At 53.5% G+C, this 70,650-nt stretch overlaps 1 protein-coding gene across 1 annotated transcript; it reads right to left on the bottom strand.

Annotated features, from left to right (window-relative positions):
- Nucleotides 1-22,700: 22,700 nt before the first annotated feature.
- Nucleotides 22,701-68,944, bottom strand: TOM1 (target of myb1 membrane trafficking protein). The gene is made up of 15 exons (XM_036866575.1): nt 68,792-68,944; nt 45,938-46,022; nt 42,793-42,871; nt 41,557-41,706; nt 41,044-41,178; nt 40,782-40,931; nt 38,354-38,470; nt 35,599-35,732; nt 33,913-33,946; nt 33,412-33,505; nt 32,553-32,673; nt 28,588-28,663; nt 24,688-24,747; nt 23,694-23,733; nt 22,701-23,614 (listed from the first exon to the last, which is right to left on the bottom strand). The coding sequence occupies exons 1-15, from the start codon at nt 68,841-68,843 to the stop codon at nt 23,460-23,462; spliced, it is 1,482 nt and encodes a 493-aa protein (XP_036722470.1). The 5' UTR covers nt 68,844-68,944; the 3' UTR covers nt 22,701-23,459.
- Between the last annotated feature and the right edge of the window lie 1,706 nt (nt 68,945-70,650).

Below are 70,650 nucleotides of genomic sequence, written 5' to 3'. Positions count from 1 at the left end.
ATATTTATTAAAAAAATTTTTTTCCTGTATCATTTAGTATGTATTATATCTGGAAGACTGTCTCTTGTAACCTGCAGTACAATTATAAACATCAGGAAATTTGACTTTTATACAAATCATTATATAAAGCCTATATGCAAATTTCACCAATTGCCCTCAAAGGTCCTTTCTAGCCCTTTCCCTCAGTCCAGGTTCTAACCCAGATGCTGCATTGCATTTAGTCGTCCTGCTTCTTTGCCCTCTGCAGCCTCTGTGTTTCCTGACTTTGTCGTTTGGGGATGCTCCGGACTGGCTGTTTCCCAGACGACCCTGCCTTTCACTAGATCCCCATCTGCTAAAGGGGATCCTCACGCCCACCCCACTGGGCTCTGCAATCTGAAGCGTGAAGCCTCCAGCACCGCGCCTGGCCGCTAAGAAATGTTAGTTCCCTAAAACAGGGATGAGGCGAGGACAGCAGGCTGAGGAGGAGCGGAAGGGAGGAGGAGAGCAGGGCTCGCCTTGCTGGACTCCGCTGTCAGTGGGGACGTGCGGGATCCAGGGAGTTCCCGCCTCCGCCCGCCCGGCAGCGGGGACTTTGCCCAGAGGGATTAAACCGGGAGCAGCTGGAACCATGACTCAGCGAAAACAGATCTCGGGACCGTGACTCAGCGAAAAGCCGAAGGAGACCGTGATTCAGCTGTACGTGCTGGGAAAGGATTGCTCAGCAGGGCAGGCGGAGCCCGGCCACGTGCGCTGGCGCCCAGGCAGTCCTCAGGAAGGGCACGGCGTGCCGGCCTTGACCGCCGACTCCTCCCCAACTCCTCACTTTTCTGAGCTCTAACTGCCGTTTAACACCAGGGCCAAGCGTGCAGGGCTGCTGGGGGGCTTACATGAGCTCTGGAATGGCAGACATTCACAGGGTACCTTAACAGATGACCTGGAGCGAGTGACTCCGCCACTCACTGCCTCAGCAGCGTGGAAACTCCTGCAGCGCCTCGAAGGTGGTTGGCCCAGCCGAGTGATCAGCGATTTCCTTCTGCCTGATTCAATAAACACTTGGTTGTCTCTCTGAGACTTCAGTTTCCCTATCTTAAAACCGAGGGACAGGGACTTCCCTGGTGGCCAGTGGTTAAGAATTCACCTGCCAATGCAGGGGACACGGGTTTGATCCCTGGTGGGGGAAGATCCCACATGCCGCGGAGCAACTAAGCTCGTGCACCACAACTACTGAGCCTGTGGTCTAGAACCTGCGAGCCACAACTATTGAAGCCCGTGTGCCACAACTACTGAAGCCCACGTGCCTAGAGCCCATGCTCCGCAACAAGAGAAGCCTCTGCAATGAAAAGCATGTGCACCTCAACGAAGAGTAGCCCCCGCTCGCCGCAGCTAGAGAAAGCCCACGCGCGGCAACGAAGACCCAACGCAGACAAAAATTAATTAATTAATTAATTAATTATTTTAAAAAAGAAATTAGCAGGAACAAAAAAAACTGAGGGACAAGATAAGCTCCCTTCACTTAATGACATTCCATGGGTCTATTATCATCTTTGAAGCTTAGATAAATTTTTAAAATAATCTGATTTATCTACCAGTTATGAAAGTATTGCATGGCTATTTGCAACAGTGAAATCTGTAATCTCACACTTGCAGACAATCAGTGTTAATATGCTAGCATTTTTTTAATTGAAAAAATGAAAAAGTGTCATACAAAGAGTAGGTATACAACATGATGATATGTAAGAAACAGTGAGCACAGCCTAAGAAATAGGTGTCTTTCTTTACAGCCTTTTTCTTTGCAAATTCTATATGTTGTGATCATGTCTATTTTGTGCCTTTTTTCCCCTTTTACTTAACTGTTTTCCCCAGATATCACAAGCCCCTTGTAAGCATCATTTCAAAGGCTGCACAAAAATCCACTGAGTGGACATATTCATTCATTCAATATATAATATGCCTAAGTGGCCAGCCCCTATGTTTAACCTTTGGGTTGCTTTCTTTTTCTTTTCTTTTCCTTTTTTTCTATCAAAAGGGGAAGATGAGTATTTAAAACAAACAAAAATAACCTCAGTGGATTTCATATAGCAGGGGAGGGGCATAATTCATATCAGAGATTTGCCTTTTTGGTTTTGGAACACACTTTACTGCCTCACACCCACCCCACAAGGTCTGAAAGGAGAAGGTGAAACAGAAGGAGAAAGGATGGAGAAAGGGTGAAGAGGGAGGGGCTTCTGAGACAGGGTCCTTCAGCTGAAGCTGGAAAGTCGGCCCACGGAAGTCAGAATACAGCCCTGCTGCTAAACTAAGGCTTAGGGTGAGAAAGTGGTGAATGGCCACTGGGCTTGTGGACATAGGTAGCAAATATTCAACTTTAAGGTGCTGCCTTTCCTGCGTGCCCTGTAATTCTCCTCCACCACCCCAGACCCTCAGTCAAAATCTGCAGTTCACAAGTCTCAGGCAGCGGTCTTTGCAGGAACGAAGAAATGGGTTCCCTGAGAAGGGATGGAGGTTTCAGAAGCAAGAAATGCGGGCAAGGGGGCGTGGCCTGGGGGACTGTGTGCTCCCCCAACAAGAGGTGCCTTGGGGGGGGGGCTGGGGACTTTGTATTTGAAAATTAAAAAACAGGGTGTTTCTACATAATTCAAGAATTTGGGGCACCAGGGAGGCACACACTGGGTTACACATCATTGTGAATAACAACAAAAGGAACATCTTCAGGCAAAAAGCGTTTCCTTATATAAAGTAGATAAACAACAAGGACCTACTGTCTAGCACAGGGAACTATATTCAACATCTTGTAATAACCTATAATGGAAAAGAAGCTGAGAAAGAATATATATGTATATACGTATAACTGAATCACTTTGCTGTATACCTGAAACTAACACAACATTGTACATCAACTGTACTTCAATAAAAGAAAGTTTATTGAAAAAGTGTTTCCTGCATTTTTGACTATGGGTTTCCGTAGAAACCTGAGAGCAGAATTACTGGGTCAAAGCATAAACATATTTTTAAGGCCTCTAGAGTCTTTTACCTAATTATAGGTAAAAGTAAGTTACTGCTTTTAAAACTTTGAATATTTCCCACATTTTCTATAGTAAATATGACTTTTATTATTATTATTATTTAATTTTTATTTATTTATTTATGGCTGTGTTGGGTCTTCGTTTCTGTGCAAGGGCTTTCTCTAGTTGTGGCAAGCGGGGGCCACTCTTCATCACGGTGCGCGGGCCTCTCACCATCGCGGCCTCTCTTGTTGCGGAGCACAGGCTCCAGACGCGCAAGCTCAGTAATTGTGGCTCACGGGCCCAGCTGCTCCACGGCATGTGGGATCTTCCCAGACTAGGGCTCGAACCCGTGTCCCCTGCATTGGCAGGCAGATTCTCAACCACTGCGCCACCAAGGAAGCCCCGACTTTTATTATTGAAGCAGAGGGAGGGGGGGATTGTTTTCATTTGTTTGAGTCACAGCCTGGGGGAAGGACCACCTCGGGGTCCTGTGAGCGAAGGCAGCGAGGGGTCCGGAACCCACCCCCTCAGGAAAGGAGAAAGGATTCTGGGGCTCCAGGAAGAGGCCTGTGATGCTGCACCCAGGGTAGGGAGGAGCCTTCTCACGGGTCACTTGGCAGCCCTAACCCCCAGTACATCAGTATGTGACTTTGCCCTGAGCAGTTGGCTGGGCAGCTGGGTGTAGGTATGTGTAAGTGTGTGCATGTGTTGTGTGTGCATGTGTTGTGTGTGCATGTGTTGTGCAGCGATGCAGTGGGGTGGTGGAGGAGGTGGTGAGGAATGGAGGAGAAGCTTGGTGGTGTGTTGAAGGGGAGGAAGAGCTCTCCTCCCTCCCTCCTCCTGCCCGGAGCTCAGCCTCGGCCTCTGCGAGAAGGGGAAGCAGAATTGGCTGAAAAGGCTGATATGTGCCCCTGTGGAGTTTGGGGTGAAGTTCAAGGTAGCCTTATGTAATAGGGAAGAAGGAACCTAACTCCACATTGGTTCTGTTTCTTTTACTTGAACCTTTGCATTCTATTGCTTTTGCTACAAGTTAAGAATGTTGCCTATAGCCTGAAATACACAGGATAGCCCATTCTGAGGGCTCTGATCTTTAAAGGGCTAACACTTTTCCATGCATATAGAGATAAAAAGTTGCAGAGCAGGGAATAACATTTGTCTTGTTGGAGGGTTCCAGGAACATCATGACCTGACCTACCTGGACAGCTGCAAGAACAAAGGATTCTGACACCACGAGGTCTGCAACAACCAAACACCCTCCCCCACCGCTTTAGGACAAAAGAAGCCTGAATTCTATGTTGGGTAAGATGGTTCTTTGGGACACTAGTCCACCGTCTTCTCAGTCAGCTGGCTTTCCGAATAAAGTCACTATTCCTTGCCCCAACACCTTGCCTCTTGATTTATTGGCCTGTCGTGCAGTGAGCAGTACAAGCTTGGACTCAGTAGCACTTAGGGAATGTTCTAGGCAGAATTGTGTCCCCCCAGAATTCATATGTTGAAGGCCTAACTTCAACATATGAATGTGACTGTGTTTGGAGATGAAGTTAACACGAGGCCCTTAGGGTGGCCCTGATCCAATGTGACTGGTGTCCTTCTAGGAGGAGGAGAGATATACAGAGCCCCGGGGCTCATGCCCAGAGGAAGGGTCATCTGCGAGTCATGGAGAGAGGCCTCAGAAGAAACCAGCCCTGCTGACTGTTGCACCTCCAGCCTTCGGAACTGGGAGAATGAATGTGTGTTGCCACCCAGTTTGTGGCACTTGGTCCTGGCATCCCTAGCAAACTAACATGGGGTCCCCAACTCCAAAACCTGGAGGGACCCTGAAAGATAAGACTTATCCAGCTCTGCCTTCCTCTCCTCTTCTCCTTTTCTCCCTTTTTATTGTGAAAGAATTCCAGACCTTCCAAAAAGCTGAATGGAACAGCAAGGTGAGCACCAGCACAGCCATCCCTGAGGTCACACACTGATGACACTTTGCTGCTTTTGTTTCTCTCCCTCCTTTTCTCTTTTATAGGCAGACCTTGGAGATATTTGCAGGTTCGGATCCAGATCACCGCCATAAAGCCAAGATTGCAATAAAGAGAGTCACACAAATTTTTTGATTTTCCCAGTGCATATCAAAGTTGTACTATACTGTAATCTAAGTGAGCAATAGCATTATATCTAAAAAAAACAATGTATATACCTTAATTTAAAAATACTTTCCTTATCATACTAAGTGAAGTAAGTTAGATAGAGAAAGACAAATACCATATGATATCACTTATATGTGGAATCTAAAATATGACACAAATGAACTTATCTATGAAACAGAAACAGACTCACAGATATAGAGAACAGACAGGTGGTTGCCAAGGGGGAGGGGGTTGGAGGAGGAATGGAGTGGGAAGTTGGGGTTAGCAGATGTAAGCTTTTATATAGGATGGATAAACAACAAAGTCCTACTGTATTCAATGTCCTATGACAAACCATAATGGACAAGAGTATTTTAAAAAAGAATATATATCTATATATATCTGAATCCCTTTGCTGTAAGCAGAAATTAACACAACATTGTAAATCAACTATACTTCAATTAAAAAAGTTAAAAAATAAAAATAAAAATATTTTCTTGCTACAAAATGCTATCATCTGACAACACAGGGTTGCCACAAACCTTCAATTTGTAAAAAAAATGCAGTATCTGCAATCACAGTAAAAAGAGGTATGCCTGCATTCTTTTTTTCAGCACTGTTTGAAAGTAAATTGCAGACATCATAACCCTTCACCTGTGAGAGAAAGGGCTCATGCCATCATCATCACACTAAAGAAGGTGACTGCTGACTCCATGATGTCCTTCACCATCTGTCCACATTCCATTTCCCCAGGGATCCCCAAAACAGCTCTTTAAAAGACACCTTCCTCCCCCATAACCCAGTCAAGTTTCACACCTTCCTTTTGCTTGTCATGTCTTTTTAGTATCTTTTAACAGTATCTTTTGACATTAACTTGTGAAGAATTGTTTTGAAAAGTTAGGTCAGTTGCCTTGAAAATATCCCATGTTTGGGACTTCCCTGGTGGTCCAGTGGCTAAGACTCCATGCTCCCATTGCAGGGGGCCCAGGTTTGAACCCTGGTCAGGGAACTAGATCCCACATGCTGCAACGAAGATCCTGTGAGCCACAACTAAGACCTGGCATAGTCAAATAAATAAATAAATATTAAAAAAGGAAAACAACACTGCCATTTACCATTGCAACAAAAAGAATAAAATACCTAGGAATAAACCTGCCTAAGGAGGCGAAAGACTTGTACTCAGAAAACTATAAAACACTGATGAAAGAAATCAAAGACGACATAAACAGATGGAGAAATATACCATGTTCTTGGATTGGAAGAATCAATATTGTGAAAATGACTATACTACCAAAAGCAAGCTACAGATTCAATGCAATCCCTATCAAACTACCAATGGCATTCTTCACAGAATTAGAACAAAAAGTCTTACAATTCGTATGGAAACACAAAAGACCCTGAATAGCCAAAGCATCTTGAGAAAGAAAAACGGAGCTGGAGGAATCAGGCTCCCTGACTTCAAACTATACCACAAAGCTACAGTAATCAAGATAGTATGGTACTGGCACAAAAACAGAAATGTACATCAATGGTACAGGATAGAATGCCCAGAGATAACCCCATGCACATATGGGTACCTAATTTATGACAAAGGAGGCAAGAACATACAATGGAGAAAAGACAGCCTCTTCAATAAGTGGTGCTGGGAAAACTGGACAGCAACATGTAAAAGAATGAAATTAGAACACTCCCTAACACCATACACAAAAATAAACTCCAAATGGATTAAAGACTTAAATGTAAGACCAGACACTATAAAACTTTTAGAGGAAAACATAGGAAAAACACTCTTTGACATAAACCACAGAAAGATCTTTTTTGACCCACCTCCTAGAGTAACAGAAATAAAAACAAAAATAAACAAATGGGACTTAACTAAACTTAAAAGCTTTTGCACAGGAAAGGAAACCATAAACAAGACAAAAAGACAACCCTCAGAATGGGAGAAAATATATGTGTGTGAAACAACAGACAAAGGATTAATCTCCAAAACATACAAACAGCTCATGGAGCTCAATATCAAAAAAACAAACAATCCAGTTAAAAAATGGGTGGAAGACCTAAATAGACATTTCACCAAGGAAGACATACAGATGGCCAAGAAGCACATGCAAAGATGCTCAACATCACTAATTATTAGAGAAATGCAAATCAAAACTACAATGAAGTAACACCTCACGCCGGTCAGAATGGCCATTATCAAAAAAGCTAGAAACAATAAATGCTGGAAAGGGTGTGGTGAAAAGGGAACCCTCCTACACTGTTGGTGGGAATGTAAATTGATACAGCCACTATGGAAAACAGTATGGAGGTTCCTTAGAAAACTAAAAATAGAACTACCATATGACCCAGCAATCCCACTACTGGGCATATACCCTGAGAAAACCATAATTCAAAAAGAGGCATGCACCACAATGTTCACTGCAGCACTATTTACAATAGCCAGGACATGGAACCAACCTAAATGTCCATTGACAGATGAATGGATAAAGAAGATGTGGCACATGTATACAATGGAATATTACTCAGCCATAAAAAGAAACGAAATTGAGTTATTTGTAGTGAGGTGGATGGACCTAGAGTCAGTCTGTCATATTGAGTGAAGTAAGTCAGAAAGAGAAAAACAAATACCGTATGCTAACGCATATATATGGGATCTAAAAAAAAAAAAATGGTACTGATGAACCGAGTTGCAGGGCAGGAATAAAGAGGTAGACATAGAGAATGGACTTGAAGACATGGGGTGGGAGGGTGAAGCTGGGGCGAAGGGAGAGTAGCATCGACGTACATACACTACCGAATGTAAAACAGTTGGCTGGTGGGAAGCAGCAGCATAGCACAGGGAGATCAGCTCGGTGCTTTGTGATGACCTAGAGGGGTGGGCGAGGGAGGCTCAACAGGGAGGGGATATGGGGACATGTGTATGCATATGGCTGATTTGCTTTGTTGTGCAACAGAAACTAACACGGTATTGTGAAGCAATTATACTCCAATAAAGATCTATTTAAAAAAAAAAGAAAAGAAAAAAAAGGAGAAAAAGAAAATGTCCCATGTTCTAGCTTTGTCTTTTTTCTCCTGATTAGATTCTGGTGAAACATTTTTGGCAAGAATACTATGTGGTTATGTTAAACCTCCTCATAAGGTAAATAAGGAAACTGAGACCCGGTTAGCTGGTGGCAGAGTTTAGATGTATTTTATTACCAGATTTTTAATTTGCCTTTATTAGGCCTATGACTGATTATGTAGGACTTCTCGGAAAAGTGCCTTTGTGTCAAGTGGGAGATGCTCACTAAACAAAGGGAAACAGACTTATTAATATAAACGATGCTATTCCTTCTTTATAAAGCCTGGTGGTTCAACACATCTAGACCTGGCTTTGAATCCCATTAGTAATAAGCCGTGTGACCTGGCCAAGGCTTTTACTGTCTCTGTGCCTGGGTTTTCTTATCCGTAAACTGGGGATAATTATAGTATCTACCACCTAGCTTGTGTGAAATGAAATTATCCATGTCAAATATTTAGCATTGTGCCTGGCTTGTTATAATTGAGCAATAAAAAGTAATTATTTCCGTGGATATGTTTTTTTAAAAGTTGCAACTGATATGTTCTTTTTAATAAAAAGTGACATATAAAAAACAGAGATTTTAAAAGAAGCTTTTCCACCTGATTTGTCAATTTTTTTTCTCAATCACTTCATTCCTCTAAGCTATTCTTTTTTTTTCAGTTTTAATATTAAAAAAATTGAAGTATAGTTGATTTACGATGTGTTAATTTCTGCTGTACAGCAAAGTGATTCAGTTATACATACATATAGACATTTTTTTTTAAATATTCTTTTCCATTATGGTTTATCATATGATTTTTAAAAAATATTTATTTTTGGCTGTGTCGGGTCTTAGTTGTGGCGTGCGGGCTCTTTGTCGCATTGCGCGGGCTTCTCTCTAGTTGTGGCTCATGGGCTCCAGAGCGTGTGGGCTCTGTAGTTGTGGTGTGCGGGCTCAGTAGGTGCAGCACGCAGGCTCATTTGCCCTGTGGCATGTGGTATCTTAGTTCCCTGAGGAGAGATCGAACCCGTGTCCCCCACATTGGAAGGCGGATTCTTAACCACTGGACCACCAGGGAAGTCCCTATCATAGGATATTGAATATAGTTCCCTGTGCTATACAGTAGGACCTTGTTGTGTATGCATCCTGTATATAAAAGCTTACATCTGCTAACCCCAGCCTCCCACTCCATCCCTCCCCCAACCCCCTCCCCCTTGGCAACCACCGGTCTGTTCTCTATGTCGGTGATTCTGTTTCTGTTTCATAGGTAGGTTCATTTGTGTCATATTTTAGATTCCACATATAAGCGGTATCATATGGTATTTGTCTTTCTCTTTCTGACTTACTTCGCTTAGTATGACAATCTCTAGTTGCATGTGGATATGTTTTTATAATTATGATGATTGAGAAATAAGAGTGCCCTGGTCCTGCCCCCTTCCGCCTTCTCCTCTCCCTGAAGTGAGTGAGCAGGAGGGAGGTAGAGGTGGGGAAGAGCTGGAACTTGAGCGAGCCCCGCACAGGAGGAAAGGCATGGCCTGAATCTGGAATGTCACAGGATTCTCTGCAGGGCACAGGACTCAGGACTTGGGGACGCTGGGGCGCAGTCCACGCTGTGGACCATGTGAATGACATCTGAGGACGTTGCTGCTCTATGCCTGGAGCGATGATCTTCCCCCCCCGAGCCCCTGGGGGGGGGGGTGGGCATTCATTGTACACCTGAAACTAATACCAACTTCTATGTCAATTATATCTCAATAAAATTGGGGGAAAAATGAGTGAAAGAGTGGAGTGGCTGAGAGGAGGGATTGTTTCTTACCTCAGCGTCAGCCGGCGCATCCTGACTGGCGCCCCCGCAACCATCGCTGCTCTTACCAGGTCCCTCTTCTCGTGGCGGCTGCCTCGTCTCTCCTTCCTCCCTGTCCTCCTCAGCCCACTTCCTTCCCACGCTCCTCCCCAAGTGCCTTTCAACGTGCACACCTGCTGTTTCCTACACACGCGGGGGAGGGGACCTCAGTTCTGCCTGCCGCGATGAGGACCCCCACTTCACAGATGAAGAACCAGGGCTCCCAGAGCTGGAGAGGAGACAGGGAGTCAAGGTTAGAGCAGGGGAGACAGGGACTGTGGCGAGGGGTGAGGACCGCGCCCCATTCGTCGGTGTCCCCTTGGAGTGGGGCACGTCTGCTGCTGGACGGGGTGCCTGACTGGCCATCGCCTCAGGTTTCCCAGTGAGCCACCTGCTCGCCTCACCACACAGGCAAGCCCACTTGGCTGCCCATCAGCAGAGCCACTGCGGAGGCTCTTTGGAGGATTGCGGTGGACGCTGGGTGGGCCCCCTGAGATTCTAGATCTTTCTGGTCCCAGAGGAGTTACTTACTGGGAAAGTCACTCCCCCTCTGGGCTTCATCAGACTCCTCTGTGACATAGAGATGTTGGATTAGATCAGAAATCCTGACCTCAGAGGCCTCCAGGGGGCCCGGCAGGCAATGTGAGTAAGGGAAGTTAAGGCGTAGGGACTGTTGGGGCCCATGGGTCCCGTCCAAAGGGAGCAGTTGGACCTCAGCTCCAGCCAGCTCTTGCCATGAAAGACACCCTCTTTTATTTATTTATTTTAAAAAGAGAAATGAGAAATTTCACAGGGTTTTTTTTTTTTTTTTTTTTTTGGACATTGACAATAAACTCAATCGAAAAAAAAAATCCCCTTACAAGACTTGACATGGCACCCGACATTCCCAGGAGGCCACACATTGCACCAAACAAACATTCCCTGGGCTGAGTGCTCAGGGACCAGTGTCATCCTGTGCCACTGTCATCACTCTACCCAGGTGTGGTCTTCAAGGCTGAATCATTGTGGACCAGTCCTGCAGGTTTCACGGAGACTGGAGCCCTGTAGGTTTTTACTAAAAAAAAAGAAAAAAAAAATTCTGATTGTTCCGTGTGTGTCTGGGAGGACAAGGGCTCTGACTTATTCCTTGACGCATCCTCAGAGCCTCATAGCAGGGGAGGGTCACGGTGACTATAATCCCTGAGGGGGCAGAGGCAGGACTTGAAGGTGGAAATACTGAGCCCAGATTTCTGAGGCCTGAATGAAAGCAAATCAGGATCAAAGAGCATGGGGCACACTAAGAGTCTGCCTTAACTATTTTTTTGTTTGTTTTTTAAAAAAATATTTATTTATTTATTTGGCTGCATTGGGTCTTAGTCACGGTACGTGGGATCTTCGTCTTGGCGCACGGGCTTCTCTCTTGTTGTGGCACATGGGCTTAGTTGCCCCGCGGCATGTGGGATCTTAGTTCCCTGACCAGGGATGGAACCTGAGTCCCCTGCTCTGGAAGGCGGATTCTTAACCACTGGATCACCAGGGAAGTCCCTTAACTCTTAATTAGATTTTTTTTAGAGTAACCTTTAAATGGTTACTTTTAAAGTACTCAAAAAATGGTATAGATGATCTTATTTGGAAAGCAGAAATAGAGACACAGATGTAGAGAACAAACGTAGAGATACCAAGGGGGAAGGGGTGGGTGGGTGGGATGACTTGGGAGATTGGGATTGACGTATATACACTATCAATACTAAGTATAAAACAGATAGCTAATGAGAACCTACTGTATAGCACAGGGAACTTTACTCAGTGCTCTGTGGTGACCTAAATGGGAAGGAAATCCAAAAAAGAGGGGATATATGTATACGTATAGCTGATTCACCTTGCTGTACAGTAGAAACTAACACAACATTGTAAAGCACTTGTACTCCCAATAAAATTAATAAAATAAATAAATAAATAAATAGAAGTACTCAAAGCCACACAAGCTTGTAAGTTTTGAAGCCCAGAGCACTTTTTTTTTAAAAATTATGGTAGAAATACATAACATAAAATTTACCATTTTAACCATTTTTAAGTGTACCTTTCAGTGGCACTAAGTACATTCACATTCTTGGGCAACCGTCACCACCATCCATCTCCAGAACTTTTTCATCATCTCAAACTGAAACTCTGTTCCCATTAAACAATATGCCAATTAGATTTTATGGCTTAATGATGGGTCGGTGGTGGGGGTCTGGTCAGGTGAAATGAGCTTCTATGGGAGTTGGTGGGTATCCCATCGCTGGAGGTGAGCGAGCAAAGACTGCTGTCAGATACAGGGATTAGCTGAATGGCACTAGTCTATGACTCTGTACTGGTCTTTACCAGGATTCTGTCGGAGGATGAGACAAAAAGCCTCACTTGTTGCTGAGGTGGGAGGTTTTGCTGTGTGGGTTTTTTGTGTGTCCCAGGGGACATGATTTGACATGCAGTTTACCTGTATTAAAAAGAAGCTGTCCAATAATGAGGCTCCATCATACCTCACGCAGCCCTCAATCTCATCAAGCCAGTCTGAGTCCAGACCTGAGACATGGCGAGTTCATTCATGCTTCTGCCCATTCCATCACCTTCCAGAATACATGATAGCCCCCCTCCACCCCTGCAAGAGGGTGCAGACACTGTTGGTTGTCTACTTAACAGCCATCCCCCTACCCCCTCGATGACAGACCTTCACTTTGTTTGGGATTCAGATGTACTCAGGGAAGGTGTGCCCAGTGCCAGGGCATGAATCATGATAGTTCTAAGGTGTGGACTCTGAGCCATGTTATGGTTACTCCATTCCTCTTTGCCACTGTAATAGTGGCGGTAAATCCCAAGATGGACGGATGACTTAGTCAGGAGCTCAGGAGTGGCTTGTCTGAGCTGAGCCCTGAAGGGTGAGTGAGTTAACTGGGGGTTGGGGTTGGGGTGGGGCAGTTCTAGAGAGAACAGCATGTACAAAGGCCCTGTGGTCAGTAGGGTATGAAACTTCTTTTTTTTTTTTTTTGGTATGAAACTTCTGAGGTGAGACAGCCAGCCTGTATGTCTAGAGTGCAGAGAATCTGTAGAGTGCGGCAGGGCCCAGATCCCAGAGGCCTTGCAGGCCAGGCCAGGAAGTGGGCCTTTAACTCAAGAACAAGTGAAGGGTTTTAGGTGTGTGTGTTGGGGCTCGGGGGTGCAGGTGTTATAAAACATGGTCAGATTCGCCTTTTGAAATTTATTCTGGCTGTGTGTGAGGAAATCACTGGGGGGAAGGCAGAGTTGATGCTTTAATGCTCTAACTTTGTGTCCAGTAAAAGTCCAAAATCCTCCACAGTTTCAGAGATCCCTGGACACTTATGTTTTCACCACTTCCCCTGCCATTCTCGCTTCTTCCTCAGCGATTTCTGCTTGGTACTGTGCTGACTCAGACGTGAAACTTCACCCCTTCTCCATTTCCATAAAACCCTCCTCTTGACAAATACTGGTGAGTGGAACATAGATCTTGGGGTCATAGAGAGGGGTGATATCAGGTCCCACACAGAGGACACTTTACAGGGCATCTTAGATAAGTCTATTCTTCCAGACCTTTTGGGGATACTCTGTTCCCTCCCCTCCCCCAGTCCAGTAGTTCATCTCCAGATCTTCCCCCAACCCTTTGCCTGGTCACCCCGGCTCCTCTCTCCTCCTCCCCTTCACTTGTCTCTGGGCTCCCCTCCCCTCTCCCAGGGGGCATTGGAACTGTAGGATTCATCTCCCGCTGACACACAGAGCAATTCCGCTCTCCCCAGCTCCCTCTCCAAGCTTGCAGATCCCAAGTCACAGCTCACAAACCTGACCATGACTTCTGTTCATTTTCTCCTACGCCTGCCTTTGATGGAGCCCAGCCTCCCATTTGCAGCCTTTTTGCAGCCTTTTTGACACCTCCGGCAGTTTTGTTAACTTTCTTGTTGCTTTCAAGCATGAAAAAGTCCAAAGTTAAATCTCACATCTGATTGAACACCCACCTCCTCAGCTCCCAGGGCCTTACTGGAGGGACTTGGAGGGGGTGGGGCGGCCTGCTCCTTCACCCCCCTTCCCCCTGTCCTTTGGGTCCCTTTCTTCTCTGGTGGGCTATGCTGGGCACAAGAAACACAGAAAGGGCCTCATCTCTTATCAGGTGGTGCTGCCGTGGTCCTTTCTGTGTGATGTCCCTGCTTCTGTGGCCCTCATTGGTGGCTCTTGATGTCCCCTGTGTGGCAGGTGTCTATGCAGTCTGGATAGATGGGTGATAGAAGGAAGGAGGCTGTACTGGCATTTGTGTTGGATGAATGAATGGCGGGATGGTGGGTGGATCGGTGGTGCACAGATCGGGGGAAAGGGACACCGAGAGATGGAGGAGGGAATGGAAGGCGCTGGGTGTTCTCACCTGGAGGTCTCTGACTGCCCCTGTCTGGTCCTCAAGCTCCATGGCAACATCTGAGAAGGCTCAGCAGTATCCGCTCTTGATCCTCAGTGGGTGGGCAATGGGTAGAGAACCTGGTGGGAGAGTAACTGGGGAGGGGTGAGGGAGAGAGGGGATGGGTCTTCTCAGCGCAAGTCGGGGTCTAAAAGCCAAGATTCCAAGTGCCAGGGAGGGTGGGGCAAATGGGACTCAATTTGAGAGTCTGGGTTTGCAGGTGTCAAAGGGAAGAACAAATCTGACTCCATATTGGATCTGTTTCCTTTAACCTGTGTATTCTATTGCTTTTGCTACAAGTTAATCACTAAAAGAATGTTGCCTATAACCTGAAATATACGGGATAACCCATTCTCAAGGCTCTGACCTTTACAGGTATAACACTTTTCCATACACATAGAGATAAAAAGTTGCAGAACGGAGAATAACATTTGTCTTGTTGGAGGTTTATAGGAACATCGACCAGATCTACAAGCTGCAAGAATAAAGGATTCCGGCACCAAGAAGTTTACAACAACCAGCCACGCCCCCTCCCCTTTCAGTATAAAAGAAGCCTGAATTCGAACCCGGGTAAGATGGTTCTTTGGGACACTAGTCAGCATCTTCTCGGGCTGCTGGCTTTCAGAATAAAGTCACTATTCTTTGCCCCAACAACTCACCTCCCGATTTACTGGCCTGTTGTGTGGTGAGCAGTATGAGCTTGGACTCAGTAACACAGAGTTGAGGTGGGAAGTGGGGAGCAGACTGTGTCCACACGGGAGAGACCAGTGCAGAAGCCAGGGGTCAAGAATGGCCACATGCGCAGTGGTTGAGAATCTGCCTGCCAATGCAGGGGACGCGGGTTCGAGCCCTGGTCCAGGAAGATCCCACATGCCGCGGAGCAACTAAGCCCGTACGCCACAACTACTGAGCCTGCGCTCTAGAGCCCGCGAGCCACAACGACTGAGCCCGAGTGCCACAACGACTGAGCCCAAGTGCCACAACTACTGAGCCCGAGTGCCACAACTACTGAAGCCCGCGTGCCTAGAGCCCGTGCTCTGCAACAAGAGAAGTCACCGCAAGGAGAAGCCTGCGCACTGCAACGAAGAGTAGCCCCCGCTCGCCACAACTAGAGAAAGCCCACACGCAGCAACGAAGACCCAACATAGGCAAAAATAAATTAATTAATTAAAGAAAAAAAAAGAATGGCCACGTGTGGTGCAGGCGAAGGCCGAGGCCTGTGGGAGCCTGGCGGGTGCCCTGGCCGATGGTGAGCGCAGCTGCCCTCATCCCCTGCCCCTTTGGGTGGTGCGACTGCCCCAAACAGTGGGCAGGCCCAGTGGGGCTGGACAAACAGGCTGTACAGCTAGTTCCCAAGAACGAGCTGCTGGGACACTTCTGTCTGGAATGAGAAACTGCCTCGGTAGGCGGTGCAGTCTGATTGTGATGCACAAAAGGTAAAGTATTAACTCCTCATTGCATTGCAAAGTGTTTTGTAGACAAAAAAACCAAGACCAACAAAAAACGTGCAAATTCAGGTCCTGGGGAAACTGTGATAAAGGAGGTCCTCGGTGAGAGAAGGTTTATAACCTGCGAACCAGTGGGTCTCTGAGGTTTAACATTCTGGGGGAGCCAGGGGTGCGTACAGGGGGCCAGGAGGTGTTTCCACAGAGGGACTCCCAGCTACCATCCTCTCCCCCCTCCCTGCTGGGCAGGTTCCGTGGGGGACCTGGATTCTAGTCCTGATTCTGCCACAGATTTGCTGTGTGGCTTTGGCCAAGTCTCTGCATCACTCTAGGCCTGAGAAGGGACCCTGCCCTGCTTCACCTTGGCAGCCCCCTTCCTGCAGGTGACCGGAAGCTCCTGCAGACTAAAGGGCACGTCCAGCCCACCAGGATTAGGGCCACACACACATCTAGCTGTGCGGGCGTGCACACGCAATGCACAGACACGCACACATGGTGGATTTTCTAGCCCCAAGCGGCCCTAGGCACAGCCCCAGTATCAGAATAAAATGCACCTCATCCAACCCCCACTAGGACTCTCTTTCCCAGAAAAAGCAGACTCAGTGAGGCCAGTCCACTTCCCAGCTGTGTGACCTTGAGCAACTGACCTTTCTGAGCCTCACTTCTCTCCTCCATAAAATGGGGATTCCGGGTCGCCACCCCAGTGCAGCCCAAGGGCAGGAACACAGGCTTCCTCCTTGCCCTCTTCCTGGACCATCTGCTTCTCCTTTTCAGGTGCTATCCCAGGGCTGGGCTGGCGACGGGGGTGGGGGGGAGGTGGGGTGCGGGGGGGGTGTGGGGGGGTTGCGCGGGGAGTGCAAGGACATTCCCAGCTTGGGTTTCACTTCCCTTTTGCCCTTGAGGTTGCCAGCTCCCCAGGGGGCAACCCGTGTGCTAGCAAGGAGGTGGCCCGGGGTCTTCCATGTCTGCTGACCTGGCCAGCAGGCATTTTCCCACTCCTGTGGCTCCTGCAGCAGGAGAAGAACCCTGGGACCCCATGTTGCCACCTCTGTTACTAGGATTTGTAGCCTCACATTTTTTTCCCAGAGGGAGGATTGTGGAATTTGGGGGTTGAGGGAGTGGAAGAGCAGAGTGGGAGGAAGCCTCAGGATCACTTAATCAATCTCCTTGGTTACTTGTTGGGGAAACTGAGGCCCAGGCAGGAAAGGGCTTGTCTCAAGTCAAACTGTAAATCAGTGGTGGTATGGGCCAGAAGCTGTGTCTGCTGACTCCCCGCCAGGGCTTGGGGCCACACAGCCTCTGCAGGACAAATAAGGCCTCCGCCCTGGCCTCGCTGAGCTCTCAGGGTGGGCTGAGGGCTGCCTCTTCCTGGGCAGGGAGGCCCCTCCCCTCCCTGGGCCACTGTTTCCCTGTCTGTGATACCAGCCTGGACTGTGGCGGGAAGAGGGGTGCAGGCTGCCCTAGGGCAGGGGCAGGGAGAGGCCACAAGAGTCCTGAGCCAGAGGCAAAGGGAGAAGATGGGGCCATGTGAGGCTGCTCCCCTAGCCTGGTCCTGCTGCCCAGGGCGGGCAGAAGAGAACCCTGCCAGCTCGCTGCCTTGGATCTGCTCTAAAACACAGTAGGTGGCAGTGGGGACCAGGACAGCCCCTAGCCCAGGCTCTGGGTGCCTGTGGTCTCCTCGCCTCCACCTCCTTCCTGTTCTGCTCTGCTCCTGGCCCCAGTGGCTGGCCCTTCCTGGGATCCCAAGGCCAGGTTGGCCCAAGGATGGATCAAACCACCCTCAAATCCCTAACAGGGGTGTGGAGGTGGGTGTTACATGTGGTCAGTCCTCTGCAGAGCCAGCGTGGGTCAGAGGTGATGCTGTTCTAGGATGGGGTCCAGAGCAGAGTGGTTATGCCCTGGGAGCATGGCCAGAGGGGCCAGGCCTTTGTATATCTGACCAACTGTGGACTGAACTGTGTCTCCCTCAACTTCAGCTGTTGAAGTCCTAACCCCTAAGACCTCAGCATGGGACTGTATTTGGAGATAGGGTCTTTAAAGAGGTAATTAAGGTAAAGTGAGGTCACTACTATGGGCCCTAATCCAATATGACTGTGTAAGAAGAGGAGATTAGGACACAGATACACACAGAGGGAAGACCATGTGAAGACACAGGGAGAAAATGGCCATCTGCAAACCAAGGAGAGAGGCCTCAGGACAAACAGCCTGCTGGCACCATAACCTCCATGCCCCAGAATTACGAGATAATACACTTCTGTTGTTTAAGCCCTCAGTCTGTGGAACTCTGCTATGGCAGCCCTAGCACACTAATACACTGGCCAAGGACTTTTGTGGTGTTTTCTGATGCAAGAGGTAGGCAGGGGTAGTTTGGAGGTGTCAATACTAGGTTCGCACAAACATTTGGATGGTTTGAGGAGACAGCGGGGCTCAGACATCACTTTGGAGTCTCATCATTCTTCTTAAAGTGAAATCTCTTCCTCTTCCACTCCTGTCCTGAATAATTGGTTTAAAGCCATTAGATGGGACCAGGCAAGGCAGGCAGCTGCCTGGAGGCGGGGCTCGGCTGCAGTGGCCCCGAGTGGGGTGTTGGAACCTGCACTGGGTGAGGAAAAGTCTGAGCAGGGGCTCTGGTGGTCCATCCAGGGATGTCGGGACCCAAACAAGGTGAGGACGCCTACAGGGCCGGGGCAGCGGGGGCAGTGGGAGACTGGCTACCGATGGGACTGAGCAAGTAAGTCTGTATACAAAGGGCAGCAGGAACCAGGCTTCTTACTGTTATCGAAGGGGGTCATAGGGAACGGGGAAAACTAGAAGGAATCTGTGATTTTGGGTTGTGATTGGAGTTGTTGGTGTAAACTTGTGCTTTTCTGCCTATACAGGTAGAACTAGACATACACAGGGGTCTGAACTCGGCGTCCGCTGAGCAGGCCCACAGGAACAAGTGCACCCCGGGCTTTGCAGGAGGCACTCAGAGCTCCCTTTTGCCGGCCCTCCCGGCTTGTCAACTCCGTGGTGCTGGCCCGCTGGCCCTGCTACATGCAGCGCTGCTGCCATCTCGTGGTCGCTCTGGGACACTGTCCTGAGCCAGGGTCACCCCTGGAGAAGGGGTTGGGGGGGCTTTCCAAAGCTCCCCACTGTGCGCCAGCAGAGCCCGATCCAGTACCAGCGGGCAGATCCCGCCTCTCTCTCATTGCCAGGATCAAGACACTACGGCCCCACTCAGGGGCAGCAGCTCAGACCCAAGAGAGGGGCACAAGGGCCCTGTTGTTGGAACTGCTGTCTGGGAGGCAGCGAGCACCCGTGAGAGCTGGGAGAGCAATACCGGAGGCTGAGCTGGGGTCTCTGAAATTACCCAGGAGTTGGCGGGGCAGTGCCCCTGGCTGGGTGTCAGATGCAGAGGCCGTTCTGGATGGAGGGGGTACCATCCATGACAACATGTTTGGACCATTTCCTTGACAGATGTTGTGGTACTTGTCCTCTCAGTTAACCCTCATAACAACCCTATGAAGGAGCAACTGCTATTAGCCTATTTACAAGTGAGAAAGTTGAGGCACAGAGAGGTTAAGTAATTTGCCTAAGGTCACACAGCACAGAAGGGTAGCATCATGATTTGCTGTTGTATGACAACTGGAGAGGCTGGATGTTGACAATGGGATTGGGGGGTGGGGTCAGCATCCAGGCCCAGAGTTGGGTCTGGGGGGCATCAGGGAAGCCGGGAGGGTGCAAAGGGGGTGGAGGCCCTGCTAAGGGGCTTCTAGGCAGCTCTGGTCAGTGCTTCCTCCAGGCTCCAGGGACTGCCTCCCAGGCGGCCCCTCCCTACCCACCTGCCTGCCTCCACTCAACCTCCCTACATCCCTGGCCAGGTGCCATTTCCGAGGCAGAGGGCCCTGCAGGAGCCACTGGCGCCTGGTTAATCCTGATGCGGGGGCCGCAGCCCAAGGCTCCTGCCTGCAGCTGGTCCTCTTTTACGTGGGGCCACATGACTTTCCGCTGCTGTGATTGGCCCAGGACCTGTGGCCTCAGACACTGCCTGGTGCCAGGAAACCCAGCCTGGCCAGCACCGGTGGCTTCTGCCGGGGCTCCCTCACCCAGCCCAGCCCAGCCCAGCCCAGCCCAGCCCAGCCCCGGCCCGGGAAGCCTTCTCTCTGGAGGGGCCCTCAAGGTGGGGCCGCCCAGAGCTGCACCCTCCGGGGACACCTTCACAGCCGGACTCTTCGGGCAGGCCCCGCCTCACTAGCTTTGGGTCCTGGTCAAAGGCCCTCCCTGGCCTCCTAGCCCCCGTCACTTGGCATTAGTCTCCCTTTCCTTCATTTCAGAGCAGGTGGCACGTTTGCCACTTACACCTGTCTATGTTGCCCCTTTCCCTCCATGTGACCCACCGGGCCCATTCACCTCTGTATTCTCAGCACCTAGAACCATGCCTGGTGTGCAGCCGGCGCTCCTACCCACACGCAGGAAAGAACAGGTCACTTGGCAACTTTAGCCATTCACAGGCCACGAGCCCCGGGAGCCACCCACTGAGGGTTCCCTGGCTCGCCGACGCTCACCTGGAGGAGGGGCAAGCAGAGGGGAGAGGCAACGGTGCCGAGAGGAACAGGTCCCGCTCTTCCCTTACTTAGTGTGTGACTGTGGCGTCCCCCGGCCTCAGTTTCCCACTTGTAAGCAGTGGTCAAAACCATCAACCCCGCGGGACCGTTGTGAGGCATGGAAAGGCCCAGGCCAGGTAGGGCCCACAGCAGGGATGTGGTGGGGATGGAGGGGAGGACCTGGGAGAGCTGGGGGGCTGCAGGGAAAGGGGAGAGGCCCCCAGTCTCCCACGGGTTCAGGTCAGGCCCCAGGACAGGTGGCTGGAATGGCCGTGCGAGCAGGTGGGACACCTGTCTGAGCTCAGCGGCACAGCGCCCCACCGCGCGTGTGTGAGCACGAGCGGCAGCCGTCCAGCCCAGCCAGCAGCGGGGGTGGGTAACCCACCGAGTATCCCCACAGTCCTCTCGTCTGACCGCCACGTGCTGCCAGCCTCACGATACAGGTGCACACTGTGAAAAAGACGGTCACCAAACCCAGGTGCTTTAGGGACCTTCACAGGCTATGTGGCGTCAAGCACAGGCTTCGGCTACCGGCTCCAGACGCTGGTGGTCCGGCGTGTGGTAGCTGGCCGTCGGCCGGAAGGGGTCGGGGAAGGGGCCTCTGGAAGCGACCTGCTGTCACGAGTGCTGACGGGAGGAGGCGGCCGGGCCAGCAAGATAAAGCAGTCTGGAGAGTCGCGCCGCGGTCCCCAGCACCCGGCCACCTCTGCGTGACCTAAAGCAGAAGACGGCGGGGGTGCTGGCGGCCGTGTGACAGCAGGGTACACCAAGTTGGGCTTCTTCCCAATTTTGAGTCCCAGCAGCCTGGGCAGGGCTGGCAAAGCGCCACCACCTTGGCACAGGTGTCACTGCCGAGTAACTAGGCAAAGCTGGACCATGTCCAGGAGATGCGTAATACCTCATTAAAACCACAGCCTTCCCGTTACCTGGGCGAACACAGCTAATTTACACAGGACGTAGGCGGTAACCTTGAGTTTGGACCAGCTGAGCTTGGTATGACTGACGGGTGAGGGCCCAGGGCGCCTCCATCTCCTGAAAAGCTGCCCGACCAGGCCGATGGCGGGCTACCCAGGGGACAGGGATATGGCCGCTCCCCTTGGGCAGGGGTGGCGGGGAGAGGGACAAAAGGTGGTTTAGGTTGGGGAAATGGGTCAGATGTCACGTTCTGCCGCCTTCCTCCAGGCTGGCTCCTCTGCAAAGCTCTGAATCTCGGCCTAGACGATAAGGCCCCTCCTCCCTGCTTAGGGGATGGACAAGCCTGCCGTCCCGTTGTACCCGCCTCCCAGCTGCTTCCCTTGCCCCAGCTCCACCTGGAGGGCTGGCTGAGCCTGGTCTCCTGTGTGCCCGGCTCCAGGCCACGCCTCAGAATGCACGTACAGCCCGCCCGCTGCTGATGGGAGCTGGGGGCTGCTCAGAGACCCGGGTGAGCCCCACTCCAGCTGCCTAGGCCCCCTGGACCCAGGCATTCAGACTTCTGCTCTCCTTCATGGGCTGACCTTTCAGGCAGACCAACTGTTTCAGCCCCCTTCCCTCCCACCACCGAGTGCTGGGCCAGGGGGCACCAATGTGACTCAAGCAGTGACTCCCGGGGAGCCTGGTGTGAAGATCTCAGACCAGAAAAGGTGGTACCCCGAGACCTGGGGCGCCTGAACTGCCACGGAGATAAGAACTGACACCCGCGCCTGAGCTGTGTGCCCAGGCATCCACACTGAGCCTCAGTGTTGTCATCTGAAAAATGGGGACGCACTGATGCGTGAGGAAGTGCCCGGCACCTAATAAACAGCTGCACCTGGGGCGGCTCACATGACCCACTGAGTCTGTAAAACAAGATGCAACTCTGCTCCGCCCAGGGTTGTCAAGACGATTCCACAAGCCCACGTATAGCCTGGTACAGCACCTGGCACCTAGGCCTCAGACGGGGTGGCCGTGTCCTCCCTGCAGGCTCACTGCCCCACCATGCCCCCACCTGCTCCGTCTCTGTGATCACACTGCTACTGCTGCTGGGCAGGAGCTGGCCTGAGCGGGGACGGCAGTGTGAGGTGCTGAGGATGCAGGCGCGTCACCTGGGAGAGCAATGGGGCCGCTCGGCAGGCAACTCGTGGCTGCAGCCAGAGCTGGTGTGACCCGTGGCTGCGTGCCCAGTCCTGCTGCCGCATCTGCCTCGTCTGCAGATGCCCATCTCATGGGCAGCCCCCAGCCCAGCCCACAGGAGTCCCTGCCTCTGGTGAGGCCAAGAAGTCACCTCCTCCTGGAGACAGAACACCGCTAGCAGGATGCTTTTCTACCTTTAATTGGGGGTACAAAAGGCACCTCTCCCGGTACAAGAGGATCAACCAACAGGTGCGGGGGCCCAGTGCCTGGTGGAGCCCTGCTTGGGAGGAACAGAGGAAGGATGGAGGGCAAGGAAGTGGAGGTCGTGGGGGCCACAGGTGCCCCAGGCATCCCTGGAAGCCTCCCCTGGCGGCCTGGGCCTGGTGAGGTCTCCCCCAACCATGTGCAGCTTCATATCTGGACAGTGTGCGCTCAGCAGAGGGCCACACGCCCTGCCCTCAACAGCTGGCCAAAGCCTTAGGGCTCCAAGGCAGGGCCTGGGGAATGGACCTGAGGCTGCGACAGAAACTTCTGTTGTCTCCAGCCCACGGCCAGGCCTCGACTGTCAGTGTGGGCTTGGAAGAGGGCTCCTCTGGGCATGGGTCCAGGGAGGGGCAAGGGGACTCACGCTGGGGCAACCAAGCAGCCGGCCTTGTCTGTTCCGGGGCCTCCGGGTTCTCAGCAAAGTCGTAGTGGTCAGTTGGGGCGGGAGGGGAGGCAGGGGTGTCCAGGGTCCCGAAGTGCAACTGACCTGTTCCCCCAATTCATCCGGCTGCCCCCCACACCCCCAGGCAGCACGGCCCCAACCTCAAGGGGGAGAGAAGGGCATACGTAACAAGCCACCCCCAAAGCAGCCTTAACACTGAAGGAGAGACAGGTCCCCGCCGCAGGGTGTGGGAGCAGCGGGGGCTCGGGCTGCAGGGTGCCAGACCCCACACTCATAAGGCAAACAGCACGTCGTCATCTTTCTCCTGGGTCTTCTTTCGAGGGGCACTGCCAGGCGGGGGACCCGGGGGCCCCTCGGCTGAGGGGCTGGAGAGGCTGGGCAAACGGTCGGCCACTTTGGCTCGTTCTTCCAGGAACTTGTCAAATTCTGGAGGAACGAGAGGGAGGCTGCGGGTGGGCTCGGAGGCTGGAGCCGGGGAGGGGTGGGCAGGGCCAAGGTCTACTACCTTCACTGGTGACGCCCTTGGGCTCCTCCGCATGGTTCCCCTGAGAAAGCAGAAGGTGAGGTTAGCTGCGGGCACTGCGGAGTGGGCTGGGGCTCAGGCTGCTGACCCAGAGGGGTCCAGACCTCGGCTCCACCCCTTCCTGAGCCACAGGCCTTGGCCCGAGCCACTGGACTTCTCTGAGCCTCGGTTTTCTGCTTGGTGACACTCACAGGGTTGTCGGGAAGCTGTAACAGACGACTACTCGCAGAGGGCCAGGCGCAGGGTAGGGTGCCCGGTGGGCCCCTGACAATCAATCACTAGTTCCTTCCTTCCAGTGTCTAGAGGGATGGGCAGACGCGCCCCATGGTGGAAAGGCTGACACCCAAGCCTGAGGCCACGCGTGCTCACGCTGGGGGCTGGGGAGCGGATAAGCCTTCACCCACCAGATGAAACGGATGGACCTTCTCCTGACCTTGGGCAGAAACATGGTCTTGGCCACTTGCAGAAGGCGGCCTCTGGGCCTGGAAGTGCCCAGGCACTTGGTCCTTGGCGCCAAGAATGGGGGGTGGGGTGGCAGATGCTGGGGGAGGAGCCCGGAGGGGGGCCCGGGCTGACTGCCCCTGCCGCTCACAGGGGGCAGTGGGGCTCTGGAGACTGCCGCCCCCACCGCGGGCGTGGCACCCCTCGCAGCTGTCTGTCAGCCTCCCGACCCGCACGAGGGGCTGCCGAGCTCAGTGCTGCCATGGTCCCGGCTGCCCTCGGCCCACCTGTCCTGCCCACAGTGGGACCTCGATCGGCAGCAGGCTCGGGGAAGGGGAGGCCCCAGAGGCTGCGAGGGGTGCGGGGCCGGGCCCTCCTCTAAAGGGAAGAACCGGGGGCAGCGGCAGGGGAGGGGACACTAACCCCGCCAACGCTCTCTCCTCCCCAGCTGCTCATCCTGACCCCGCCCCCCGCCCCCTCCTCCTGAGACAACGGGAGCCCCGGGTCAGGTGGGCAAGGAGGGGGCCGGACTTACCACGTCCGTGGACAGCCACTGCTCGATGTCCTCCATGAGGCAGGCCTGGGTGACGGGGATCTGGAGGGAAGGGCAGGGGGTGAGGCAGGAGGGCAGTGCACCTCGCCGGTCTGGGTCCACCGGCTGCGGCCTGGGGCAGTTGCCCACCCCTGAGCCTCCTCACTCATGCGATGGGGCCAGTCGGACCTGCCCTGCACCCCCGTCCCCGGCAGTCCCTCCAGGATGGCTCCTGCCCAGCTGCCTGGGACCCCGAGTTCTGCCCGCTGTGCCAGGCTGTGGGCAAGGGGGAGGCGGGGCCAGCAGGCTGAGCAGGGGATGGGGAAGGGCTCCTGACAGCTGGAGCAGGGCCACGAGGAGAGGATGGACCCCCGGCTCCCACAGGCCACGGGTGCGGGCTTGGTGCGCAGGCCCAGGGCCGGGACCAAGCACGGGTGTTCGGGGGCATCTGACACGAGAATATGCACAGCCCAGGGAGCGGCCAGCCAGTAAGGCTGGGGCAGGGGGCACGACTGCAGGCTGTCCCCCGACACCTCCGCAGACTCCGCGTTCGTGGTGGAAGGGGGCAGAGGTGGGCCGGGACAGAGGGAGGGGCCGACACGACCAGACGAGGCCAGGCCGGTGGATCCTGAGGGGCTGCGGCTATGCACGGGGACATGGCACTGTGGCTCCACCACACAGGCTCCTGCACAGGGGCCGGGGGCTGAGGGCCGGACTGGGGCAGGGCTGGGGCCTGGGGGCTTCCCACGCGAGATGCGTCTACAGCGGGAGAATCCAGCTGGAGGTTAGGGGCGCAGACTCTGGGATCAGAGAGACCAGAGGCTGGCTGGACCCCTGCGACTCGGCGCAGGTTACTCAGCCCCTCTGACCCTCACTTCGCTCATCGTGAGAGAGGATGACAGCACCTACCGTCCAGGTCCAGATCGCTGTGAGGATCAAGCGAGATGAGGGAGCGAAAGAGCTCAGCACAGCGCCCGGCACAGCGGAGGTGCTCGGGAAATGCCGTTACCACTTAGCTACTTCGGGAAACAGAGGGAGAGCGAGTCTCTCTCCAACCAAAGCCAGGTCAGTCCCCAAGCCCCGTCCTCAGCACCGAGGGCCCCAGGGGGCAGCAGGGCCCCCAGAGAAGAGGCGGGAGCTGACTTCCCAGCAGCAGCGGCAGCGAATTCTCTGGGCTGCCCACCTCAGCCCCCTCTGCAGGCACTCGGCCCAAACCCAGGAGAGCCCCGGTCGCCTCCCGGCTGCCACAGGGGCTGCCCAGGCCTTGCTTCCAAGGCAGCACCGAGGGGCCGTGGAAGCGAGAGCAGAGGGGGCGGGACCGTGCTGGGTGGGCCCCGGCAGGCCCTCGGCTGCCCACCCTGCTCTCCTCTGGTTCTGACGGCCAGTACCGCCTGGGTGGGCCCCCTGCGAGTGTGCCCGGCCCCTCCTCTCCGTGCCTGGTCTCACCATCCAGTCACTGAGGCTCTTCTCACCGCCGCCTCCCATCTGGGTGAGAGAGGGTCACGCTGAGGGCGGCGGGAAGGCCAGGGCCAGGGCCACTGGCGCGCTGGGGGCCTCCTCCAGCAGGGGCCTGCCACCGCCTCAGGAGCCTCTGTGCGCGCGTGTGTGCCCGTGCTGGGCTGGGCTGGTGGGCGGTAAAAGGGCACAGGAAGCAGCAGAGGGCGTCTCCCTGTGGGGACCCCGGAGTCCTGGACGGGCAGGGCAAAGCTTCTCCCCTACTTTTCACCCCAAGGGTCCCTGGGGGTGGGGAGCTGAGCAATCCTGGGGTCCCTGGGGGTGGGGAGCTGAGCAATCCTGGGATGGTGGAGCAGGCAGCCATTGGCCCCCCACTGGTTCTCAGGGGATTCTGATGGGCACCCGGGGTTAGGAGCATTGCTCTACCCGGTCCCCTCGTGTTTACTGACGGGCAAAGAGGGGATCCCTAGGGCCCCAGAGCAGAGCGACGATGGAGGAAGCCTAGGGTCCTGGCTCCCAGCCCATCACCCCGTGACTGCCTTTCCCGCCTGGACAGACCCAGCCCGGGGCCTGTCACATGCCGTCCAGCATCCCCACCTCCCAGGACTCATTAACCCCGGGGGGCAGCCACTGGCTGCCCACAGAGTTGGCACTTGATTCCATTCTGTACATTGCTGCCTGGGATCACGTGCTGACAACCGAGAGGGAGAAAGCCTTACCCCTCAGCCAGACGTAAGCACCTCGGAGCAGATGTTTATGACCTGGTTTTAAGGAAGTCATACCCTGATTTGGTGGAAGTCACTTAAATCTCTCAAGTCATCAGGGATGAACGAGCAGAACTTAACCAGCGTCTGCTTTTCTGCAGGCAGTGGAGTGTGTGTGTCTCTGCCCCGTGGCCACCTGCCGGGTGGGGCAGCACCTGCCTGGTGGGGCAGCAGTCAGGAGACCTGCATCTAGTGCTCCTCGTGCCCTTGAGGTGCTGTGTGCCCCGGGGCAAGTGACACCCGTCCTGGGCTGCAGCGGTCACAGCTCAGCCGGGCTGCTCGGCCAGCCTCCGCCCACGGGAGGTCAGGCGGCGCGGGAGGGAAGGGCTTCCCGGGTGTCTGGATTCATATGGGGTCCTGGAGCCAGAACGATGGCCCCTGGGGAAGGAAGGGCGAGCAGCAGGGGAACACCTCTGCTCTTTAGAGCTCCGCAGGCCATCTGGGGCTCTCGTTACCAGTGCTGGCTTCCAAGTTGGACAGACCAACAGCTGTGAGATCATGGGCAAATGACCTCAATTCTAAGCCGTGGTGTCCTCCTGAGTGGGACTAACCACACTGCAGTGACGTGAAGGTTAAAAGCGTCACTGCGTGCCAGGCACTGTGCTAAGGATGTGACATCTGTGGTCTCACTTAACCCCCCTCTGTAATTTTCTCATCTGTAAAAGGGGACACCTTAAGGGTTTGTGTGATGACTCACTCAGTAAGCTGGGGACGCCGAGTCCTCAGCACAGGGCACAGGCTCAACAAATGACTGCTTACAAAGAAAAATGGTGGGAGGCTCTGAGACCGGGGCGTGAACGCGCTCTGCGTGGCAGCAGGTCCACAACGCACACAGGAGGCATCTGAGTCCTCGCTGGTCCCACCTCCACAGTGTTCCAGGTCTTGCCCTGTCTGACTTGGGAATGACTCCTGGGATGCTGGGGACGCCCGTGGGGAGTCGCTGGGGATCCCTCCTGCACCCCCTGCCCCGCGCCCGACTCCAAAAGACTGGGCAGCTTCCACCGCCTCCTGACCGCTCTCCCAGCTTCCAGGCTGGGTCCTTCTAAAACGGAAGCCAGATAAACGTTCCCCTCTGCTCAGGACTGCTCAGGGCCCCCACCTCACGTGGCATAAACCCAGTCCTCCCAGTTGCCCCTCGGGCTCCGAGCTCCCAGTCCCACCTCGGCCTCTGAAGCCCTATGCTGTCACCAACCCTCTCCTCTGCCACGCTGTTCACTGCCCCTGCATCTCCAGCTCCCAGGTCCTGCACTTTCTAACCACCTCCCAAGGAGCTACTCAGCCCACTTACTGGGACAGAAATTCTCTCTTCCCTAAAGGCATCCAGAAACAAATGCAAAGGTGCGAGAACCGTACTGCGAGCTCTTGCGAGGGGGAGGGGTCGCCCACAGAGCCTGCGCAGTGTGGGCATGTGGCTGTCACTCCACAGAGTCCAGAAGTTAAATGGAACAAAAATGGCACCCTTGGATGCCACCCTGTGGTCTTAGGGTCTGTTCTCCCGTCCCCCTCTGTCCACGCTCCTGCAGATAACAGGTCTCTGGAGGGGCAGTGAGGCCGAATACTGACTCAGCTCCCATCTGCCCTCTCACGCTGCCTATTATCAACCACCGTGGGCACCGCTGGGCAAGCACCCCCTGGCCCTCCTTCTGGACAGTCCCCAGGGTGGCGGCAGGGCCCCTCTGCTTACCGCTCCGGTGCTCTGCTGCCGGGCATCCAGGGCTCCAGCCAGGCCATCTGTTGCTTGAGGGGCTTCGTATTTTACCCTGAAACACAGAGGTCACCTTGCCTTACCAGGCATGCCAGCTGACGTGAGGACAGAGGCGGCTGAGTGGGGATGAGCTGGACTCACAGCCCATGTGGACTTGGGACGTGCCTGGGCAGGGGCGGCTCAGACCCCAGGAAGGGCGCCCACTCTGCAGGCCTGCCTGAGGATGGTAGGAAGGGTCTCATTTCCTGCCTTCGGGAACCAGGATCAGACGTGTGACCCGCACGACAGGCAGAGCAAGGCTGGAGAGGGGAGGGAAGGTGTTGGGGGCCAAAGACCAAGACCACCAACCTCCTGTGACCAGATCTGGATGAGAAATAGCGTCACTGACCCCACAGTCATAGAGAATTTGTATCTAGACCCTTTTCCGAGCTGCTCCCATTCCATAATTTCAGAAATCACGGTTCTGTGCAAGGCTGCATGTGAACGGGGGAATCCCATTCTGCAGCTGAAAACAAACGTGCAGACTGCGGGTGAGGAGGATTCTGAATGTCCTCTGGGGGGTGCCGGTCGGCGGGTACTGGGAGGAAATCAGAGCTGACACCATAGCTTCCGGGCAGAGGAGGACGGGGAAGGAGGTGTCTGCGGCGTCTGAGGTGAGGTTCCAGGGGGAGCGAGAGAATGAACCAGGAGTGGGAGGAAAACCTGTGCTAACGAGGGGGCTGGGTGTCTCTCTGACTGCTACAGAGGGAATGTCCAGGGGAGGCTTTGGGGACTCAGCCCTGGCACTGGGAAAGAGCAGGTATCCTCGCCCTGAGCTGCTGGCGGAGAGGAGGTGAGACCGGGTCAGTCACTGAGGCACAGACGAGGGCGCGGAATTCCAGCTTCAACGGGAAAGCCGCTACGGATAGAGATGAGGGCTCTTCTTCCAGGTGGGGCGGGTTGGGGAGCATCTCACCCTCTGCTGGAGCCAGGGCTGGTCCAGCTCGAGGCTTCAGGAGCCGAGACCATAGCACATGGGACTCTCGTAACGCCAAGCTGCCCTCCTGGGGACCGGGTAGACTGGCACTTAAACAGGCCTCTCGAGTGAAAGCCCCCAATTCTCAGGCAGCCTCTCTGAAGAGCGGCCGTCCGCTCCTCCCACAGGACCCGGAGGCAGCCAGGAGAGTGCGCTCATCAGCGAGCTCACCGCCCCCACGACCGGTGCCCATGCAAGTGGGCTGCGGCCAAGCCGAAGGCCGGGCGGCGGGCGGGGCGCCAGCCCTTCTGGAGGGCAGCTTAGCACCCCTGGCTAATTGGGGCAACAAGGGCTGGCGAGGAGGAGGAGATGCCAAAGCCTGAGCAGCGCATCCTGACCCAGGGAGGCCCGCTCACTCTGGGGTGGGAGTGGCCGTGCACCTAAGATGCAGCGGGTGTGCTGGGGGGAAAGGCAGGGATGAGGCATGTCCAGCCCCAGGAACGTACAGAAAACGACGATGCCCTTCATTCAAAAGAACCATGTGTTCCTTCCTAATTACTCCCCACCACCTCCGCTTTTCCGTCTCTCTCTTGCTCTCATACAGCCCCCAAGGCCAAAGCCTGGCCATCCCTGGGGGCCGTGCCTGCAGCGGTGGGGCCCACACGACGCACACGGGACTGCCGGCCCTGTGCCCGGCGCAGGAGGGAGGAGGGCCACCCCTCAGGTGGTCCCGGTGAGGCTGGGGGGCAGGGGCTGGACCCGGGGCCACTTGGGGTGACACTTAGTGCCTGAAGAAGACACAGCGGCACTGGGAAGCAAGTGAGCGTGGAAGACGTTGAGGAAGAGTACCCTTGGGCTTCCCTGGTGGCGCAGCGGTTAAGAATCCGCCTGCCAATGCAGGGGACATGGGTTCGAGCCCTGGTCCGGGAAGATCCCACATGCTGCGGAGCAACTAAGCCCGCGAGCCACAACTACTGAGCCTGAGTGCCACAACTACTGAAGCCCACGCACCTAGAGCCCGTGCTCTGCAACAAGAGAAGTCACCCAATGAGAAGCCTGGGCACTGCAACGAAGAGTAGCCCTCACTCGCCACTTAGTCTGCACGCAGCAACAAAGACCCAACGCAGCCAAAAATAAAAATAAATAAATAAATTTATTAAAAAAAAAAAAAAAAAGAGCACCCTTGCTTCCGGCCAAACCTGGCTAAGGTGACCCTAACTCTGCTCACACAGATGTCCCCACGGCTCTACTTGGCATCCTGAGTGGAAGAGCCTGGTCAGCTGGTGAGGCCGTGATTGTGCCAGCTGTGGTCGGCACAGGCCAGGGGGAGGCATGGGCCAGATACTCGGTGGGCAGAAGAGGTCTTGGAGGGTTCAAGAGCCACAGGGTACAGGGCAAGGTGGGGAGTCCAAAGGCCAGCCAGGTGACCAGGGCTAGAAGACCCAGCTGATGCACCAGAGAGGGACGGCCAGGCAGGCTGGCAAAGCAAAGAGGAGGCTCGGGCACACTCCCATCCGCAGGGCGCTTTCTGCTGGGGTGGAAACCCCTCCCCAGGGAGGGCCTGCAGGAGGACCCATGACCTGAGACGGTTCGTGCTGCCCTTGCAGTACGTCCTCCCTGGCCCCGGAGTCTCACGTGCTCCCCTGTCTCTGACCCCTTGCACGTACGGTTCCATGGCCTGAAGTGGCCGCCTTGACCTCCCCACTGCGTGGTCCAGTCCTGAGTGCCCTCCTCCGAGTCCACAGTGCTGGGTACACCCCTCCAGGACGGCACCTGGCACTGCACAGCAGTGGTCCGCACGCATGTCACTCCCCCCGTGAGGCTGCGGGCCCCAGAGGGCAAGCTCGGGGTGCGCTTTTCTCTGTTCTTCCGGACCCCGCTCCCCAGAGGAGTGACGGTGCAGCAGCAAACCTCAGCCAGGCTGGGGCTCTCAGGCAGGCTGCCCTCCAGGCTGCGAGCCCCACCAGACTCATCAGCTTGCAGCCACACAGCAGCCTCACTGCGCCCCTACCTCCCAGGCGACCGTGAGCCCCTGGTCCTGGAGCACCTGGGCTCGGGAGTGTAGGCTCTGCCCCAGACTAGAGGTGTGGCTCACAGCGCAGGGCTGGTTAGGCCAGCGGGCAGGGCTGCGAGCAGCCTGTCCAGTTCCACCTGGATTGGCCAGGGTGGAGAGGGGATCCCTGGGCCCTCTGGAGGCCCGTCAACAGTTCCCCAAGACACCAGAATGACCACTAGGGAGCTGGGGAGTCCGCTGGGAAGGTCCCTTAATCCAGAGCTTTCCTTGGCTGTACATCCTGGTTGCCCCGGGGTTATAAGCAAAGGGCTGACAACAACCCCAAGCAAACTACTTCCAGCCTGTATGGAGCCGGTCCTGGGAAGCTGGCCCCGGTGGACACTCGGCCGCGTGCCGCGGCTGCTGAAAGCATCTCCCTGATGGAGATGGACAGTCCCAGGGAAGGACAGAAGCCCAGCTCCAGTGCAGAGCAGGCAGACTTGGGTGGGGTAACAGGACTTCTCTGGCTGGTTACGGAACAGCAGAAATGACTGGACCAGCCCCCGAGGGCTTGGTACACAGCCTACAGCGCAGTGGAGAGCTGGGTTGGGCTGGAGACACTGTGTTTCGGAACCAGACGGCCCTGGGTTCCCAACCTAGTGCCTCCGAACGTTAGCTGCCTGACTGACCTGGGGCAAATGACCCAGCCCCTCAGTGTCTTGGTTTCCTCATCGGAGCAGATCATGTAAGATCCTGGCACCTAGCTGGTCATCAACCTACGGGCATCCCTCCCCCCATCCATCCCTGCCTGTAGGGCACAGGGTTCCCCGGGCCTCGCAGGACTGGCTCGGGGGAAGGAACTCTGCTATCCTGAGGGGGTGCAGGCAGGGGCTGGTGTGCCCACCAACAAACTGGGCGCAGGGACCTGGAGAGAGGCCCTCCCCTGATAGGGGGTGACCCAAACTGCAGGGCCCAGGGCGGGGCCCGGCCACTCACTCTTTGCGTCGGTCAGCCAGGGAGCTGCCCCGCGTCAGCGCAAACATGTCAAACTCATCTTCCAGGCGGCCAGAGGCCTCCAGAGACTGCAGGCCAGCCCTCACGCTGCTGGAGCCCAGGCCTGTGGGGACAGAAAGGCCACGTGAAGGGTCTGCCCGGCTGTCCTTGGACACTGAGCCGTGGCTGAGCTGCTCCCTGCCAGGCCCAGGTCGGTTCTGGAAAAGCAGCGTGGCCTGGAGTGGCGGCGGGGTCGGGGGGCGTACGGACTGGGCAGGCCACCTGCTGGCTGAGGGACTAGGGGCAAGTCACTTCCTCTCTCTCAGTTACTTCCAAGGGCTTGGCATGAAGCAGGCGGCCAATAACGCTAATCACAGCGACGACGGTGGCGATGGCTAACGCGTACCAGGAGTGCACTCTGGGCCTGGCCCTGGTCTAAGCCCGCTCTGTGCAGAAGCTTATCCAGGCCTCACGATGACCTGTGAGCAGGGCCCATTCCTGCCCCTGTTACAGAGGAGGAAAAGGGCCCAGGATGTCCAAGTGACGTGCCCAGGTTCACCAGATGATTCAGGCCAGGGAGAATTCACGGTGTCGATGGGAAACCACACAACAGTGGGATTTCTGAGATCTGAGGGGGCTCAGGAGTTGTGGGACTGCAAGGGAGGGTCCCCTGTGTTTTGTCCTGGACGCTCAGCCTTGCAGGAAGATTCAGCACTGGAGCCTGGCGAGGAGGGGTCTGGGCCAAGATTCTGCTGTTGGCACTCCAGCTGCAACTGTGTAATGGGACGGCACCCCCAGAGCTGTAGGGGTGCCCGCAGTATGTAAGGTACCCTCAGCCCAGAAACCCGCACGCTGCACTTACTCATTCCCGCCAGCTGGGACGAGAGGCTGCTGGTGGCTGCAGGGTCAGGGCCCATGTCGATCAGGTCAGCGGCTGCCTCGGCCTCGCTTGGGGCCTGGGGGCAGGGGAGAGGCCACCGTCATCCTCCCAACCTGACCTGCAGCCTCATTCCCTTCTGTCCTGAAGCACTGGCGCCTTCATTCTTTGCCTGAGGATCTGTCACCAGCAATATCACCCGCCCCCGGCCACACCCCGTCCCTGCAGCAGAGATTGGGAGTCAGGGAGTCTTTCTTCCTCCCCTTGGCCTATCTAGCTCAGCTGGAGGCCTGGGAGGTCCGGAAGACCCCGGGGCATCAGCTGGTGGCAGAACACTATTTACCCTAATGGCACAATGACATAAGAACTTCGAAGGGGCCCTCTTGGAGATTCTGGCTAAGAAGGCACATCCCAACCAGGATACCTGGGGAGGGAAGTGAGCCCAGCCCTCCTTCTTCCCGTTAACACGGAGAAGCAGCCTCTTACCTTGGCGTTCTGGCCTGTTCGGAAGCGTTCAAACCTGCGAGACAGAAAAGACCTGAGTCAAGGAGAAGGACTAGGGCGGACCCTTAGCACAGCCAGGCCGGAGCTCCTCCCACTGCGGGTCTCAAAACCAGCAGCGTGGGTCACCAACAGGGTGATGACACGGCCTGGTTTACCCTGGACCGATCCAGTTTATGCCTGCTGCCCCAGGGAAGTATTAGCAGGGCCCCTTTTTCACTTGCAAGTGTCCCAGTTAGATTATCAATTATCTGGTCACCTTAGTCACCATTAGCATTAAATAAACAACAGGCATAGACTAAAGCAGAAAAGGAAACGGAGGTGCGTGCACACAGCAAAGGTAAGTACTGTGTTTTGGAACTTGTTCAGTAACATACATTTGCGTGTGCGTGTGTGTGTGTGTGTGTGTGTGTGTGTCTAAAGCGGTGTAAGGAAGACACACACCTCTTACACTGCTTTATGGAGCCACTTAAAACCGCCCTAGACAGGTCAAGGGGCTGGTGGGTAGACTGAGGACTTCGGTCTGAGATCTGTTCCTGACCTGGCCCTGTCCCTCACTGTGTGACCTTGGGTAAATCACCTCACTTCTGAACTTCAGTCTCCCGTCTATTAATAAGCAGGTGACAGTGGAACCTGCCTCCCAGGTGTGAGGATCAAGTGAACCACCAAACAAATGTAAGGTCTGATCAACAGGTGTCAGTGGGGTCCCAGTCACCCCTAGATCGGGCCCTTGGGCCACCTCACGGCCCACATGGCAAATGGCGGGGGCTCTTAGTCCCACCAAGTCAGCGAGCAGGAGAGGCCAGGCAGCCGTGGCCTGCCACGGCCCCGCCCCCTCACCTGATTCAGAATCACTCAGTAAGTGTTTGTTGATAGATAAAAACATGAAATGAACCAGGGGCTGGAGGCGGCTGGCATAACTGGTATCCTGTGCCAGACAGCCTGACCACCGAGTGCTTTACAGGGATAACCGCATGGGCCCTCAGTTACCTACAAGGAATCATGAGCTCCGCTTTACAGAGGAAGCGTGGGGGACATCATTTCTGCAGGCCCAGCACCTCTCTCTGCCTTTGTAACAACACCTAAGTGCTCCTCTGGGGAGCTGCTCCCCCCTTTCCTGTGATCCCGGCGGGACTGTGGTCAAGGGGGCCTGTCCCCTCCCACACCTGCGTCCACAAGGACACTGAGCCAATCAGAGTTCCTCTTGGGGAGCTGACTCTTGGACAGAATGGTACAAGGTGGGCAAGCGTTTGGAGCCCATGTATTCATGATGACACCCTGGGGTCATGGTCCAGGAGTTTCTGCCCCGGAGGCCCCTGAACTGCCCTGGCATCTGTCCTTCCTGCCCCACTGGGAGGCCTTTTATTCTTCTTTGGATTCTGAAAGCTATCCATTCAATAAAGGCTGTTCTCCTAATGACTTCTTTTTCTGCTTAAGTTAGAAAGCTTAAGCTGTGTTCCTGGATGCAGGGGCGCAGGCGGCAGGAAAGGAGGTGTGGGGTGGAGGGCGGGCGCTCCTGCCTATGCTGGATGAAGATGGCTGAGGGCACGTGTGCTGGGCGGCTGACCCGGTGTTTGAGAGGGAGGTGAGAAGTCAGAGGGTGCGAACAGGGGCGAAGGGAGGGGAGAAGGTGGGGCGGCTGGCCGGAGGCGGGGCGGCGAGTGGGGCTACCGTTCGTGGCGCAGGAAGACGTTGTTGAGGTCGTCGTTGATGGTGAGCAGCTCCTCGGTCAGCTGCTCACTGGCGACGCGGGGGATGAGCTCCAGGACCCGCTGCTGCATGGCCCGGCACGTCCGGTTGAGCTCCTGCCGGGGGAGGAAGGGAGACAATCACAGCTGCTGGACCCGGAGCGAGGCCGTCTCTACCGGACGCCCGGCCCCGGGCGCACCTTGGAGGTGGAGAGGTTTCCAGACTGGACTTGAGGTTGCACAGAACAGCTTTTGGGGTTCTATGGACGAGCACTGGCATCTCATTTCTAAGTGTTTAGCACACAGGAGACGACCAACATGGGGGCCGTGCTGTGGGTTTAACCTGCCTGTGCGGACCTCAGGATTAAGCTCCTGCCCGCACCTCTGCTTCGGGGAAAAATCAAGACTGCGAGGTGGCTGGCGGAACACCTGCCACTTCTCTGGGTGCACTGAGGTTTTTTGTGACCAAAGCATAAAAAATAAACTGGATGATCCAACTATTATCCCGACTCTGAATGTCTGCCTCATTACTCTCACTAATTTTTTTTTAATTTTTATATATTTATTTATTTTACTAATTTCTTTTTTAATGTTTTTTATTTTGGAATAATTTTAAATTTACAGAAAAGTTGCCAAATTAAGACAGCACAGGGGTTCTTGTAAACTCTTCACCCAGCCTCTCTCCTGAGTTTGGCATTTGTCAAAACTATGACATTAATGTGGGTACAATGCTGTTAACTAACTACAGACTTTATTCAGGTTTTACCAGTTTTTCCACTAACGTCCTTTTTTTCTCTGTTCCCACATTGCATTTAGTCACCACGTCGCCAACTGACTTTTAATCAGTTGGTGTTATGTATTTAAACTTGTTTGGGAAAAAGAAAAAAAATTAGAAGCCGAAGCATTTACAGGCTTTTTATTTGTAGGACTGAGTGTTTCCGTCCTCAGGTGCCTGCCATCATGTGGACGGGGGCCCGGGTCACGGTCCTGAGGTCCCAACAGATGGTCAGGCACTGCTGACTGTGGCCACGCGCCAGCACTTTTCTCCTGGCATCACGAAGACCACTGATTTTGGTTCTTTTCAGACCCTGCTGCCCCCGCCTCCCCCGGGGTCAGACCCTCTCCCGGGATTTCCTCTCTTGCCTGAGCGTGGGGCAGGGCAGGCCCAGGGGACTTCCAACATCCTGCGGGCCTCCCCTCTCCTCCCCCCACGACCAAGCACACCGCAGCTTTGTCCCTACTTCCTTTCCTGCCCCTCTCAAGAGCAGAAGAGCAGCTGGTGGAGGCAGGGTCCTGGGTTCATACCCCAGCTCTGCTGCTGACCAGCCCTGTGACCCTGGGGGCATCCCATGACCTCTCTTTGCCTCAGTTTGCTGACCTGGGATGTGAGGATAACAAGAGTACCTACCTCATGGGGGGGAGGGGGAGGGTTAAGTGAGTGAATGTATATATATCACGTGTCCACATCAGAGCCTGGCACACGGGACATGCTCAGTGCGCATCAGCTGTCCCTGTGTCACCCCTGCCTGCCAGCCAGCCTTCTGAGTCCCCAAAATCGCTCATACCCGCAAGGCCTTGGCTTGGGACACCCAAAATTAACTGCGCTACAGCAATTCTGCCGTTTCCCAACTCACTCAAGCTTCTGTCGTTTACTCTTTTAAAAAAAAAAAAATTTTTTTTTTGTTTATTTATTTTTGGCTGTGTTGGGTCTTCATTGCTGCACGAGGGCTTTCTCTAGTTGCGGCGAGCGGGGGCTTCTCTTGTTGCGGAGCACGGGCTCTAAGCACGCGGGCTTCAGTAGTAGTGGCACTTGGGCTCTAGAGCGCAGGCTCAGTAGCTGTGGCGCACGGGCCTAGCTGCTCCGCGGCATGTGGGATCTTCCTGGACCAGGGATTGAACCCTTGTCCCCTTCATTGGCAGGCAGACTCCTATCCACTGCGCCACCAGGGAAGCCCTGTCATTTATTCTTCATATTCGTGTGTTTACTCAACTGTGAGACTCCGACTTCACTCCCCTCCACCCTGCCCCCTGCTCCTACCATAAGGTAAGGACCCCGGAGCAAGAACACTGTGTCAGCTTGGTCGGGCCCAGGGACAGAGAGATGAGTACAACCCAGCCTCGCCCTCCAGGAATGTGAGGCCCAGCAGGAATGACACAAAAGAGACAATCATACCAAGCCCTCTGTCCCCTCACAGGTTCAGGTGACTCCTGGGCCTCGGGGGTCCCTGGCTTTCTTGGCGTGTCTGGAACTGACCTCTGTGGGGAGGGTGCCTTTCCCCACACACAACCCCCTCACTCGAGTGGGGCCGCAGCTGGGGGTGGCACCCTGGGGATATCACGTGACATACGGGAGCCCCAGCCTGCAGATCCCAGCTCTGGCCTGCCTGCTAAGTTTCATATTCTGAAAGGTGGACGCCTCACCTTCCAGCTTTTCCTCAAGACCACTGACGGGGAGCTATTTGGAACCAGGCACAGGGAGGGTGTTTCACGTGCAAAGCCCTACTTAATACTCATGTCAAACTTGTACCACAGAAGCAAACTTACCGATGAGGAAACTGAGACAAGAGGGGCTATTTTGTTCAAACCACCAAGTGGTAGAGCCCCGAGTTCCAATCTGATGGAGCCCGGAGTTCCCGGCTTTATCATCTCCCATCGTGACCAAGGAGCTCAGAGTCCCCCACAGGAACCGCCGTGGCGGTGGTGGGGCAGGGAGGCTGTGCCGGGGCGGCTGCTCTCACCTGTAACAGCTCCAGGTCTGCCGGCTCCGCCTGGGTGGGCACGAGCTCCGTCAGCATCTCCGACATCACCCTCACGTTCCCACTCACCATCTCCAGCTCACTGCGCAGCTTCCCGATCTGGAACACACGGTCGGCCCCGCTGAGAGAGGCCGGGGTCTGGAGCCTCTGCCACTCCTGGCACACAGCCTGGCACTACCAGCCCGACCTGCCGGCACCCTCTCTAGGCTCCCGGGCCACAGCCCTGCGCCAAGAGGCCCATGGTAGGCTTGCCCTCACCCCCGCTGACCCCCTTACACAGATGTTAGCAACTGTTACAGGGCGCCCAGTGCAGGGAGAGGCCAGGGGGAAAGAAGCTGAGGGCGGAGGCGGCCCGGAGTGTGGCTGGAGGGCTCTGGCATCTCCTGGGTGCTTGGCGCCTAACAAGGCCCTGGAGGGGGGCTCCCTTGAGGGGAGAGGAGGGAGGCCTCCCTCCTAGGAGGACAGGTTCTGTCTTGCTCCTGGTCCGCTTTGGTGCCCCAGACTCTTCCAAGGATGAGACCCAGTGCCGCCCCCCACCCTGAGTATGAGGCTCAGACTGAGCACTCGTTACAGGGACGTGAGCAGGTTTTCAACGATCAGGGGTCCCAGTCTTGGCTTGGGGAACAGCTGTAAATCGAGTCGCACAGTCTCTGCACTCAGGTGAGGTGGTGAAAGGCCCCTGCTGCGGCGTCTCGTGCGGCGGGCTCTGCAGGGCGTTTCCTGTCCTCATGGACAACGTGGACACTGTGAATGTCCAGGAAGGGTCCAGTGTGGACGTTCCCAAACCTGATCTGGTTGATGAACCCTTTGACCATGGGCTACCTCGCGGGTCTAGGATTTAGCAGCCTACATTTTGGGAAATGCTGGTGCATTCTCAGTTGGCTGAACCAGGTGATTTCAGAATCAGTGTCACCATATAAATTCACGGCGCCTGCCTGTGAGGGCAGCTACCATTCTGATCACCTCTAAGGTCCAAGCACTTAACGTATGTTGCTACTTAACCTTGACCATAGTCTCGTGAGGAAGGTATCACTGCCCAACCCTTACAGATGAAGAAGTGGGAGTGCAGACACAGGCCCACTACGGTTTGCCAGCAGCTTCCAGACCCGTAAAACGTTTGGTACATTTGGCCTGTTTAACGAACGCTCCTGGCAGAAGCAAGGGAAAAACAACTGATCACAAACCCAGCTTATCCGGGTCAGATGGGACCTAATTACAAGGAGTCTGGGAGTTACATCAGTGCTGCCTGAAAGGCTTAACGTGTCCCAGGAGACAGAAGGGGACTCTGAAATTAAACAGACTACTCGGTCTTGTTTAGCAAGAACCTTCTTCCACTGGACATAATCAGAGTCTTAATCCACACAGGTGCCAGACTTCAGGCAAATTGGTTAAAATTATAACCAGGTTACATCAGTTTTGGATCACAGGGTGATTTTACCACTTTTATGCCTGTTAGGAAAACTTTTCTAGTAATGTTATTTGTAACTCTGGGGGTTGATTTCATAACTTGCTATAAGTACAGAGGTTTCTCTTTAAATAGGTTTGAGTATGAAAGGCTGTTGGTAAGCTTATTTGTTTGTTAAGACCAAACGATACCGTAGAAGTTTGTAAAACACCTCAAAAGTGTGCACCCCCAGTGTGCAGGCCTTGAGCAACTCCGCCATGCACAACTAAAATGACCGCGCACCCAGGAATGCCAGTCATGGCTGTGGAAGTCCCTCGTAGGGCAGCAGCTAAGGCCGCCACAAACTGCTCGAGGCCAATGCGCAGGGCGCTGGCCTCACTGGCGGGAGGGAGGGGCTGAGGGACAGGCGGCCTGGTCTGAGGAAGGCAGTCCTGCAAAGCTACTCATGGGGCCCCAGAAAACGAGGCCCAGGCCCAGCCTCCAGGATCTTACACTATGCCTCAAACCTTCTTCTTGGGGCTTGGTGGGAAGCATCATGGTGCAAGGCAAGGGTTTAAATTTTTTTCTATACAGATGTTTTAGAACCGTTTTTAGCAAGAACCTCTGTCCAAATGAAATCTTACGTGAGACCCTGAGCAAACCCCAGCAAGGAAGTGGAGCTGCTGAGGCCAAAGGGCTGCCTGCTGGGTGCTTCCTCTCCCTGGAGCTGCCCGCAGGGCTCCACGGAGGGCACAGTTTGGAGAAGGGCCCAGGTGCAGGACAGAGCCTGCCTGGGGTCAGATTTGCGCTTGAATCCCAGCTCTGTCTCTGCTGAACTGTGTGGCTCTGGGCAAGTGAACTGATCTCTCTGAGCCTCATCTCCCAACAGGAAGGGTGACACACGCCCTGTGGGCCTGCCCTGAGGACTGGGCAGAGTAATTTCCACACTGACAGGGGCCCGCCCTGACTTGTGGGGAGGGGCAGGCCTACATCCTGACCTGTGCGGCTAGGCCCAGGCTCGTTTACCTGCTCAGCGGTTGGCATTATGGGTGTGTCGCTGGGGAGTAGGGCCAAGGTGGGCAGCGGGGTGGTGTGCTGGCCGGAGTCCCCTTGATGACTGGCGTCAGTGCCCACAGAAGAATTCTGTCCTGACGGTGTCTCTGAGTTGAACACGGTCTACAAGGCAACAAGCTGAATCAGTGAGGCTGGCAGGTCAGGGGCCACCAGGAAGCAGCCGCAGAAGCCCCTCTGGGGATGACTCCCGCCGCCCCTGCCCACTGCTCCTCACCCTCTGGGGCGTGTGGATGGGGGACAGCATGTCCAGGTCGGTCATGGGGAACTCCAGGCCCTTCCTCCGCAGGTCCTCGTAGACAGCGACCACACCTGTCAAGTCGGGCGAGCTGCGGAACGCGTCAGCCCAGGACTGAGGGGACAAGGGGACACGGCCGGTAATCACTGCTCACCGGCTCCCCTGCGAGCCTGCCTGCCGGTCCCCAGGGAGCAGAAATTCCCTCCTGGACTCGCCAAAGGTGGCGGCATCACCTGGACAGCCCGCTCCTCAGCAAGGCCCTCAGCCAACAAGGCTCCCCCCGACCCCCGGCTCAGAGGTCCCGTCAGCAGAGGAGCAAGACGGGCCCAAGAGATCAGACGAGAGAGTAGCACTGCCGGGGGGAGTAGCACCAGCGGGGGGAGTAGCACCAGCGGGGGGGAGTAGCACCGGCGGGGGGGAGTAGCACTGGCGGGGGGAGTAGCACTGGCGGGGGCACCTTCCTCCCAGCCCGCCCCCACCACCCACGCTCACCTGGATGAGGGTGAGCACCTTGTCGTGCACGATGGTGGGCGGGTTGTTCTTGGGCAGGATGGTCCTCACCAGCACGCCCTCCACGAAGTCCTGGCTGGCCACCAGCACGTGGAAGCGGTGCCCGCAGTTCTTGACGCAGGTTTCCAAGACCTGGAGGCCGTGCGGTGCCCGTGAGCACCCAGCAGAGGAGCGGGAGCGCCCGGACCCCACCCTCACACCCCACCCACGTCCCAGTGGGGAGGCCCAGCAGAGGATACAGCTCCCTGAAGTGAGACCCAGAACACGGAGGAGCGGGGATGACACCAGATCTGGCAGCTGGTTGGCTGGGGTGGGGAGCGGGACTTGGGCGGGCAGAGGGCCGAGTGCTGGCTGGAGGCCCCTGGCTGAGTGGCTCTGGTGCCCACAGAACCCTGTCCTGAGGCCGTCTCTGAGCTGAACACAGTCTAGAGGGGAGGTGGCTCTCCAGGTGTAAACCAGAGAACTTTCAATCAAATGGTGACTTCGTGGCCTAGGAAAAAGGCGCCCAACCTCCCTCCCCACTCCTGTCCCCGCTCCTGTCTCTCTACTCCGGGCAAGAGCTGCCTCTGATCTCCAGTTGAGCAGGTGGATCCAGATGTAAGTGCTGCCACGGGGGAGGCGGAGACAGAGCGCTCCCATCCCCACTCCTGTCCCCGCTCCTGTCTCTCTACTCCGGGCAGGAGCTGCCTCTGATCTCCAGTTGAGCAGGTGGACCCAGATGTAAGTGCTGCCACGGGGGAGGCGGAGACAGAGCGCTCCCATCCCCACCCCCCAGCCAAGCCCACCCTGACTGCCAGGCTGCCCGCTCATGCCTGTCCCGCCCTGCTGTGAGCAAGGACTGTCCTCAGCCTCTGGCGTTTGCTTTATGTTCGCTTCTCAGGGCCAATTAGGCCAAGTGCCAACTGGAACCCAACTTGGGTACCGCCCCCCAGAGGCCTGGGTGCACTGAGCTTCTGTGTCACCGGCAGGTCCTCTGCCCACGCGTCCCATGACGGGCCCTTGAGGGATGTGGGCCTCAAGTGTGTCTGCTCTCTGCACCGGTAGGTTAGAGAGAACTTTTCCAAATAGCCTCTCTTGCCACTCCTCGTTGGCCAGCCGTGTAGACAGGACAGTGCTTTGCCCACAGCCCTTGAAAGAGGAGCCCCAGGGTGGCTGGGAGTCCTGCTGGGCCCCCAGGGGACTGTGGTCCCACCGTGGATGGAGGGATGGGGCACTCACCGTGAGAGCCAACATCACCTCGTGGAAGTTCTTATTCCCCACGATTCTCTTCTTCACTGCTCGGAAGGCATCTTTGGGACTGGGCAGAAGGACAAGAGGAAGGATGGGCTGAGGCATGGAACCTCCTTGTCCAACAGAGGCGGCTGCGTGCCTAAGATCAGGAGGCACTGGAAGACGGGAACGGCTCTTATTTGCCCGTCTCCCTTGGTCTCGCCCTGTTTTGTGTGCCCAGGTTCTAATCACATCAGAATCTTCCTGTCCCACCAAAATCCTCCGTAGATGACGACTGCTTGGCGGGGATTCTCAGTGCGCAGTCTCTGGACACCCTGCACTAGAATCCCTTAGCGGGGAGGTGTGAGCGCTTGTTAAACATGCGGAACCCCAGACCCGACCCTAGACCCCCTGAACCAAGCTCTCAGGGAATCTGCATGCCACCGTGCCCCTGGGGCTTTATATGCATAAGTGAAGGTCAAGCACCAACAAGCTGCAGGCACAGAGCTCTTGGGCCCCATCCTGGCCAGCTCCTCTACTCACCCCTGTTTCCACCCAGGCCTTATCGGGCACCAGATGTGCCCACACCAGGCGGGGTGCTGGGACGCACTGGTGAATAAGACCCCCCGGCCCTGCTTCAAGGATCACATGTTCCAGGGAGACCCACCTAAGGGAGGGAAGCAAGCGGGTCCCGAGGTAAGAGCGAGTGTGAGTGTGTGAGTGTGGGCGGGTGGGCGGGTGCCGGAGGTCAGGGAAGCCTTCTCCCAGGAGGTGGCGCCACAGCTGGGCGTGAAGGATGGGATGCAGCCAGCAGCGGGGAGCAGGGGACGACGCGGTTCGGCGGAGGCAGGAGCCTGGACCAGGGCCGGGCGGGGAGGGCGTGACAGGAGGCCGCCAGCGTTGGGGGAAGGTGGAGGGCGGGGCTGGCGAGCCCGCGTGGTCACGGCGGGGAAGTGGAGCCGGCGGCAGCCTGCTCTCCCCGCCCCATCGGTAACTCCACTGCTGCCCCCAGGCCTCCCGCCTGCACCCTTGCCGCTCAGCCCTGTACAGGGGAAACCCACGTTGCCCGGACTGCCCTGGCCTAGGAGTCTTCGTGGCCGCCCCCAACTTCCACATCTACCGGGTAGAAGCCCAGCTAAAATCCGCCTCGCCCATGGCGCTTTCCCAGCCCTCCATCTCCTGGGTGCACTGACCCCGGGACTGCCCGGCTAGAGAGGAAGCTCCCTAGAGGCCAGGAGTGGCGTCCTCCTCTGACACTTTGCCTCCCCAGAGCCCAGCGCGCCACAGGAGCTCAAGCAACGCTTCTTAGGCCGGGGAGGGCCTGTCCTGCTGTCTGCTGGGCATCTGTCAGACTGTCAGTGCCAAATCCATCAAGGGCAAGTCGACAGAGTTGGGAACCCTGACATGACATGGGCCCCCCGACAGGACTGAAGGCGGCAGGCAAGGCTTTCTGGAAGAGACCTGCACGGGGGTGGCTGTGACGGAGACGACACGAGGGGTGAAGGGCCACGGCCCCGGACGGGGTGGGACCCTGTCCCTGAAGTGTGAGGGCGCTTTTCAACCCAATGCCCTGGGGCAGCTCCTCGCCCTCGGGGCTCCAACTCAGGGGAAGCTGGCTTCTGCTCCTGGCTTGGCCACTCCCCTGTGGCCACGTCAGCTCTCTAAAGGGACTTGTTTCCACTCCTTACAGAGTGACCCAGAAGTTCTGGCCTGTGTGCCACTACTGTGGGCCTACCGTGGGTCTAGTACTCTGCCAGGAGCACAGCACAAAGTGGGTGGCACGAGGCCACACACAACCCAAGGCGGGAGTGGACAGGAGACCAAAGCTTAGATGACAAGCTCCGTGAGGTCAAGGGTCACGTCTGCCTTGCTCACTGCTGGGTCCCCTGGGCCTCGTGCAGAGCCTGGAACCCAGGAGGTGCTCAAATCAATAGCACCTGAACAAGTCTGACCCCAGTTCTGCCGACGTTTACAAGGGAGATGGGGACTTGCTTCTCCAAGGACACAGCACTGACTTTCAGCCCCGACATTCAAGACGAGGCTCCGTGAGGTTTTCTGCCTCACTCTTCTCTCTTGGTGGCCCTGCCGCCTGCCCACCACTCTCATCCCCGACACTTATGAGTCCAGACGCAGGAGGGCGTGTCCCCTCCCAGCGCCTCGGCAAGCCCATGGCACACGGCTGGGGAGCTGGAAGGTTCTGGCAGCCCCCGTGCAGTCCTAATCGGCCTTGACCGTGTGCTGCAGACTCCCACAGCCTCCTCAGGCTCGGACCTGGGTTTTCCCTGTCTGCTCCCTCCACACGCAAAGCACCACGTGGTGAGAGGACCCCTCGCAGGGCGAATGGACCGTCCCAGTGAAAAACGGGGAGAGAACTGAGATCCTGCTCCAGCTTCTGAGCCTGCTTCTCTGGAACGGAGGCCTCACCTGGCGCCTCCTGCTGGCTGTGGTCATCACACCCCTCCCAACCCTTCCCTGGTTTCTCCTGAGAAGGACAGTGACCCTGCATCCATCCCCTCTCTCTCCCCTCAGGGCCTTGGGCAGATTGCTGGAAGGATCGAAGAGCTCTGTCTCTGAGACAAAGACCCAGAGAGGTAAAGTGATTTGCCCAAGGTCACACCGCTGGTCAGGGATGCCGGTCAGAGCCCACGAGCCAGGACCACGGTGCTGGCCCCACACCACGTCTTTGGTGGGGCTGCCTGACCCCAAGCAGGGTGCCGGGACCCGAGCACCAGAAATGCTCAGCCAGGGCTAACTTTGACCAGCCTCTCGGTTCCACTGCACGTTTACTCCCCTCCCTGTGACCACAACCCTCCCTGCTGGTCTCAGACCTTAAGGGAACGAAAGTCTGTTCTTGCTCACTGGGGAAGCTAGGAGTCCCTGCTGCACAGTCTAGCCCACGGCATGCAGATGGGGCTTGGGGCTTCCTCCTAATTCTAAGAGCTGCCAGCTGGCCTTGTCCTAGGAAGATGCCGTCCAGGTGACGTCCTAGGAAGGGCCAGTCGACTGCACTGCTGCTGCTGGGTGGGCCGCACACCCGATATCTCTGGGCTCCTCATCCATTTGATGAGACAGTCAGACTAGATCGTGGTTCCGAAACCACATGCGCTGTTGTGGCCACCCCGCCGGCGTCCCGCCTCTCCCCGGGGGTCCTCACCCTTCCTCGGTCTCATTGATGATGTCGCAGATCTCCATGTTGAGTGCCCAGTTCTCGCTCTGCAGGGAGCCATCTGTAGCTTTCTCTGAGGACAAGAAACCACAGGTCACACAGGTGTGTGGGGTTCCCAGACAAACTCAGCGGGAGTGGGGAGGACAATGGATGCTTTCTGGGCACCAGAGATGGGCCAGGCACCACGTAAATGGTGTCACCTTCATTGCCCCATTTCATCACTTAATTCTTATAGTAGCCATGCGAGGCTGGGGAGGAAGCCATGGCTGAGTCTACCAGCTGGGTGAGTGGGACAGGGATTCAGGGGGCCTGGCCTCAGAGTGCTTGTTTTTGACATGACAATATAGAGACAGGGTTTTGTTTTAGATTTGTAAATAAATGTTCCCTCTTGACCCTTTTATTATCTTTTGACTTGGAAACCATTCACATGGTTCAAAATGGAAAAAGCTCCGAAGAGGCATCAAATGGAGAGTAAATCTACCGGCCTTCCCTGCCCCCAGCTCCCTCTTCCTGGAGGCCCCCAGTTTCCTCTCAAATCTCCCAGAGATATTCTTTACCTCCAAAGCCAAGGCCACGGGGTTTTAAATCCCGACTCTGTTACCAACAGGAGACCTGGCCGTGGTCTTCCTCTACAAGCTAGCTTGTCTGTAGATGGGTAGAAGCGCCCTGGGGTGTCTGATGATGCAAACCAGGCATAAGCATGGTACTTGGTGCAAAACAGGTACTCAGTGGGCGGTGGGTCTTTTTTTTTTTTTTCAATTGAGGTGAAAGTCACACAACATAAAATTAACCATTTCAAAGTGAACAGTTCAGTGGCATTTAGTACATTCACAATGCTGTGCAACCATCCTGTCTATCTGGCTCTTGGGGTGAGGTCTCCAGGCCAGGAGTCACTACGAGATTCTCCAGGCCTGTCGAGGCCACAGTCGGTGGCCCTTTGCTGTAAGATCTGCTCAGTGCTGGGACCCGGCCGCCTTTTGTGTGCTCTAGTGTGAGAGGAGGTGGGTGAACAGTGAACACGGGAACAGAACATACTGTAGGACTTTCAAAAACGTTCTTTAAAATCCAAGTGCTGGGGCTTCCCTGGTGGCGCAGTGGTTAAGAATCCGTCTGTCAACGCAGGGGGACACGGGTTCAAGCCCTGGTCCGGGAAGATCCCACATGCCGCGGAGCAACTAAGCCTGTGCGCCACAACTATTGAGCCTGCGCTCCACAGCCCGCAAGCCACAACTCCTGAAGCCCGGGTGCCTTGTTGCTTTGCAACAAGAGAAGCCACCGCAATGAGAAGCCCGCGCACTGCAACAAAGAGTAGCCCCCGCTTGCTGCAACTAGAGAAAGCCCGCGCACAGCAACAAAGACCCAACGCAGCCAAAAAAAACCAAAAAACAAAAACTGAAGTGCTGTCCTTGCGTTCACATCACCCACTTTCCCTGCCCTCTCCATCTTCTAGATTCCATCCTCATGCAAACCTGACTTTAAAACAAGTTCCAATTGGACACAAGATGGCGTACTAGGAGGATGCAGAATCCATGTCTCCTCACAACTAGGGCACTTACCAGGCACTGGTGGGGGACCACAGACACCTAAGGGGATGGGAGGAACACCCAGTGACCGGCTTGCGGGATCTTGGTTCCCAGGCCGGAGGTTGGGCCCGAGCTCCTGTGGTGGGAGCTCCGAGTCCAAACCACTGGACTAACAGAGAACCTCAGACCCCAGGGAATATCTACTGGAGTGAGGCCTCCCGGAGGTCCTCATCTCAGCACCAAGACCCGGCTCTATCTAACTGCCTGCAAACTCCAGTACTGGACGTCTCAGGTCAAACAACCAGTAAGACAGGAATACAGCACCACCTATCAAAAACAAAAAAAATGAAACGACAAAAAAATTTTTACAGACGAAGGAGCAAGGTAAAAACCTACAAGACCAAATAAATGAAGATGAAATATACAACCTACCTGAAAAAGAATTCACAGTAATGATAGTAATAAGATGATCCAAAATCTCGGAAACAGAACGGAGAAAATACAAGAAACATTTAACAAGGATCTAGAAGAACTAAAGAGCAAACAAACAGTGATGAACAACACAATTACTGAAATTAAAAATACTCTAGAAGGAATCAATAACAGAATAACTGAGACAGAAGAACGGATAAGTGAGCTGGAAGGTAAAACGGTGGAAATAACTGCCAGCAAGCAGAATAAAGAAAAAAGAAGGAAAAGAACTGAGGACAGTCTCAGAGACCTCGGGGACAACATTAAACACACCAACATTCGAATTACAGGGGTCCCAGAAGAAGAAGAGAAAAAGAAAGGGCCTGAGAAAATATTTGAAGAGATTATAGTAGAAAACTTCCCTAACTTGGGAAAGGAAATGGTCAATCAAGTCCAGGAAGCACAGAGAGTACCACACAGGATAAACCCAAAGAAAAACATGCTGAGACACATATTAATCAAACTATCAAAAATTAAATACAAAGAAAAAATATTAAAAGCAGCAAGGGAAAAATAACAAATAACATACAAAGGAATCCCCATAAGGTTAACAGTTGATCTTTCAGCAGAAACTCTGCAAGCCAGAAGGGAGTGGCAGGACATACTTAAAGTGATGAAAGGGAAAAACCCACAACCAAGATTACTCTACCCAGCATGGATCTCATTCAGATTCCACGGAGAAATTAAAACCTTTACAGACAAGCAAAAGCTAAGAGGATTCAGCACCACCAAACCAGCTCTACAACAAATGCTAAAGGAACTTATCTAGGCAGGAAACACAAGAGAAGGAAAAGACCTACAAAAACAAACCCAAAACAATTAAGAAAATGGTAATAGGAACATACATATCGATAATTACCTTAAATGTAAATGGATTAAATGCTCCAACCAAAACACAGAGACTGGCTGAATGGATACAAAAACAAGACCCATACATATGCTGTCTACAAGAGACCCACTTCAGACCTAGGGACACATACAGACTGAAAGTGAGGGGATGGAAAAAGATATTCCATGCAAATGTAAATCAAAAGAAAGCTGGAGTAGCAATTCTCATATCAGACAAAAGAGACTTTAAAATAAAGACTATTACAAGAGACAAAGAAGGACACTACATAATGATCAAGGGATCAATCCAAGAAGATATAAGAATTGTAAATATTTATGCACCCAACATAGGAGCACCTCAATACATAAGGCAACTGCTAACAGCTATAAAAGGGGAAATCAAGAGTAACACAATAATAGTAGGGGACTTTAACACCCCACTTTCACCAATGGACAGATCATCCAAAATGAAAATAAATAAGGAAACACAAGCTTTAAATGATACATTAAACAAGATGGACTTAACTGATATTTATAGGACTTTCCATGCAAAAACAACAGAATACACTTTCTTCTCAAGTGCTCATGGAACATTCTCCAGGATAGATCATACCTTGGGTCACAAATCAAGCCTTGGTAAATTTAAAAAATTGAAATCGTATCAAGTACCTTTTCTGACCACAACCCTATGAGACTAGATATCAATTACAGGAAAAGAACTGTAAAAAATACAAACACATGGAGGCTAAACAATATGCTACTAAATAACCAATAGATCACTGAAGAAATCAAAGAGGAAATCAAAAAATACCCAGAAACAAACGGCAATGAAAACATGACGATCCAAAACCTATGGGATGCAGCAAAATCAGTTCTAAGATGGATGCCTACAGCACTACAATTCTACCTCAAGAAACAAGAAACAACTCAAATAAACAACCTAACCTTACACCTAAAGCAATTAGAGAAAGAAGAACAAAAAACCCCCAAAGTTAGCAGAAATCATAAAGATCAGAGCGGAAATAAATGAAAAAGAAATGAAGGAAACAATAGCAAAGCTCAATAAAACTAAAAGCTGGTTCTTTGAGAAGATAAACAAAATTGATAAACCATTAGCCAGACTCATCAAGAAAAAAAGGGAGAAGACTCAAATCAATAGAATTAGAAATGAAAAAGGAGAAGTAACAACTGACACTGCAGAAATACAAAGGATCATGAGAGATTACTACAAGCAACCATATGCCAATGAAACGGACAACCTGGAAGAAATAAACAAATTCTTAGAAAAGCACAACCTTCCCGAGACTGAACCAGGAAGAAATAGAAAATATAAACAGACCAATCACAAGCACTGAAATTGAAACTGTGATTAAAAACCTTCCAACAAACAAAAGCCTAGGACCAGATGGCTTCACAGGGCAATTCTATCAAACATTTACAGAAGAGCTAACATTTGAGAAGAGTTTCCTTCTCAAACTCTTCCAAAATACAGCAGAGAAGGAACACTCCCAAACTCATTCTACAAGGCCACCATCACCCTGATACCAAAACCAGACAAAGATGTCACAAAAAAAGAAAACTACAGGCCAATATCTCTGATGAACATAGGTGCAAAAATCCTCAACAAAATACTAGCAAACAGAATCCAACAGCACATTAAAAGGATCATACACCATGATCAAGTGGGGTTTACCCCAGGAATGCAAGGATTCTTCAATATATGCAAATCAGTCAATGTGATACACCATATTAACAAATTGAAGGAGAAAAACCATAGGATAATCTCAATAGATGCAGAAAAAGCTTTGACAAAATTCAACACCCATTTATGATAAAAACTCTCCAGAAAGTAGGCACAGAGGAAATCTATCTCAACATAATAAAGGCCATATATGACAAACCCACAGCCAATGTCATTCTCAATGGTGAAAAACTGAAACTATTTCCTCTAAGATCAGGAACAAGACGAGGTTGCCCACTTTCACCACTATTATTCAACATAGTTTTGGAAGTTTTAGCCACAGCAGTCAGAGAAGAAAAAGAAATAAAAGGAATCCTAATCGGAAAAGAAGAAGTAAAACTGTCACTGTTTGCAGATGACATGATACTATACATAGAGAATCCTAAAGATGCTACCAGAAAACTACTAGAGCTAATCAATGAATTTGGTAGAGTAGCAGGATACAAAATTAATGCACAGAAATCTCTTGCATTCCTATACACTAATGATGAAAAATCTGAAAGAGAAATTAAGGAAACACTCCCATTTACTACTGCAGCAAAAAGAATAAAATACCTAGGAATAAACCTACCTAAGGAGACAAAGGACCTGTGTGCAGAAAACTATAAGACACTGGCGAAAGAAACTAAAGATGATACAAACAGATGGAGAGATATACTATGTTCTTGGATTGGAAGAATCAACACTGTGAAAATGACTATACTACCCAAAGCAATCTACAGATTCAATGCAATCCCTATCAAACTACCAATGGCATTTTTCACAGAACTAGAACAAAAAATTGCACAATTTGTATGGAAACACAAAAGACCCCGAATAGCCAAAACAATCTTGAGAAAGAAAAATGGAGCTGGAGGAAACAGGCTCCCGGACTTCAAACTACAGTACAAAGCAGTAATCAGTAATCAAGACAGTATGGTACTGGCACAAAAACAGAAATATAGATCAATGGAACAGGATAGAAAGCCCAGAGATAAACCCACGCACATATGGTCACCTTATCTTTGATAAAGGAGGCAAGCACATACAATGGAGAAAAGACAGCCTCTTCAATAAGTGGTGCTGGGAAAACTGGACAGCTACATGTAAAAGAATGAAATTAGAACACTTCCTAACACCATACACAAAAATAAACTCAAAATGGATTAAAGACCTAAATGTAAGGCCAGACACTATAAAACTCTTAGAGGAAAACATAGGCAGAACACTCTATGACATAAATCACAGCAAGGTCCTTTTACACCCACCTCCTAGAGGAATGGAAATAAAAACAAAAATAAATGGGACCTAATGAAACTTAAAAGCTTTTGCACAGCAAAGGAAACCATAAAAAAGACGAAAAGACAACCCTCAGAATGGGAGAAAATATTTGCAAATGAAGCAACTGACAAAGGATTAACCTCCAAAATATACAAGCAGCTCATGCAGCTCAGTATCAAAAAAACAAACAACCCAATCCAAAAATGGGCAGAAGACCTAAATAGACATTTCTCCAAAGAAGATATACAGATTGCCAACAAACACATGAAAAGATGCTCAACATCACTAATCATTAGAGAAATGCAAATCAAAACTACAGTGAGGTATCACCTCACACCAGTCAGAATGGCCATCATCAAAATATCTACAAACAATAAATGCTGGAGAGGGTGCGGAGAAAAGGGAACCCTCTTGCACTGTTGGTGGGAATGTAAATTGATACAGCCACTATGGAGAACAGTATGGAGGTTCCTTAAAAAACTAAAAATAGAACTACCATATGACCCAGCAATCCCACTACTGGGCATATACCCTGAGAAAACCATAATTCAAAAAGAGTTATGTACCACAGTGTTCACTGCAGCACTATTTACAAGAGCCAGGACATGGAAGCAACCTAAATGTCCATCAACTGAGGAATGGATAAAGAAGATGTGGCACATATATACAATGGAATATTACTCAGCCATAAAAAGAAAGGTAATTGAATTACTTGTAGTGAGGTGGATGGACCTAGAGTCTGTCATATAGAGTAAAGTAAGTCAGAAAGAGAAAAACAAATACCATATGCTAACATATATATATGGAATCTAAAAAAAAAAAAAAAATTGGTTCTGATGAACCTAGGGGCAGGACAGGAGTAAAGACACAGACATAAGAGAATGGACTTGAGGACACGGGGAGAGGGGAAGGGTAAGCTGGGACAAAGTGAGAGAGTGGCATGGACATATATACACTACCAAATGTAAAATAGATAGCTAGTGGGAAGCAGCCGCATAGCACAGGGAGATCAGCTCGGTGCTTTGTGACCACCTAGAGTGGTAGGATAGGGAGGGTGGGAGGGAGATGCAAGAGGGAGGGGATATGGGGATATATGTATGCATATAGCTGACTCACTTTGTTATACAGCAGAAACTAACACAACACTGTAAAGCAAGTATACTCCAGTAAAGATGTTAAAAAAAAAAAAGAAAAAGACCAAGTTCCAGCAGAGTGTGCAGAGACAACTCTGTACTCTGCTTGTCTCAGGCAAGATTCTGCCCCGCACGTTACTCCTGCGGGTCTGTCAGGCCCACGCACGAGTTTTTAACCATCGGTTGGATCAGCGTTTAGGGCAGTAGCCAAGTTCCCCCATTACGGCAGTGTCTTTGGCTTCAGAGTCTGGCTCCAGGCTCAGAGCCTCACACCCGTGGCCTCAGTGCACCCGCGGGCATAGCTCTGTGGGCTGTCTCCCAGGAGCCCCGATGGACCGGGCACACGGAGCTCTTATTCCACGCGATGGTGCAAGGGAGGCTCTCTCATCACCCTGCTCTTGGGTGAGACCCCTCACGCGTCGCACAGCTACTGACGTGCAGGCCTGCTCTAGGCACTGGGGATGCAACGTGGACAGATGGACACGGTCCCTGCCCTGTGGTGCCCAGAGAAGCCACACTCCGAGCCAGGCTCGTCAGGATAGAGGGGGCAGACTCCGTGTGACTGGGCAGGGCCCTCTTCCAGCTGGGCAGGCAGCCCCATCCTGCGGGCAGAGCCTGGGCTGGGCTGGCACAGTCAGCTCCCTAGAACGGTGGCTTCCATGATCTCGGTTTTGAAATTGGCCTGACTTCAGTTCCACCCTGGGTCCCCCTTGGGTCCTGCGGGCTGGATGGATGCCAGGGTGGCCCAGGACACATGCCAGGCAGCTGAGGCATCCAGGTATGGACCCAGCAGCAGGGTGGGCTGCTTTGCTCCTGGGTTAGGGCTGCGAGAGGGGATGAGAAAGGGTGCCCTTTAAATGGGTGAAGATGGACTCGCTCATCCCACAACTATGTCCTGGGTGTGGCTCCTTTGGGCCACACTCCCACCCCTGGGACTCACACACATACTGAACCACGTAAGAAGAACCAAAGAGAGCTGGACAAGTGCCTCCTGAGCGGGGGGCTGGGCCCTGCTTTGGAGGGTCTGGGGGATGGTGGCTGATCAACCATGCACAACTGCTCCTCCTTCGGAAGCCACGTCTCAGTGACCTCCTGGCCCATGGGATTCGCCAACCTGACGCCCGACCACCTCTAATGGGCCCCTGAGTCCTGCCAGTTCCAGACCCTGAGGCTCTCTCCTTCCCGGCCGTTCCCTTCCCGCCCTGCCCTTGGCCACTGCCCCAGCTGGGCCACCTCCCCGCCCTCGTCAGCCACGGCCTCGGCTCCCCCTGCCTCCCTGCCCCCAGCCGTTCTCCACGCTGACCCAAAGTGAACCTTCCGGAGCTTGAGAGTGACCGTGTCCCTCCCATGCCCCTTCAAAGGCTCCCTTGCCCCCGGCTGGGCCCTTCCACAACGGGAATAGTTTAACTTCCCAAGTTAGATGCTAGGTAACACAAAGCACTGTTAGCTGTTCACGTAAAGAAGGTGATTCAACCCTCACACCTATAAGGTGTACACTATTGCCCTTGTCTAACTAATGAGGAACCTGAGGCCTGGAGAGGTCACACATGGTGGAAAGGGAGGATGGCTGTTGATGCCACTGCCCCCGCCTCCCATCAGGAGTCAGGGAGCTCTGCTTTTCCAGAAGGCTCCGCCTGGACCACTCAGGCCATCTGCCCCCTCCTCCACTAGCAGCCCTCTCAGTGGTTCCTCCACTGGATCCCCTATGACCTCTCCCAGTGACTGCTGAAAACGATGGGCACCTCCCTTCTCCTGCAGGAGAGAAGGGCAAGGTTTCAGAAGGGATTATGATCATTTTGGAACGGCAAGCGGGCTGCTAAGGGGGCAGCTGGGACATTTATGAGTAAGAGGCAAGCCATCCCAAGGAACCAAGGTGGACGCATCAGGACCCCTGGAGCGCGAGTCTGATGCTAACCTGAGCACAGGTGCCAAGTTCTTTAGTCCTGAGTGTCAGTCGTGGGCAGAGCCATTAAGAGGATGGAGTTTTTTGGAGGGAGTGGGGGGAAAGGGGGAGCTTCAGTCAGTCTAAATAGGTGGGGGGGGGGGGGAGAGGAAGAGGAGGAAGAGGCAGAGGAGAGACAAGAGCCATGTGAGCAATTCCAGAAGAGAGGTGTGCCCAGATCTGGGGAGAGGTCTAAGACTTCCTTAATAAACATGTCCACGGGGCAGGCATGCTCCATTAAGGGCAGAAATTTAAACCCACAGGCATCTGGGGATACGTGTTTTAGTTCTGGTTTTAACCGCAAAAGTAACTCAGCTGGCTATTTTAAGAAGGGGGGATAAAAACACTGACAATGGTTACCAGTTCTAAGAGACAGCCTGCTGACCTGCCCAGCTCTGGGCTGTTGGCAGTGACCTTCAGAGGCCCTGCCCTTGTCCCCAGCTCCTGAGGAAGCTGGGCTCTGCAAGCCACCTGCTGTTGTCGGGGGCTGGCAGGCGGTGGATGGGATCCGCTGGGCGTCTTGCTGTCTGCTCTGTCCTCTCCATGTGGGGCTGGTGCGCGCACAGCCGGGCTGGGCGGTGGCACAGCTTTGGAGTGGGACAAGCCCGACCCCACCTCTGAACTCAGAGACCACGGGCAAGGATCCGAGCCTCCGAGTCTCGGTTTCCTCACCTGTGAAACCGGGAGAAGATTGACTGCCTCCCTCACAGGTGTTGGGACCTTCAGCCAGACAATGTACGTATGGTGTCAGCTAAAGGGCAGCGACGGGTCACTGCTAAGTCCCATGACTGTGACTTGGACCGAGAGCAGCAGAGAGTGGCCACCAGACACTCTCCAGCTCCGGGGCCCTGGTGTCAGCCTGCGCGTCCTCGGGGGCACCCTGGGTATCTGGCGAGCCTGCCCTCTCGGCCACGGGGGAAGCCCTGCTTTGCAGGAAGCCATTTCTGCGGCAATCAGGGGACCCGTGGTCAGCACTGTGGATGCGAGTCACGCTGACCACCTCCTGCCAGGTCAGCCCGAGGGCAACAGCCTAGAGCCTTCTCCCCACCACCCTGCATGTTCACTCACCAGGGTTCGGCTGAGGGTTCCAGCTGCTCAACGCCTCCATCATCAGGGCCACGGCCCTGGCTCAGGCACTGTCTCCCACCCAGACCTGGACCGTCACCTCCACACTCTCCTCTTCCAACATAAATCCAACCAGTGCTTTTCTCTGTCTAAATGTCATCCATGACCCCCCACTGCCTGAGGGTCAAAAACCGGGCCTTTTCAGGGGCTGAGCTCGCCCCGACCCACTGTGTTGTTCTCCCTCCCTTGGCGGGCCTTGTTCTTTCAGGCGCTGGGGCTTCTGCCTGGGATGCCCGGCTCCCCTTCAGGCCGGCACTGGTTCACAGGTGATGACGAGACCACCCCCCCGCCGGCCCACCACACTGACTCGCTGGGCTGTCACCACACACCAAACACGGGGCTCTGCACTTCACCCCAGCTCCGCCAGCCCTCACCACAGCCCCTAAGGCAGAGGATGGGTACGCTGAGGGGCACAGAGAGGCCAGTGGCTTGTCCATGGTCACACAGCTTGTATGTTGCAGAGCAGAGGTTTGAACCCAAAGAGGTCTGGTTCCCAAATCTGTACCCTTAACCACCAGGTTACGTGCCTCTCGAACATACTCAGCACGTGTCACGCAGGCCCCGGGAGACATCAGAGAGCAAAATCAACCAGGTCCTGCCCTTGGGAAGTCTACAGTCTGGCGGGCGGCCACAAGTGACATTACAGACGGCAAAAATGCCCCGATGGAAAAGAGCAGGCGCCGAGACAGCAGAGGGGCTGAGATTCAGACATGCCGACGGGGACGGCTTTTAAGGCCCTAACCCCAGTGTCGGCCCCGCAGTGTTGCCTCCAACTGGGCAAACCGTGCCAGGCCCCGTCCCGCACTGCGGCATAACACTGTGGACAACAGTGACCAAATGACCGGCCTTCGCTGCATGTCAGCCTGTGCAGGACGCGGCGTGGACCTCTTGTCACTGCCCTACAGCCCCCACCACGTGTGGGCACAGCTGATGCCCACACCCGGAAGTGGAGGACGGGGATGCAGAGCCGGGCCCGGGGGCCTCTGGGCCCGTGTGCCCTCCCTCTGCTCTGCCCCCACCTGCCTCGGCTGGACCCTGAGCTCCGGGGACATCTCTGTCTCACCGGGGTCTACCCTCTGGTGGGAAGGAGGGCAGAGGTTCGGCCAACGTCTGCGGAAGGAGTGGCCGAGCCTCCAGACCACCTCGCCGCCCCAGTTCAGTGCTGAGCACCCGTCCCCACCCCGTCCCAGGGAACATTCCTCATGTTTCACTGACCCTAAGCTCCCTTGTCCGCTCTTCTTTTTTTTTGGCCACGCCATACGGCTTGCGTAATCTTAGTTCCCTGACCAGGGATCGAACCCGGGCCCCGGCAGTGAAAGTGCGGAGTCCTAACCACTGGACCACCAGGGAATTCCCCCCTCGTCCACTCTTGAGCCCCTCTGATATTGGGATGTTTCTTACAAACAATGACCTGTCAGAGCTCAGTTGGTAGATTTTTCTTTCTAGATTCAATGAAATATGGTTTGTAAATAGTAAGGAACTGTCTTAAAGGCCAAGGCCGATAGCAGCCCTAGTCCCACCTTGACTATGACCAGGTCTAGGGCAGGGCTCACCCACCCGGGGGATAGGGAGAGAATGGGAGTTAGCTGACCGTGATCAAGCAAGCAGTGACACGGTGCGTCAGCTCTACCCAGAGCTCCCATGGGGGCCCTCTTTCGAGATCCTCCTCCTATGACCGGCACCCCTGCAAAGGTGCCCACAGCCGTTTTGTTTTTAGTCCACATTCATGGAATGTCATCTTTCCAGTGTTAACAGCCACCTACTAACGTCACTCAAAGGAACCATGGTGAGCCTCTGAGGAGATTTCCTTCTAGTCTTTACTGTTTTCAGGCTTTAAAAAACACATCTGCATCATTTTTTTTTAAACTGTGTAATGGTATTGTGATTATGGCTTGTTTGTTGGTTTCTAAATGGGAATCCTATTCCATACCCTTAAGAGACACGCTGAAATATTTATGAACGAGATGATATGCTGTTTGGAATCTGCTGTAAGTAGTGCCCACCCCTTTGTTCCCCTCCGCTCCCCCCACCCACCAGCTGCCTCCATCCCTTGCCCAGTGCCCCTTTATCCCGTCTGCCCCCCAGCTGCCTTCTACATGCCCTCTGCCCGCCCATCTATTCTCCATCCTACGACACGCTCTGAGCAGCTACTGTTTGTCCGGCCCTGTGCCAGGTGCTAGAGAGGCAAAGAGGGAGAAGAGAATCCCTGCCCTTAGGGAGGCCCTACAGCGGTCAGCGAGAACAGCGGGACAGGCGTGTTCAGTGCAAAATGGCAGGTGATGTGACTGAGGTCAGTCTGGGGCGCTGGGGGAGCCGGGGGCAGGGGGTCAGCGCCTCAGGGGAACCGGGAAGGCTCCAGTGAGGAGGTGCCGACTGAGCTGAGCGCAGAGCACAAGCTGCCAGGCTGGGCAAGGTGAGGAGGGACGCTCCTGGTAGAGGAAGAGCACGTGCTGAATGAATGAATGCGTGATGAAACCTCAGGGATGACGGGAAGAAGAGCAGAGACGAGGGCCTTGAGGGTCAGTCTGAAGGACCTGAGGGAGGGAGGAAAGGCCGTGCTGAGACCGGGAAAGATCCAGGAGCCCAAGGGAGGCTGAGGGTCCAGGAGGGCGCAAGGCAGCCGGAGGAGAAAGGCCATGATGCCAATGGCTTGGCAGACCAGTCCTCAAAGCCAGACAGAGGGAATCAGGCACAGACACCCCCTAGCCTTCCCCCCAGCCGTTCCTTCCTCTTCCCCGCCCAAAGCAGCAACCCCTCCCCCCTTCGCCAGAGCCCGGTCCAGGAGTGGGTGAGCCACCCAATCCCGATCCCTGGGGAGTACAGGGTGTCGGCGGGGCCTCGCCGGGGAGGGGAGAGCCTTGTCTACCCCCTCCCCATCCCCCGTCTCCTTCTGTCCTCTCTTCTGGGAGCCAGCATGGGAGCACGGCGCCTGGAGCTTGGGCCGAGGAGGTGACACGCTCAGGACACAAAGCCAACGTATTCAGGACAGAGAAAGAAAGAGCCTGGGCGTTGCAATACATCGCGGATCTGTCAGACCAACCCTGGAAACGCCGACCTTCCAACTTCTTGCCAGGTAAGCCCAGCGCGTGGGGCCGGCTCGGCTGTGTCTCTCTGTCATTGCAGCCAAGGTACCCCGAAGCCTGATGGCAGGCTGCAGCGTCTTCTCCCCGCTTCGTCCTCCCATCACCTGGGCCTTCTGCCCGCGTCTGCTCCCTGCGGGGCCTGCCCTGACCCCCAGAGGGCCTTCCCCTCCATGCTGGGCCAACGGCACCCTGCGCACACCACAACTACAAGCTCTGCTTAGTGTTACAGTAACCCTATAGCATTTACTTCTTTGTTTCTACGTCTCTCTCATTAGGCTGTGAGCTCAAGGATGGAGGTTACAGCTTGTGAGTCATTGAATTCTCTACACCACACAGGATGACGGGGCCTGTGAAAAACCTGCAGGATGTGTTTGATGAATGACTGAATGAAGGACGAGGCTATATTCACCACGACCATAAGCTCTTAGAGCACTTTAATTTAAATGAAGTACTCCCACCCTTTGGCCCTCATCGATCCCTTAGTAGCGGTTGTGCAGAAATCCTAATCTTTCTTCAGCTCAGCAGTCCTGTGAATATTTTTAAAAAGCACCATGTCCCTCCTTCATCTGACCTCCACGTTACCATCCTCAGTTCCTGTGACCACTCCACTCTGGAAGTGACTTCTAGAGCCTTCACCGTTCCCACTGATCTCCCTGGGACACCGCCCAGCTGTGCTGTTCTCCTGGAAACAGTGTGGGAACCCACGTGGGATATGGTATTTGTGTTAATTCACCCTGTGACTACATTGGATGTTTATCAACTCTACTGCATGGAACTGACTCCTGCAGAGCTTGTTGCTGTGAAAGACACTCTCCACTGGCTCACATTCTTTAGCTTTTCTAGTCTCCCTTGCAGCCAGAAGAGGCCCTGTGTTCTGGCCACTGAGATGTAAGTGGAATTTTCTTCCCAGTGGCTCCTGGGGAAGGTTTTCGTCTCCTGATAACAGAGGCAGTGCCAGAGGGTGCCTTCACCTGTGCTCTCTGTTACACGGGGACTAGCAGGAGGAGGAAACCAATATGCTAAAGGTTGGGGTGGTGGGTGGAGAAATACAGAAAGAACCATTAGGAACAAACTCATCCTAGATGGACCCTGAACCCAGACATTTGCACTCTAAAGGAAACCCGCCAGGTCCCTTTCAATTCTAAGGGGAAGCAATGAGGTGGGAAAGTTAGGAGAGTGGGATCTGGACACAGACAAATCCCAGTGCAAGTCCTGACTGGAGCACTCACTAGCTGTGTGTCCCTGAGTGAATTCCTTAACCTCTCTGTGCCCTCGTTCCTCCCCTGCAAAACAGGGATAACTAAAGCACTCACCTTCCAGGGTTATGTGAGGAGGAAATGAGAGAATGCACTTCATGTGCTTTGCATCCCACCTAGCACAACAGCCAACACCAAAACAAACGTTGCCAACTACAAAAATATCAACCTAAAAATCATTGTTTGAAAATTTCAAGCATTCCCATAAAATAGATTTTTAAATCACATACATGCAGAAGCCATTCTTTTTTCCCCAGCCAGCAAACTGTCCTGAAGCCTATTTTCCAAACGAATAGCTCTTTCCAGGCCTAGCATGGAAAGTTCCATCAGTCTCCTAAGTTGCTGAGCCATCCTTCCTCAAAGCCCTGGCTGCCTCCCCCCGGCCATTCTGTAACCACAGGCCACAAGAGGAACTCTAAAATACTTTACAGAGGCATAACTTTGGCAACCCACAATTTTAAAGTTGATACAACTAACTATAGTACCTAACTGAAGAAAATTTCAGTTAGATGAAGGATGGCTTTTAAAAAACTATCTAGGTATGAAGGAGCAAGGCCATGAGAGTAGAGAGGCTTGAAGTGGCTGGCCAAGGCGTATATGACATTCTTTTCTTGTTCCCCCAACTCACGAATGTAAAAGATGTTACCGACAAATGTATGTATGTAGGTATGTATGTACCTATCAAGAGATTTAAGGAATTGCTCGTGCTATTGTGGAGGCGTGGCAAGTTCAGAATCTGCCGGGTAGACCAGCAGGCTGAAGACCCGGAGGACAGATGCAGTTTAAGTCTGAAGGTCGTCTGCTGGCAGAATTCCCTCTTCTTGGGAGGCCAGTCTTTCTTCTATTCAACGGATTGGATGAGGCACACACACACTACGGAGAGTAATCTGCTTTTCTCAAAGTCTGACTTAAGTGTTAATTTCATCTAAAAAATACCTTCATATAAACATCTAGATTAATGTTTGGCTAAATATCTGGGTACCATGGCCTGGCCAAGTTGATACATGAAGTTAACCACCCCAAGGGTTCATCCTGCGTCAATACAAACAAGTTCCACTGGAACAGGGGACACCTCTGTCTGTCCTTCAATTCTCCTGCTCTCAGCCGATGTGGCCGCGCTGGCTCCTCCCTCCCCTCCGCCCCGGCTCCCTCCTTCCTTTCTCTACCTCCCCTGCGGGAGCAAAGCCCAGTTCCTCCCCATGGGTCTTGCACAGCTGCTTGGCTCTGTGGCACTTTTTGGTGCTTTATCAATTGTCAAGTTTCCCACCTCCGTGGGGGAACAAGCCCCTCGGAGGTTTTGTCACTTGCCTGCGGGATACGACTGGGAAGGGCAGGAGCTGGCACTTGAACCCAGATCTTCTGATGCAGGGTCTAAGTGCTGACCCTATTCAGACTGCTTACGTCCGAGTGGTCAAAACGTGCCACCCGGGAACATGCTAGGTGGGCTCATGGGCAAACATAAAGACATTTTTAGAGTTACCTATTTACTTCAATGTCAAGTAGAAGGGAAAAAACACAAACTAGCTTATCAAAGTCATGATTTCAGGATATAATCACACAGGATAAGGTCAAATTTAAAAAGGTGAGTGAAGAAAAGGAAAACACTCTGCAAATAAAACTAAAGGTGGTATATGAAGGGCAGACACATATCATAAAGGTGGTACACGAAGGGCAGAAGTCTGGAGAGTGCTAGCCTAGACTGAGGCCTCCTTGGTAAGAAGGTAAAGAGTTAACTTGTCCTGAATCCTCCTGCTTCTCATGGGGTGACGGTCCCAAGCTAATTAGAAGACACTGAGGGTTTTTGTTTTTTTTCTAAAACCAGAAGGACGGAACTCCAGGACTTTACTCTTATTTCTTTGAGCTCAGGGAGGGAACAAAACCTATTCACCAGTTCCATCTGTAGGGTCAGGCAAAGGCTTTAATTCCCAAGTGAGAACCGGCTCCACCCCACAGCCTGAAATCTGACCTGTCTGTGACAGTGGCTGCCACCCAGCCTGCGACTGCTCATTCCCAGTGACACCAAGACCAGACAGAGGCTGTGCTGGAGCCAGGGCCCTGGGTGGGCACCTGGGCTCTGCCTCGAACTTAGACTACATCCCAGCAGTGATGGTAAGACCGGGTAAAAAATCACAACAGCTAACAATTATGGACGATTACTGTCTGGCGGGCACCAGGCCAAGTGCTTCACAACGTGACAATACTACAATCTCCCAACACAGCAATGCAGCAATCCCAACTGATACGTGCTATTATTATCCTTATTTTTAGACAGCAAATTGGAGAACAGAGAACTTAAGTAACTTGCTCCAGGTAACAAAGCAGGTGAAGGATAAACCAGGACTCAGACCACCTGGGCTGACTCAGGAGCACATCCTGGATGCCTTACTATGTACCATGCGGCTAGCTGACACGAAGCCCTTTCTAGACATTAGTCCCTGTTATCCTTAAGACAGAAATTTGGGGCTCTAACCTGGCACCAGCACTTATGGATCAAGGAGTCGGAGCTTCAAGATGCAAGGGCTCCCCACGGCACAGAGTGGGAAGCGGTAGAGATTCTGACTCAGGGGGTCCAGGGCTGGAGAATCCTCAAACATCTCTGACGGAGGTGCTCTGGGACCCCAGTTTGAAGAACAAAGAACTTAACCATTCTGCCTCTGGCTAAGAGGTCAGCAAACTATAAACCCACGTGCCAAATGCAGTCTGCTTTTGCATGGCCCACAAGCTAAGGATGGTCTTTACGTTTTTAAATGGTTGAAAAAAATCCAAAGAAGAATGAAATTTCGTAACACGTGAAAATTACATGAAACTCACATTTCAGTGTCCATAAATAAAGTTTGACTGGAACACAGTCGTGCCCTTTCATTGACTTACTGTCTGTCTGCTGTCGTGCTCTGATGACAGAGTTGAGCAGTTTGCAGCAGAGGCCATATGGACCATAAAATCCAAAATATTTACTATCTGGCCCTTTACAGAAAAAGTCTGCAAATCCCGGTCTAGTCTACCCTGCCAGCCATGCGGCATCCTCCTCCCTCCCTCCAACCTCTGCCTTCATACCTCCAGGGTTGGGGAGCTCACTACCAAACAAGGCAGCCAGGCCCACTGTGAAAGGTGCTGGCACTGAGCTCCTCTGGTAACCGGACACTCTGCCCTCTAAGCCTGTGCAGTCGGTTCTATCGCCCCTCCGCACTGGCCATCCGTGTGCTTCTTCCCTCCAGCATCAATCCTTCCCCGTCCTCATCGTCCCTTCAGTTGTTCAATCCTCTGGGAAACAGAGGGAGAACGGTGGCACCTCTGTGTTACAGGTAAGGGGAGGTGGTGGAGAAGGAGTGTGACATAGTCAGCAGTGGAACTGCAGCTGGACCCAGGTCTCCTGCCGCCCAGCCTGGTGTCCCCTTGACAACCTTGCTTGAGTGTCCAGTTTGGTTTCCACTCATCGCTCCCAAAATGGCAGCCCCGAGGGCCCGAGGTATTCTCTTCCTGCCAATGCCTATGGTCTCTTACCTATGATGCCTTCTGGTGGTCCCCCTGGCTTGGCCTTTGTGGAGCTAAGGGTGGCTCTCCCCGACCCTTCACCTCTCCCGTCCACCCCAGGACTCAGTCTTAGGCTCTGGGCTCTCCGCCTAGTCCATCTTGCTCTCCCCACCCGCTACCAGGGGCTGGTCCCCAGGCACTGCCCATGTTTATAGTCTCTGCTGTTTGCAGCTTGCTCTCCTGAGTCACCTGCATCTCAAGTTCAAAGTGCCAGGGGTGAGCTGACAGCCTGAAGTGGAATATGAGGTTCTTGGGTTGCCTTCTGACGTCTCTCTATAAGACACAGCCAGCAAGGGCTGTCCTCAGCGAATACCTGGGACGGGTTTTTAAATCCTTGGAAGAAGAGGGCTGTGTCAACCCCAGATAGTACTCAACTATCTGGGATCCTTTCAGCCCCAGGCTGCGGCCCACGGGAAACGGGACGCTCTCCTGACAGATAAGGGTGTGTGGACAAAAAAGGTCACCCGCCACTTCAGTAAACAAAGGCAGCTGTGGCCATGAAGCCACTGGACACTGCAGCACCCGCCCCTCACCAAAGGTGCACCTGAGTGGAATTCAGGATGGAGAAAAACAGGATATTGGCACTAGATCCTGAAGGTGCATGTCAAAGGACTGATTTCAATAAGCCCAGACTCTTGCATCTCCCCACACAGAGGAAAAAGCCCTAAAATCATTAACTTGAGATGTCTGTATTTTGTGATTAGCAGTCATCTTTTGATGTTTGACTACTTTTTTTTTTTTTCTCCAGCAAAAACTCCTGTATATCCTGGCTCCTCCCTCACCTCTTTGGAACAGTCCCTCCGAGCTACCCGAGAGGCTGCCTCCCGGGCTGTAATCCTCAGTAAGGTCTCCAGGTAAAACACAATTCTCAACTTTCAGGTGGTGCATATTTTTCTTTAGTGGACAGGTGAGTGACCTGGAAATGTGCACAGGTCCAGGCGTGCGTCGCAATCAGAAAAGCTAGTCTGTGGGTCAAACAACAACTGTATGTTGGAGGGCTGGGATGCTGCATATTCCAAACAGGTGTTGGTCAGCCAGAGGCAGTGCGGTGAGGGTGCGAGAGAGGACCTGGGCTCTGCAGCCAGAGACTCTGCTGAGCTGTGAAACCTTGGGGAGTGACACCTGCCTTCAGACTTACCTTTAGTGACGTGAGAAAAAATAGCAAAACCCTGCAGGGGTGAAACTGAGTGCCCCTAAAACCGACTTCCTCTGCCGAGTTTCTGATTAACCTCTCCATCCAAAACTATTCCCTTTCTCGTCCCACACCTGTTCCCCTCAAGATTGATGAATATCAAAGAAAAGGGGGCTTTGAAACTGAGTGGGACCCTGTGGGGCCCTATCGGGCACAAAAGCTTTTCCGTGTCCCCCATTTCTTGTTTGTGGGAGAAAGGCTTCAGCCTCCTAAATCTTCCCGAGAGCCAAAGGGCAGATTCAAACAGTTACTAATTAGGGAAGGGAGGGAAGGCAGAAACAAAGGAAAAGCAGTCAAGAAACAATGGTGCAGCCATAAAGCAGAGTCCCAGCTCCTCCTCAAGGGATTTACTTAACAATCTGATACAAATCTCTGAGTTCTTCTGCTGGACCTGGGGGTCCCACCCAGGGGGAGGATGGTGACTTCAGGTCTGCACAAGGAGACCCCAGACTGGAGGGAACCAGAAGGCTGATGCCTGAGATTCCTGGAGCACCATCGTGTTACCTCCCCACCAACCAATCAGAGGAAAGTCACAAACCCTGCACTCCCCCCCACCCCGCAACCAATTTTGCCTTTAAAAACTCCTCCCTGAAAACCATCAGGGAGTTTGGGTCTTTTGAGCACAAGCAGCCCATTCTCCTTGCTTGGCCCTTGCAATAAACCTTTCACTGCTCCAAACTGTTTGGTTTGTTTAGCCTCACTGTGCATTGGGCACACGAACTTGGGTTCGACAACAGGGTCGTGATACCAGCGTGGCACCTGGCATTTGCTCACAAACTGTTACTTTCCTTTTCTCCTTTCTTCCCTCCTACTATGTGCCAGGCCCCATGCTAAGAGCCAAGGGTCTGGATCAGTAAGGTACAGCACCTGCCCTCAGGAAGCCCAGGCCAGCCAAGGAGACACATGCACAACTACTAAGAGAATGGGACAGCGCTTTATTAGTGTGACGACTGTGAAAATAATAAAAATGATGATGATGTTTGCCCAGCACTGACAATGTGCCAGGCCCTCTCCACGGAGCATCTCACTTCACTCTCACAACCATCCTGAGAGGTGGATGCTGGTATAACCACCATTCCACCCAGGAAGAAGCAGAGGCTCAGAGCCCAGAGGCAGACAGTGAGGGAGCCTGCAGAGCTAGGGTGATGGGAGGGCACAAAAGCAATGGCTGGATCTGAAGGGGTCAGAGAAAGCCTCAGGGAGGAGGTGACGACGCCCGGGGCTTTGAAGGATGCACCGGGAGCAGGCAGAGGGAGCAGCAAGCACAAAGGGGTGTGGGTGGAGGGCTGGGGACTTTGTGAGTTGAGAGACACTCACCCCTGATTAACACCATCAGGACCCACTGTGTTCAGGGCTGCCAACTGGACAGGGCTCTACTCTCAACAGAGAGATGGAGTTGGCAGGCTTGAGAAGAGATTATTTCACCCCTGCAGTTTACAGAAATGCAAGCAGCTAATACTAGGTCATTAGTAATAGTAATCACAGCCGATCAGGGCTGTTGCCGTCTCTTTATCAAAAAAAGAAAAGAAAAAAGAAAAGAAAAGAAAAAAGGAATACTGAGGGTATTAACTCAAATGGCAGACATTCTTCATTCAATCCTACTTTTAGAGCTTCTTCAGCTTTGGTTCAGGTATCAGGGGCTCAGGGCAGTTCATCTCAGCTTTCCTATCACTTCACTGGGGTCCTTGGGTGAGTCCTAGTCTCCACCTCCCCTCTCTGGGCCTCAGTCTCCTGTATAAAATGAAGGGGATGGGCTAGAACAGAGGGTTTTAATGTGTGGTTTCCAATCCAGTGGCCACCTCAGACCTATAGGGTCACAAACTCTGGGGATGGGGCCCAGCCTTCAATGCTTTAACAAGTCTTCCAGGGGATTCTGATGAGAGCCCTGGGCCACAAGAGCCCCAGGGTAAGGACTGTTCCTGCAGTAAAACTTGCTCTGTGCGCGAAGGTATTAAGGGTTAGTAACTCTTTGGACTGAGTTATCTCCTGCCCACGACAGGCAACCTTTCAGGGTAAGAAAAGAAACTGTTTTCTTTGACCATCTAAAGCCCAGAGTCCAGATGAGCTTTTCTAGAGAGGCTCAGACACATGTGGCTGACTGTGAAGGCCAGAATTTTTTGGGCGGGGAGGGGTAGGAAGTCTCAAACTTGGCATGTGATGAAAGCAGTGGTATCTGCAGCTAGAGAAATAAAGATGAGAGACAAGCCGCCTTCTCTTTTCAGCTCCAAAACAATGACTCACCTGTGCATATGTGTGTGTGTGTGTGTGTGTGTGTGTGTGTGTAGTCAGTGGGGCAGGGTGGTGGTCCTGAGAGGTGCAGCTTCCCCTCTCTCGTCCAGGAGCTTCCTGGTGTGTAAATTCTCTACTGACAGCCTCCTCTTGAAGACATTTCATTACAAAACCTCAGAAGAGCCACAAACGGCCACGGGGGCGATTTCAACAGAGCTGGGTCAACAGACTTAAGCGAGGTTTGGCTTCTAAGACAGTAAGAATGGAAAGAATATCTTGTCTGAAAGATCCAATTTTCCCAGTTTGAACTTAAGGCTAAAAACCATCCAAAAGTTGGAGAGAGTTTCACAGTACTGCCCTGGGTTTCTTCATGCAAGGAGGCACACCCAGACTGCCCTGGAGAAGTGTTAGCTGTTTGGGCCATGGCCTGTGGGTCCTCTCTGCGTTGGTGGGCAAAAATGAGTGCCTATGAGACCAAACGTCCAAGCCATTTTCAGGAATTCCGGACCCTCACTTGGCGGTGTCTCAGTAACAATAATAAATATTACCACTTTCTTTTATATAGCATCGGCCACGTGCCAGGCGCTAAGTCCTTTACATTTATTAACGAGTTTAACCTACACAACAACCCCACGGAGGTAGGGATCATTATCATCCCCTAATCACAGGTGAGGAATCCTCCCTACAGAGGCAACGTCACAGAACTAATAAGTCTCCCGTCAATAGGGGGCGAGAGATTCAGGAGACCTGGGCTCTGAGTGAGCCTGTGTCTCGGCCACAGGGCTTGGCCGTCCCCTCTACTGAGAAATGAGGGAGACCGAATCAGGTGGTTTCTAAGATCACTTCCAGCTCAGAGTCTGCGACTCCATGCGGTCCATCTGATGCCGGTTGGTGAGGGCGGCCAAGGCCGGCACGTCCTGAGGCTTTGGCCTGGCTTCCTCATGGAGCGGGTTCCTCAGCGTCTAGCCCCGGCCCGGGGGAGGCAGGGCTCCCTGTCCCCCTCCCCGCAAGACGCCCACCCAGCCGCCAAGCCCTTATCTCCCGGTCCTGGAGAATGGGCTTCCAGCCCTTCTCAGGTATCCGTGTCCGCAGCGCCGAGTGAGCAAGGAATGAGACGGCAAGGGCCCAGGAGGCGCGACCCGCGCTGGGTAGGCGACGAGAGAAACATTCGAGGGGCCCACGGACTGCAAAACCACGCAGTCCCTTTAACCCCCCAAACTTTCTCCCTGGATTAGCGACCCTAGCAGCCGCACATTGGCTGAATCGCGGCCGCCCGGACCCGCCTTCTCTCTTTACCTATTGGTTGCTGTAGGCATCCATCACAAGCCGAGGCTTCTTAGTGGACCGCGGTTTTTGTCAATCAAAGCAGGCGGGAGGCTGGGCGGGGCCAGGTCAGGGAGAGACACTCCAGCCTCGTTCCTCTCCCTACCTCCCTCAGGTGTGTAACTGGGGACCTGGAGGCGCGCCTGGGGGCCGGGGCCGGGCGCGGAACCCTGCGCTGGGGCTGGGCCGAGCCCCGGCGACTTACCGATGCGCTGTCCCACTGGAGAGCTGAACGGGTTCCCCAGGAGAAAGTCCATCGCCACGGCTGCCGCTGCCACTGCCACCAAGCCGGGGAATCAGCTGACAGCAACCGCCAGCGCCGGACCCGTCACGTGATGCGCCGGACGGTCCTCGAGGAGGCGCGGCTGGGGCGGGGCGGAGGGAGGCTGGAGCCGGCCGCAGGCCCCGCCCCTGACGTGGAGGGTCGGCGCCTCGAGGCGGAGGGCGATGACCTCACTGCGGTTTACTCGGCGTCGGTGGGCGTCACGCACGATGCCGGGCGTTCCTGGGGCGCTTGGGTCTAAGCCACGCCCTCCACGTCTTTTTAAGGATTTAGGGGCGTTGTCTTTGATCTGTACACACCCAGAAAACCCAGTCTTAGACCAGGGAAATGACTTGGGTAAGGTTACCCAGCAAGCTGAGACTCCAGGTCTCGCTCTTAGTTTTAGCCTCTAGGACCTCAGAATGACTACACACCCACTGCTGGGTTTGACAGCCTCCCTGGCCTGTTGTCTCCCTGCCCAGAGAAGACTCTTCCTATTTGAGATCGAGGTCTCCCGGCTGCAAAATGTATCCTGTTTGCAGCCCAGATTCCCTTACCTCAAAATAGGAGGGAAGGGCCAAGGGTTTTGCAACACCTTGACACTGAGCCAACTCTGAATTGCAGCTAGGGACGGGCTAGAGCCCAGGGTGGGAGAAAGCACACAGATGTCACGAGTGGGTCCTGGGACCCATCTCAGCCATTCATTTACTGTGTGATTCAAACAGCGGGCTTCCATTTTCTCTGGATTCTGGAATTAGGTCAAGGACCTTTCTTTTTTTTAGGTCACTGGCTCCTTTGAGAAAGCGTAGAAAGCAGCGGAGCCTTTCTGAAGAAAAAAGGCGGAGATACAATTTGACCTCAGGGAGTTGCTGGGGTCCCTGAGGTGCAGCAGTGGACCCCAAGCTAAGAATTAAGAATCTCAAAGGCTCTTCCCAGCCTTGTAATTCTAATATCTTCTTCAGCCTTCCCGTGTGCTGTGTTTCAGCTATGTCATCTACTCATTAGATACCAATACTAGATCTATTGGTTATGTTTTTTTGCTTCTAATGACATGCACTCCAAAAGATACAATAACCACGGCTTTGGTAGTTTGGGTTACTGCAGGATGCTTTAGTATTTTTTGGGCATGATATTTGTGAATTTTAAATTTGAAAGGCTAGTAAACTGCAGAAATTTAGGACGATAGAAAACCTGAATTAGAACTTAATCACTTCCGTTAATCTGAGCATAGGGGCTGACATCTTTACCATACAACATAAAAGCTTTATGGAAGTCATGTACTTCTGTGCTTTGAACTGTTTTAATAATGCTCATGAGACCTGTTAATACATGCCCATACCCCCCAGTAGTCTAGGTGCTCCTTGAGGGCTGGGATGCTACGTCCATTTCTCTCACTGTTGTCCAGCACAATGACTTAACGCATGAAAATCTAAATCAATCTACCTTTCTGTAACGGTATTTGGACTATAAGGGGGGGATGTACACTTAAGATGATCTTCATGTCAGGTACCTTCCATGTTTTTCTTCATTTAAACATATTGCTTGGTTGTATGGAATATATTTAGCATGATTTTCCATTGGATTCTTCCATTAACAACCTTTAACATCCCCATGTTGGGTGGTGATTTAACCAGAAGTTCTTGCCTTCTTGCACCACTCTGGTTTAAAGTGATTATGGGCAGATCTTGGCTTTCTGCCAAGAATAAAACAGCCATAAGTTTTATCCTTCATGGTAAGAAACCATATACCCCCAAACAGGGAGTGAAATCATAGCTCTATGTAAACAGAAAGCTATTTAGCTA

This window comes from Balaenoptera musculus, chromosome 10 (assembly GCF_009873245.2).
Source record: "Balaenoptera musculus isolate JJ_BM4_2016_0621 chromosome 10, mBalMus1.pri.v3, whole genome shotgun sequence".
Lineage (NCBI taxonomy): Eukaryota > Metazoa > Chordata > Mammalia > Artiodactyla > Balaenopteridae > Balaenoptera > Balaenoptera musculus.
The sequence above is the reverse complement of the archived record's forward strand: the minus strand, read 5'-3'. Positions and strand labels throughout refer to the sequence as shown.

What these genes read in the sequence shown, in the direction of transcription:
- TOM1 (XM_036866575.1), bottom strand. Translation starts at nt 68,843, where the DNA reads ATGGACTTTCTCCTGGGGAACCCGTTCAGCTCTCCAGTGGGACAGCGC. An exon ending in AGGTGCTCACCCTCATCCAG is followed by an intron (nt 41,179 to 41,556) that starts GTGAGCGTGGGT and finishes TTGTCCCCTCAG; the next exon opens with TCCTGGGCTGACGCGTTCCG. An exon ending in CTGGCTGACCGACGCAAAGA is followed by an intron (nt 28,664 to 32,552) that starts GTGAGTGGCCGG and finishes TCTGTGTTTCAG; the next exon opens with GGTAAAATACGAAGCCCCTC.